General features: G+C 46.9%; 3 protein-coding genes across 6 annotated transcripts in view; 2 read left to right on the forward strand and 1 right to left on the reverse strand.

Moving 5' to 3' along the window:
• The window catches only part of LOC109324940 (acidic leucine-rich nuclear phosphoprotein 32 family member B), an 8,931-nt gene extending 8,810 nt beyond the window's left edge, over positions 1-121 (reverse strand). For 2 of the 3 annotated variants that reach the window (XM_019557077.1, XM_019557078.1), the window contains exon 1: positions 1-120. In XM_019557077.1, coding sequence (XP_019412622.1) covers positions 1-52 — 52 coding nt within the window. In that variant the 5' untranslated portion in view covers positions 53-120. The other variant, XM_019557076.1, reaches the window with a different exon arrangement.
• A 14,248-nt stretch (positions 122-14,369) lies between these two features.
• On the forward strand, positions 14,370-38,006 carry ACER1 (alkaline ceramidase 1). Of its 2 annotated transcripts, XM_019557079.1 has the most exons (7): positions 14,370-14,451; positions 16,682-16,785; positions 28,946-29,060; positions 30,986-31,124; positions 33,293-33,430; positions 35,892-36,029; positions 37,678-38,006. In XM_019557079.1, the coding sequence occupies exons 2-7, from the start codon at positions 16,693-16,695 to the stop codon at positions 37,844-37,846; spliced, it is 792 nt and encodes a 263-aa protein (XP_019412624.1). In that variant the 5' UTR covers positions 14,370-14,451; positions 16,682-16,692; the 3' UTR covers positions 37,847-38,006. The 2 variants fall into 2 exon arrangements, with proteins under 2 accessions (XP_019412624.1, XP_019412625.1); XM_019557080.1 differs by lacking the exon at positions 14,370-14,451 and having other exon boundaries at positions 16,602-16,785.
• Positions 38,007-46,809: 8,803 nt separating this feature from the next.
• MLLT1 (MLLT1, super elongation complex subunit) overlaps positions 46,810-62,456 on the forward strand; it is a 58,562-nt gene continuing 42,915 nt past the window's right edge. Inside the window, exon 1 of the mRNA XM_019556963.1 lies at positions 46,810-46,881. Within this exon, the coding sequence (XP_019412508.1) occupies positions 46,810-46,881 (72 nt within the window). The remainder of the gene's footprint in view (positions 46,882-62,456) is intronic.

The following is a 62,456-nucleotide window of genomic DNA, read 5'->3' on the forward strand; positions in this document are numbered from 1 at the left end:
CGGCCGGCTTCTTGTTGCGCAGCTCCAGCGTGAGCCGCTTCTTCATCTCCATCCTCCGCACACCACGAGCCGCCGCCGAGCCAGGGACGCGCCGCCGCCGCCCGCGCCGCTTATATAGAGGAAGGCGCCAAAGGCAACAAAGGGGCGCGGGCAGCGCCTCTGCCGGAGCTTCCGCGCCCTGCGCCGCCTCCCGCCGCCGCCCGCTGCCTCCCTCACGGCGGCTGCCTCAGCTTGCGGCGCCCGCCCGCGCCCTCCGGAGCGGCCGGGCCTCCTCAGAGGACGCCAGCCGCGAGCCCTGCGAGAAGTGCAGCCGGGAGGCCTTCAGAAAGTCCCGCGAAGTCGCCTCGAAGAAGTCCTTCCACATCCATACGGCTGCTGTTTACCACATAAATGCCTCAGCGCAGCGCTGTGACTCGGCTGTAATTGACCGAGTACAAAATTCTGCCTCAGTTTTGGTGAAAGCAGGGGCTCGGGTCTTGGTTCAGGAACCCCTCCCCCATTTATAACAGTGCAGGAACTAATCGTGCCCTAAATCCGGACTGTCCTATGGCCTGCCAGTTGTGTCCGTGTCCCTAAACGTGACTGCTTGACCCCAGCTCGGACCCATCACTGACCCCTTTGCAGGGAGGTTTGTTGTTTTTGGTCGTTTTCCGTATTTCAAGCCGAATGAGTCCAAATCCAAGAGTCACGTGTGGCCCTACTCCACCCCCACCTGGGGCATCCTACGTGCAGGCCCAAGCCTGGAGGCTGTGGGTTCGGATGCCCCCAGCCAAAGGCCCCCGGGGTGAGCCAGGGAGGAGCCTCCCCTTTCCATAAAGTCGGCTTAAAGCCAAGACCTTCCCACTCCAGCAGCTCAGTGGGAGGTTTCCTACGCATCCCCTTGGCAGGTGCTATCCCCGTGCCAGGCGAGCGGTCTTCCCCAGTGCCACTACAAAGACCGCCCCATGGTCACGGTGTTTCCCTCGCCAGGCAAGCATAAGGCTACGCTTGATCTCAGCCCGCAAGAGGCCGAGAAGCGAGTTTACTCATCTGACCCGGCGTCCGGCTTCCGTTAGCAACTGGCTGCTGGTTTTCCAGACAGAGGAGCCATTTGCTATTAGCCCAGCCGCATACAGAGCGATTCATCCGTTCACATCAAACCACCAAGCGCTGTTGGAGCAGCTACCAAAAGGCTGGACAACTGCAGCGCAGACAGCTCTAAAGGGGTCAGTGATAGCCCCTGTTGCCCGCATCCTGGTCAGACGTTCGGTCTGTACGGCCCCATCCGGGCCTGCGGCTGCACTGAATTAAAGCATTGGTCCCCGGAGATGAATCTAGGACTGGAAAATCTCACATCTCTTGCAGAGACAGAAACCTCCCCGTGCTCAGGCCGACTGAACACAGAGCTGCGCCCTCAAGTACTGGCGGGCAGGGACTAGAGCCCCACAGAACCGGGATCCAGCCCTGGGAAAGAGGGCCCAGAAAATGGGGTGGTGACCAGCAGGAGAAAGGAGAAGGCAGGTCAGCTAAACTAAAGAGAGAGGCTGCCCCTGGCTGCTGAGGACATGCACCAATACTCTACAGAAGATGGTAAATGAATCAACTGATTTTCATATTCTTCGAAATTTCTTGTGGGTTTTTTTATCATATGAACCGAATATTTGAAGAGTTCCCTGGTTTATTTTCCTTCCCCCACCCCCTTTAGTTTCAGTAGAGGAAAAATGAAGATGAAGGGTATTGGGAACAAAACCAGCCGGTTCTTTGGCTTTCTCGCTGCGAAATCAGGAGAAAAAAAATCCCATTACAATGAGCCTTTCTCATTAGACAAATTCCTTTGGGTGGAAAAATCATTTTTCATTTGGGAAAAAAAAATGGCTGCACAAATATGTTAAGCACCTTCTCAGCTGGGCTCCTTAGAGACTTGCTGAGCAATCAGCTCCTAAAGTGTTGACGGGTCGGTGTCGGGCTCCAGTTCGAATTCCAGGGGAAATTTTAACAAACTCCCCATGAGGATCCTTGCACCTGGAGCAGCGTGAATGGCATGTCCAGCCCTTTGTCTGAGCAAAGGAAGGACAATGCAACAGCAGGCCCTGTGGTGGCATCCATCTAAGCCAGGGGTGGGCAAAGTACGGCCCAGGGGCCAGATGTGGCCCGCCAGGCCATTCTATCCGGCCTGTGGGGCCCCCCAAAAAATTAGAAAATTAATATTTTTCTGCCCTGGGCTGCCTCTCATGCGGCCCTTGTTGGCTTACCAAAACTCAGTAAGCGGCCCTCCACCCAAAATAATCGCCCACCCTGATCTAAGCTCTCCGGGTGCTGGGAGCCTTCCAGAAGCGGTTTTAGAAAGCAAGACCCACTTCCAACTGTGGTGGGTCAGGGCAGTGGGCTCTGCTAGGCTCTCCTGATACTTCAGGCATAAAAAAAAAGACCCCGGTTTGAAACGTAGAGATACCTAACGCCACGTGCAGTCCAGGTGCATGTAGGGGATTGTAGTTTTATATGAGTTCACCGGGGGATCCAGGTGAAACAACCATCTGTCCCATCTGCGTCTGGACATTACCCAACACGAATTACAGAAACATTACAGAAACAGCTCTGTCCTCCACATGCACCTGGTCTTTGTGAGGGGGGGAAGGTTCAGGGACTGGATCCTCCCTTGGTCACCTCTTTCCTCCCATGCTCTTGGCCAAGTCTCTTGGCAGCTGTTGAGGTCGTCTCTCTCAAGGGCACTCTGGGGTGAGAGGGATTGGGTTGGGCTTAGGGTGCGATCTTAACATTTGCACGAGATTTTCTTAAAACAGTAGTGCTCAACCTCTGGCACTCGGGACCGTCATCTGCCCCACGGGGCTCTCCGTGGACAGCATTCTCGAGCCCTTCACCACCTTTACTGGGGGAAGCATGCATATCCTTTCTGGAGATATAGGATCAGGTGTAAGTGGGTATGGTGCCAGTTACACCAGCGGAGGGGCTGGTCCCCAGGATGCACCTCTAACTGCTCTGCTGCTACAGTCAGTCATTCACATCCATGCCCCGTGTATGTAAAATCCTGCCAAGTCAGTGTGTTTCTGACACAGTCCCACTGGTGGCTGCACCTTATCAATGATGTGTCAGTGTGGCTCATCAGACCTAGTCTGGGGCTCAGGACAACTGCACTGTATCCCTGGTTCTGGGTGACACCAGCTCAGTCATTTCCCATCGGTACAGTGAGAGCAAGTACACTCTCCTTTGCAAGAGTGTTGAGATCCAGGACAGTATAGAGCAAAGTCCTGGGCTTTTTCAAATGATCCTATTGGTAAGGAAAGTTGGCCTGACCTCCCCCTCCACCATGACCTTCACCAGCAGATGTAGAGGCTTCTGTGACCCTGGTCCTTCCCCAGGAGGCATGCTGGGAGATGTCTCCAATGCTCCCCCCCTCCTACCGATCCCTATTTGTTCTGAGGTCCCATTCATGTATTCTTTTAGGAGTTGTTTCCTGCTCTTTTGTAGAAGACAACTGTTTCTTTCTGCTCCCCCTCCCTCTTTCTCCACCCATCATCTTGGCCTGAAAATGCTCACCCAGAATAGTTAGTCTGACTCAAGTAGGAGGCAGGGTAGTTTTGTACCTTAAGCTAAAAATAAACAACTTGGCTTGATTCAAACCACAGCCTGACAAGACCATTCTCCCACACTAAGTACCTGTGAATTATTCAAATTAACACTTTGCCTTGGGACAATCAATTGCCATTTAAGCCTAGTGTATAAAGAGCTGTGTGTCTGTTTTGAAGCCAGGCCTAATCAGGGCAGCATTAAAGAAGTGGGCTGTTTTTAGCCTTAGAGACTAACCAAAGCAGATAGATATTTATAGCACAAGCTTTCTTGAGCTGAAGATCACTTCATCAGATGCTGTGAAAAAATATAAAGAAAGGAGAGAAAAATCAGAATACAAAAGACAAGAGAAGGGAGGAGAAAGAGAGAGAGTGTTAGGGGAGCCAGAAGGGGATAGGACTGAGAAAGACCAGTGAAAAACCAATAAACCCAGAGCAACAAAGGTGTCTGTCCCCAAAGCAAAAACGGAATTTATTTATTACAGTGCTTACCTCTTTGCAGAAGGGCCAGGCAGGGGAGTGGGAGATCAGTCAGACACGGATGAGTCTGAGCCTCTGCTTAACTGCTTATCTCCTGACACCCCTCTGCACCCTTCAAAGGATCTTAATGCACCCCTGGGGTACCTCTGGCTGAGAACCATGGCTGTATAGGCACTTAACTGCCTAAGCTCTCTTTCTGTAAGCTTATCTTCACTTAGCAACTTCCCCCTACAAATGACATCAGTGGAAGGGCTGGGCTATGTAGGACCTGCAACCAAAGTAATGACCTTGATCATGATACCCATCTGCAGCTATTCCAGTACAAGCAGGCCTGAGGACACATTTGTCATGACATTACCTATCCTCTTTTATTAATGTAGTTATTTCACACCCAGTTTTCATACAGGCGAGTCCTGAGATCCAATTTAACACCTACCAACCCTGAATCCTCACCCATACATCTGTCACTAGCCACTCTCCATCTACCAGGATGGCTTTGGGATCCAGTCCAGGAGCCTGTCTCTGGTACAATGGCTGGTACCAGATGCTTGGGAGGGGAAGGATAGGAAATCGTAAAGCGGGTCGTTGTAGAACAGCAACAGGAAAGTCTCCTCCTGCTGCCCAGAGCTGCCTCGTGCCCTGAACCCACTTCCCTTCCTCTCTATCCTTCCTGAGACATGTGGGCTAGTTTCCACCTGGACAGTGGAGGTCAGATTAAACTAGATTCCACAGAACAACTGTCGCTGAGCTGTTTGCAGCGTGATGCCTTCCTAGGCATTCATGTAACTGCACAGATGTGCTGTGGCCAGCAAGGGGAGCCATTCCCAAAGCAATGTGAGATGGAGAGTGCCCTGCAATGGAGCTGACTAAATCCTTCCCTTGTGCATAGAGAAGTCATGGGAATGGCAGAGCCCCAAAGGGACTAGTATTGGGAATAGATCCCAGTGAAATGATAGGAGGGATAACCAGGTTGCAAGCTCTTCTGTAGGCAAGACCCTGCTCTTAGCGTACACAGTGGGACAGACACAGAAGGTGACCACCTGTGTAGTAGATGTTGCAGCCACTGAGTCATTACCAGGGATCCTGGTTTTCTCTGATTTAAAAAAAATCCCCAATTTTCAGTTAAAAAAAAGTAACCCCAAATCTACATTTTCCCATGATTTAAATGAAACACCAGTTGTGTGTGTGTGTGTGTGTAGTGATGTTTCATTTAAATCACAGGAAAATGTGGATTTGCAGTTACTTTGTTAACTGAAACTTGGGGATTTTTTTAAATCAGAGAAAACCAGGATCCCTGGTCATTACCAAGGTTGGGGTGAGCTATGGGCAGGAAAACCCCCAGCTACGCAGACATGAGAAACATCTTTGCCAGCCAGACCCATGATAAGGTAGTCCTGAGGTTGCCTCCCCCTTCTAGTGAGCCTACATATCCTCTCCCAGAACCTGAGCCCTGGGGGCATTTTGGGCTACAGATTGACTGGACTACACCCAGAATAGGTATAAACCCACTGATTCTGCAAAAGATTAGGTAACACCCTTTGCTCTTTGCTTACCAGCACAAGAATACACAAAAACCTGCCTCATTTCTCCACCTGTTTTTTCCACCCCTCTCTGGAGCATTATTTGGGCTAGGGACAGGTAGTCAGGGCTGATCCAGGATCCTTCTGTGCAGCTCCATGCTTGTGTACTTATGAACAATGAAGTCCTTCCAGCTTCACTCATCTTAGTTGGTCCCAGATCTGTATCAGTCCCTCCCATCCACCCCACTCCCCTGCTACAAAAGCATGGTCATCAATCATTTCTACCCCCGTATGTCCCTGCAAAAGCTCCCTTTTTTAACTATCCCCTTGTCAACTCTGCCCTTCATCAAACCTGGGGAATTGCCACTCCCAGGTCCACTTCCTGAGATGTAAGATCCAGCTGGTTCCCCAGTTACAGTCTGATCTTACCCAACCCATTGCTGGTCCAACCACAGCTGTAGAAGTTGGGTCTTTTGCACTACCCCTAGTTTTATGGGTACACACTAAAGGCCTTGGCAGCACAAGTGGATACACATTGACATAAAGGCATTTCATGATACAGCCACTGCCATGGGAACAGCTTCCTAATGAACCCCTGCTAAACCAAATGAGACAACTAACAACCGACACCCAGGAAAAAGCCAACCTACTTAATGGGTATTTTGCGTCAGTTTTTCACCAACCCAAAGGGACCACCCTGCTTAACACGGTGCGAGACTGCCAGGGTGAGGGTGAATTGATACCCTACATCACTGTAGACCATGTAAAGGAACACCTTGAGAGGCTGAACACCTTCAAGTCAGCTGGTCTGGACAGTTTGCACCCCAGGGTAGTAAGGAGCTGGCAGGCATCATAGCTCAGCCCCTGGCAAGGATCTTCAAAAACTCGTGGCGCTCTGGTAAAGTGCCCAAAGATTGGAAGAAGGCCAATGTTGTGCCTATCTTCAAGAAAGGGAGGAAAGTAGATCCAGGGAACTGCAGGCCTATCAGCCTGACCTCTATCCCTGGGAAGATCTTGGAAAAAAATATCAGAGACCAGGCCTGGAATAGACTGCCTCCAGAGGTGGTGCAGGCACCTACTCTGGACTCTTAAGAAACATTTGGATGCTTATCTTGCTGGGAACCTTTGACCCCAGCTGACTTCCTGCCCTTGGGGCAGGGGGCTGGGCTCAATGATCTGCCGAGGTCCCTTTCAGCCCTAATGTCTATGAAATCTAATGTTAGTGAGCATGTATACGCTATGCCTGTCCAGTCCCCAGGTTGTCACAGCGGTGCACCCTGTTTGCTTTGTTCCACTGCCTAAGCAGCATTCTGCAGAGAAAACCTCAAGAGATAGGAGGAGACTTTCTCTTCTAGTTCTTGGGAAACATTTTGCAGTGGAGCCCTAGGGATGGGCATGGGTAGTTCTATTTACCAATTCTTATCATGGCTTGAAAACCCGTTCTCATAAAATTATGTTCTGGGTCTGTGTAAAGGTTTAGCTCAAAGGCCTAGTTTCCAGAGCCATCCCTTCCCACCATACGCATTTTCCCCAGATCATATCTATTTTGTGACCCCTTAACACTCACTGCGAAGGGCGTGGGAAGAATCAGAGTCAAGCCAGGCATTTTAGTAATTACCACAGAAGGCGGGGGAGATTTGTCTTATAGACCTCGTATATGCAGAATAAGCTTTTAGACCTCATATATACAGAATAAGCCCAGGCTCACTTCAACAGATGCTGTGAAAGGACACACACAGAGCAATTACCACAGATAGCAGATCGGGGTGCAAAGGAGGTTGCCCCAAACTGTCCTGAGTGAGCTTGAAGAAATGAGCTTTTGTTGTCTGAACCAGGGCAAGGAGCCTCGGATTTGCTCACCTCCTTCTTTGGGCCAAGCTCAGGCAAACCCAGCTCTCATAAAGCCAATCAAATTACACAGGCCTGGGCTGATTTTTGGCCTGTGGGCTTTGGCCCATAAAATTCAGCCAGGGAATCACCTGCGAGAGTTAAAAACATTGCTTATTGGTTGCTTTTCTTTAGAGGGCTTTGTAATATTTGAATCCCAGAAAACAGGAGGCAATGAAAGCATCTGAGGATCAGCAAGCTATTGCAGTAAAAATGAGCTTGAATTTATATGACCAGGCGGGTGAGAGAGAGGTGGGTATTCAATTCAGTCATATTTGGGGTCAGATTTTCCAAAGAGCTCAGCACGGTGGTGCACGAGGCTCATATCAGACCATTAGTGGTACAGTGACAACTGTCGGGTGCCGAGCCCTTTGGGAAGCTAGTCCCCACAGCCCCAGAGAGCGTAGTCACCCACTGATCAACACTGAGCTTCCCACAGCAGAGTTTCACAGCTGGTGCACCAGGAAGAGTTTAGTCTTTGCAATTCGTGCATTCATTGACTTTCTCATTAAAACTGCCAACTGTGGGACTGATGACTGAGAACGGTGGCAGCTACAGGGTGGCTGTTTTGCCAGGGGAACCACAGGGATCAGATGATGAATGCCACACAGGCACAAACCACTAACACGACTTCTGGTAGAAACAACCTTTGGTGTCTACCAGTCTGGGCTGAGATCCAGTGGGTGGTCCAGAGGTAAAAGAAGCTTCCAGCTCTTCCAATGGCTAATCTGCTTTTGAACATAATTTGATGGTAATTATCAACCTGCTACAAGTCCACTGGGTAGCACTGTTGCTTCTTCCTGCTCTTGGCTGAGCACTAGGCTGAGAGCTGTGCAGCCTGGGTTCTGTTTTGCCTCTCACAGGTTTATTTAGATGCCAAATCCTTCCAAGCAGGGCTACTCACAGTTGGACTCTCTAGATACTACCGTGCGATAAGTTTAATGTGATGGGTTCGGAGGGTAAAATGCAACCGTGCAGAGACAGGTGACCATTTTGCATGGTATAATGATAAAAGCTTGCTGTCTGATGGGTGCATAAGCTGCTTAGTGAGCCTGCAGCCTGGATTTACCCCACGGAGCTCTTCAGCTAGTCCTTTTAAATGCAAACACAGACCTTACACAAACTAACAAATCAGCAAACAAAATCTGATAGCCCTTCTCCAGCTGGCCCTTTTGCTCCAGCCACTTTGTAGCATTGAGCTTGTCTAGATTTGAGCTTGTCATAGCATTGAGCTTGTCCAGTTAGTCTCCTGCTCCTGGACTTTTCTTTCCCTTAGCTCAGGCTCCCTGCTCTCACCCTTGGGCTTTTAACTGACCACCAGCAGCTGAGTTTCTACCAAAACCTATCTGCTCCCACTTGAAGAACCAAACCACCTTGTTACAGTATGGCTTCCTGCAGGATGGCACCTCAGTTCCAGGCCATGCCCTGGGACAGCTGAAATATGAGGCAAGGCAGAGAGTAGAGGGAAGTGGTTCAGATAAGAATTCCTCCAGGGTATGAATCTCTCTTCATCCTTGAAAGCCTCAGATGGTCAGACAAGTCAAAACAGGGGCAATTTGTCATTGAGGCAATAGTCGGACAATGCCTGGTGGGTATTAGGATTTAGAACTTCTGCTGCCACTCATGCACTCGAGACTCTGGGTTAACCACTTCGTTGCCCTGTGCTACATCTTCCCCAGCTTTATAACAGGAGACTGGCAATCCTTATATAAGTGCTTTTATATACATTTATAAAGTTTTTTTCATGTATAACTTCAAGTTCCAGGCTCAGAGGTCCTTTTATTTCCATCTCTTTTTAGCTCTGGTTAAATGTAACATCTGCTGTTCCAAAGAAAAGAAGGATCATCATCCATTTCACAGCTACATATAAAGGCTATGGGGCTGGATAAGGTATCTTTCCACTCTCTGCAGATCTTGTCTATTTAAAACTGAACTTTCCTGGATGGTAACTCTCCACTATGTCTGTCCAGCACTGAGGACCATAGATGTTTCCAAGTGCAAGTACAATATTAATAGGGCCATTTTAACCCTTTAGTGGGCCCTAGGCAAACAAACATGTGGGCCTCAGGCCAGTTGAGACCCCCTCCTCACCCCGAGGTGAAGGGAAGGGAAGGGATGGGGCCATTCGAGCCACCGCTGTGAAGAGAAGGACCAGGGCCCCACACAGCTCAGGGCCCTAGACACGTGCCTAGTTTGCCTATGTGTTAATTCAGCCCTTAATATTACTAATAACACGATTATTTCTCCATTCTCATTTAGCCATTTTCAGCCATCAAATGAATGTGCCCATTCTTCTAGGGAAAGGGAGACAAGTATTCCTGCATAGAACAATGGCTAATATCTAATCCCTGAGGATACAGAAGCAGAAATATCCATGATGTTTGCTTTCTTGCATTGTGATTGGGCAACCCCATGACAAATGCCCAATATTAGATGCTAGAGCACAGGGAGAATCTCCCTCCCAAGCTGTGTTCTTAGAGTGCAGCAATATAGCATAGCACTAGGTCTTCTTGCTATTTATTTATTTGACTCATTGGAGTATTTGGCCTGAAATCTTCACCAGCATAAAAAAAATGAGGTTTATCTGAGTAAATTAGGCTACAGGTATAACTTATAAAGAATGTAGTCAATTATGTAATACAGCTGATGGTACTTGGCTCAGTGGGAAATTGCCCATAGCAGCAATGAAATACTGGCTTGAGAACATTCTGAGGAGCTGTAGTTTGGTTTGCGTAACTACAGTTACAATTATATTGTAAAAGGCAAGAGGGTCAGTGATTACCGATTAGATACAGAAGCCACACCTTGCCCAGGGTGTGATCTGCCTTGTTTGTCTTTTCTGGAGCTTTCCAACTGTCTTTACCCTGTGCAGAGCAGCAGATTTTACAGGCCTCCTTAAATGAACACTAAGAAATTAAGCTGGTCCTTGGTGATCCCAACAGAACGGAGATGATAAGAGAGCTTTTTCTGGCTCTGTCAAGTCTTTTGTGATTGGTTGTTGCTGCCCATTCATGGATGACTGGTGCCTCCCGAGTCTGGGGGGGCACCCACAGGCACCGCTGGCAGCAGCAGGGGCAGAGCTGGTGAGCTCCCTGTTGGGTGGGGGTATGTGCCCCCCCCCCCCAAGTCCCTGTTATGCATCACCTATGCTGTTATTACTACTTATCACCTATGCTGTTATTACTACTTCCAGGCAGCGCACAGTATGATTTCTATCTTAGAAAGCATGATCTCTTCCTAGGGGAGATAAGGGATAAGAAATGTTTTCTAACTTCTAAATATATGCAAGATGAGATACCAACTCCTGTAGAGCAGGTCATCTGCAGAGACTAAGCCCTGACTATTTGCATCTGAAAGCATGAGCCTGCATGCCTTGAGCTAAGGCAACATGCAAAGGAGGTAGGAGTAAATACAAAAATAGATTAGACTGCTAACAGGGGCTACCATCATGACTATATTCAGATAGCATCTAATGGTTTCAGGCAGGCATTGAGAGATAGGACTCCTGGATTCCAGTCTACAATCTGCCATTGACTTGCTACAACAGTTTGGCCCAAATCCTTCTCTAACTGCAACATTCCCCTAGCTTCCTACAGAGAAATGCAGTTTTCAAATGAAAGGCTACGTATTGCAAAAATCATTGCAATTGTGAGCCATAGCTACTTTGCCTCTTCACAAAAATAATTAAGCTGCCAGACACCTAATAGGGATTATCTGGATAAAGAAGGGGGGCAGCTGAGGGAGGAGATAACAGATGATCCAGAGAGCTTTTGTTGGGTCTGAATGAATTCAAGTCAGCAAGGCAGGATGAGCTTCATCCTGGGTCCTGAAGGAACTAGCAGAGGGGATCTTGGAGCCCTTGGCAATGATCTTGAGGACTGGAAAAGGGCCAAAGTAGTGCCCTTTTTAAAAACAGCAAGAAGGAGGGCCTGGGGAACTACAAACCAGTTAACCTCACCTCAATACCTGAGAAGTTACTGGACCAGATCCTAAAGAAGTCCATTTGCAAGCATCTGGGGAAGAAAGGCTGATCACCAGTGGCTGGTATGCATTTATGAAAAATGTTGTGTCAAGCAAACCTGATCCCAGTTTGCTGGGTTGGACAGGGATGATCTAGGTGCAGCTAGGCTCATTTTCTACCATGGGTATGTCCCATGCTTCTGGGCTTTGCTGGTTGCTCCCACCCCAGCTTTTTTTCTGCTATATGTGTCATAGTGTTTTTAAGCCTCCCCAGAGGCATTGAATGTTGGCTACAGCAAAGGCTGGGGACTTCAACTGAGTGGTGGCTATTCTCCTGCTAGGAGCAAAGCCAGAGGTTCCTGCCTAGAAGGTCTTGCCCCTCTGTTCAGGGTCAGAGCAGTAGCCATATTTGGGGTCAGATTGGCCTGGCCTGGAGGGGTTTTACCTTCCTCTGTAGCGGGCATCGTGGCCCTCTACCCAGGACCTCTTTAGACTATATTGACAACATTTTATAGACACGGGACATTGGCTGCTGTGGTTCCCCTGCTTTATCTGTGGCAGGTTAGGGTGTTAGGTCTGTGCTGTGTCAGGGTTGAGGATAGTCTTATGTAGAGTTTAGATTATGGTTGTTGAATGGGCTGGTTTAGATAGCGATGATCCTGTTTCAGGCAGGGAGTTGGACTCAATGACCTCTGCACGGATTTCTTAGATTTTAGGGTCGGAAGGGATCATCGAATCTGGCCCTGGGCAGGAAAGAGCGCTGGGGTCAGATGACCCCAGCCAGGTGTTTGTCCAATCTCCTCGTAAAGACCTCCAAGGAAGGGACAGCACCACCTCCCTTGGAAGCCTATTCCAGATTTTGGCAACTCTCACTGTAAAGATTTTTTTTCCTGATGTCCAGTCTAAATTTGCTCTCCTTCAGTTTGTGACCATTGTTTCTAGTGATCTCAAGGGGCGCCCCGGTAGACGTTGTATCCCCTGTTTCCTGCTGTGCCCCTTGGATGAGTCTGTAGACAGCCACAGGTCACCTTTCAGCCTTCTCTTGCAGAGGCTGAAGAGATTCAGGTCCCTCAGTCGGTCCTCATAGGGTTTTTTCTGTAGGCCTCCTGTAGGTGGCCCTCCTCTGAACCTTTTCCAGGTTATCTACATCCCTCCTGAAGTGTGGCACCCAAAACTGGACACAGTACTCCAGCTGTGGCCTGACCAGTGCTACATAGAGGGGAAGGATCCCCTCCCTGGACATGTTTGTGATGTACTTACTTATGCAAGAAAGACTGCGGCTCATAAAAGAGCGTATAAAACAGTTTTTTTCTTCCCAGATCATTTCTCGCTCTGATGTTTGGCTGCCATGTATCATGTCTTGGCTTGGTTGGGTAGAAATGATGCCATAACAAAATGGACCAAGTCATATTGGCATGAGTCCATTGGAGCACTTGGCAGAGGGTAGGATTGGGCAGCTTCCAGTGGTTTCTTAAGGTTTCTTCCAGTGGTTTCCTGTGCATGCCCTGCCCATCCACTCCCTCCCCATACCTATCAATGGGGAAATGAGGCTGCCACTCTCGAGATCTCTGTTTCCCACATGCAGGAGTGATGGGAGGGGATGCCTTCAAGGGAGCTCCACTGCGTCATTTCCAGGCCCAGCAGGTGTGAGCGGTGGGGTGTGATCACTCCAGGCTGGGTATTCAGACAGGAGGTAGGTGCCATGCTTCTCATGCACTTTTGTGCATGCTCAAAAGTGCAAGTTCAGGCTTTGAAGGACTTTATAGGCCAAAACGTACGTGTTCTCCTGACCTCTTCTTGCAGCAATAGAGACGAGGTGGCATTTAGGGAAAGCAAAAGGTAGCAAATTTGTGACTGATGAAAAGAAGAACTTCCCTGCACAATACACAGCTGGCCTCTGGGACTAATTGCTACAGGGTCTTGGGGAGGCCGGGTGCGTCCGGGCCATTTCTCTAGAAGTAACGCACACCTCCAGAGCGGGAGCAATAACACAGAACCAACGCGTTTTAGCAGGGATCTAAACTCCCCGGTGGCAGGACATGAGCCAAATTCGAACAGGGATATCCTTTAACTGCTCTCTGCAAGATTTTGAAATCTTATTTTCAAGCAGCTGGTTCTGACCATGGTTTAGAAAGAAAATGCTGGACTAACAGGTGTAATGCAGTCTGCCAATACCTGTGTTACTAAGGCAGGTAGGCATTGTACATACTTCAGTACATGCAGCTGGACACAACTTTCCCAACATCCCTTTTTTTTGTTCAAAACTCATTTTTAATTTTTTAAGATTTTTTTTGCGTGTGAAAAACTGCCGACTTCAGGGAACATTTTTTTTGCTGCAAACAATATTTTAAACATTTGTAAAAGGCAGCATTGATTTTAGCACAGATGGTTTCAAAGCTGTCATCAGAAAGGCCCCGTGTTCCCAAATCCAGGTTTTTTTGGTAAACAGGAAAACAATGCAAATTGCTGAAAAAACCGTGGGGACAAGGCTGGTTCATGAAACTACCCAAGGTAATGAATAAAAAACCCCTCGAAAAATTTGAACTCTGCAGAATGAAGCAACTTGAACATTTTCAATCTTTTTGGTGAAAATTACTATCATTTGTCAACCAGCTGTACCAGGATATGTGCACATTTTGGGGAAATGCATAGTGCTAATGTTTGTGCTCGGACATGCTGAAGTCATTTCTGGTTGTATTTGCAGCTGCTTTTCCAGTTTCCCAGCTCCACGGCTCCTACCTCTGTCTCGGCAAGGCTCAGTAATTCAAAGCCTCTCACTCACCCAGTTCTATAGTACTTGGAAAGTGTCATGGGAGGTGTTGCTTGTGTCTCATCTGGAAAGTGTCTCATCTGGAGACAAAGCAAAAGTGATTTGGTGCTTTCTGCCAACGGCTCCCTGTGACCTCACACTGTAGGCGCTCCTTTAAAACTGGAGTGGCAGAGCAAGTTAGGAGTGACTCTGGCAATCAGAAATACCTTGGAGCTCTTGGCAGCTTGCTGCTCTGTGCGAAAGCAGCCGTGAGTTGAGAGAGGGTGCACAGGTAAGCTAGACCTGTATGAGACACAAACACCAGATTTGCTTAGAGTCTTCCTCTTTTGTTTCTCTGACTTCTGTGATATTTTTACCTGGGCTTCCTCTGCATCTCTTATCCAATTCTTGATGGGGGCTATTTTCTGCAGGAAGCCCTGCTTCTGTCTTGCCTCCCACCTTATGTCATCATTTCCAGCAGTGCAGAAGTGAGTGCAATGTAGATGCAAAATGCTATGGGATCAGGATGATGCTGGTATACATGCACTTTGCTGGGATACAGATGACCACATTGAAGTGCTGGGCCAGAAAGTATCAGGCCCCATTGTTTTAATCTGTTTCTATTTTCTTTATTTTTCTATCGTTATGTCTCCACTCGTGCTGAGGAACTGCACGAGTGTCTTAAATGTAGTCCATTAACCTGGACTATGATGAGGGATGGCTCAGTTTGCTTGTGCTTTGTGTACAATACATTTGCTTTAATGTGGCTTTCCCCATTTCTCTCCCTTTCACATTCCTTTGGAAAATGCAAAGAGAGGAAACTGGTCTCATTGGCACCATTGTATATCTGGAATAAATCCATTATCTCAGATTGACACTGGTATAACTGGGAGTAAAATTTGACTTTCTGCATTCACTTTTATAAAGGAGCACTTATAAAGTGCAAGTTGTAAATGTGTAGCAATAAGCTTTTCTTAGATCAGCATTTTCACCCGTTAGGCTGTTGCCTATCGGTGCTTTAAAAATGTAAGACACAGTGAGGTTAGTATTATCATTCTGTATTTTAGACTTCACAGATATGGAGAAATGTAACTACAACACTTGTTATCTTTGTATTGTGTTGAAAGAATTCAGATTCCCAAATCTTGTTGGTTTTTCTGTAGATATCAGGTATTTAAACCTAAGGTGGCATTTTCAGTAGTGTCTAAGTGACTTAGGAGCAACAGCCAAGATTGTAGAAAGCGATCAATGATCTGGGGTATTGGGATTGAAATGCCTGATATTGGACAACCACCTCTCAGATTGCCCTCCCCTTAGCTATCAATCCCTGTTGAAACTCTAGGTTTCATCAAAAGGCAATGGAAGTTACATTCCTAAGACTTAGCTCTACTAAAAAGCTCACACTTTATCATAAAGGTGTTACAATTGCTAAACTACTGTGATGAAACACTCATTTCACAACTAAGTTTTTTAAGTGCCAGTTCACACAGAGGACAGAAAGTTGAAATGGGGTTGAAAAATCCTTTTGGGGTGCCAGTCCAAAATACAGAATAATGGACCTGATTTTAAAAAAAAAAAAAGAACACTGAAGTTGAGGTCTGTTTTGGGACAGGGACAACCTTTGGCTTTCAAGAGAAAGCAGGAAAGGAGACAAAGCATTCCACTTTCTACTGTCTGCTGTTTCAAAATGCGGCGTCTTCTGCTGTCAGTCATCATCATGATGTTTTGGGATCTCCAAAGGCATGACAGATCAGCACACACTGAAGCTGCATGTCACTACAGCACGTCTATGCAGCCACATGTTCTGTATTTCAACCCAGCTCCATTTCTGTTTCTTTCCCCTTCATTTCACTTCTATATTTACCCAGAGGAGTTTCTTATCTGTTGGCAAGATCATTTCCCTAAGCTATGCACTAAAGGTGGAGTTCACCTGGTGTAGAGGGGCAGCACAATCCCTTTGCTCCACTCAGACCAAGAGGTGAGCACAGCCTAGAAGCTGTGCCAGTTTTCTGCCCAGGGATGAAATTAATCCCTGGAGAAATTGTGGGGGAACAGCTGATTTACAAGAATAAACCCAGGGAGCAGAGCTCAGCCATTCCTGGGAGGGACTTTACTCCCGTTTCCCAAATGAGAAGCTCTTCTGCATAACCATGAAAGTGAACTTAAGGGAGAAGAAACAGAAACAGAGCTGGGTTGAAACACAGGACCACCAGCAGCAGAGGTGGCCACTGGGGATGGACAACAGAGCTGAGAGGGGTCCTGGCGGCAGGTCCAGGGCTCACATATGGGAAGCGTTTCTGGAGCAATGATGAGCATTCCTGGAGTCGTGGAGGGATGTGAATGAACATGCTGCCTTTCCACATGCATCAGGAAGCCCAAGAGGCTGGGGCAGCAGGGAGGACATTGCAATTGTGCTTGAACAGATTGGTGGAACATGTGGAAATGGAGATGCAGGACAGGCAGAGCTGGTTAGTCCCCCTCCTCTGTGGCACAGACTCACCAGCTTCTCTCCCTATGCAAAGACAGCCCAGGAATGCCAAGCATATTTTCCTACCTCAGCGCAGAAGTGGACTGGTGCGAAGGCAACTTTGAGCACTCGCGGTCCATTGCAGAGTACTACAACACGGTGAGTGTGCAGCTGCTTCCTCGCAAATGGGGGGCATGGGGCAAATGATGCTGAATGCATCTGTCGGGGGAACCAGCTCATGGAGCTGGGATAGACCAAGCTCCTCTCAGAAGTGGGCTTGTGTTTTTGCCATCTCCAGGGACTCTTGAATTTTGTTGCCTGGCTGCGGGTCCCTTGCTGGGTGGGAGGTTCATTGCCTATAAAAGTAATTTGGTAATAGCTTTGGCTGCTGTCAGTAGGTGTGGGACAGGTTCCCTGTGAGCTCCCCTGTGAGCTCTGTCGATGCTCCTTTACCCAGAGTGTTAAAAATCCTGATATTCCAGTCCTGCAGCTTTCCTGCCATGCATGGTGTATCCACAGCAAGGCTTATACAGCAGATATATGCACAGGAAAGGCAAAGCTCAGAGCTGAAACTCCTCACTCTGTGCTTGCTCTATGCTAGGATTTGAGCCCAGGACTAAGAAAGAGTGAGAAAGCAGTGATAGAGTAACCTTGCTCTGAAAATGCTTCCTCCTTGTCCCAATGGTTTGCAGCTGGATTAGACACAGTGAGTGCATTTACACACACACCTTACTATGGAGCTAATTAGCTCCGCAGTAAAGCATCACTGTCTACACGTGCGCCCATACTAGGACACAGTAAATTAACTCTGCTGTAAGATAGTAGTGCTGGACAACAAATCCTACAGCAGAGTAGTTACCTACACCAAAATGTATGTGAAGATGGTGACCAGAGCTGGCTGGGGCACAAGGGTGCTATGACTGCTGGCTAGCCCTGCGCTGTATCACCCTCTGCTCCAGCCAGCCCCTCCGCAACATGTTGAACCAGGGCAGAGCAGCCCCAGGCTGGCAGGCTGATGCTGTGGGCCTCCTGCCAGCCGAGGCCTCTCCATCCTGGCTCAATGTTCTGTGAGCATAGGCACACAAGTAAATACTGCACCCAGGAGCAATAAGCTCTTGTGCGAACTGCGCCGAAGTTTATTGCTACATGCTAACTGCACATGTAGAGGCACCTAACTCATGTAGATTTATGTCCCTTCAACAGCTCTCACTCCTGAATTTCTCAACACCCATAAAAGTGCTTCCTTCATTTTTTATACTTCCTGGTTTTAAGAATTGCCTTCTAGTTCCCTCAGCACAGTACAGGAGAACCTGCAGGACCAATGCCTATCAGCGTCTGTTCTGCTGCTAGGCCTATTCAATTAGGGCACTAACTCAAAACATGCCAGCCTCGGTGGGGGGAAGATCCCACACTATAGCAAGCAGGCACAGGTGCTACTGACAGCAAAGGGCATTGTACCAAGGCTGAATTCAGTCCAGGCAGAACTCCAGATTTAGGTACAAATTGCATCCCTTTTATACACCCCCCCCCCCAAATTGTCGTAACTGCTACAAGTAATGCTAAATGATGTAGCTACTTGAGACCCCTTCCGATCACAAAGCTCCTGAGTGTGTAACCTGCCCTGCCATTCTCAATGCATTACTGCTGGAGGATCTCATGAGAACAGACTGGGAGATGTTGGGGCAGATACTAACATCTGCACACACAGACCTGCTTTTTAAAATGTGACTAGTTACTTTGGGGTGTCAATCTTTAGGAGCCCAGCCAGAGCCACTCCACAATGGCTAGAGTTCCTAAAAGCACAGAGGAATCTGTAACTCAGGTGGGCATCTCCAGGTGGGCACAAGTCCTCGTGAAAAGCTTTGGCCCTAAATCCATACTTAAGCACCTAAATAAATGGAAAGGTGACATTTTCAGAAGCCATTTTTCAAAGAACGTGGGTCTTTAAGGGAAGATTTTCAAGGATATTCAGACTCCTAAAATGAAAATAGGAGCCTGAGGACCTCACTCTGCTTAGACCCATTCAGAAATCTTACATATCTTTGAAAGTCTGACTTATAGGAGCTCACATCCCTTTAGCTTTCAATGGGACATGCTCATGAGTGCCCAAATCACTTTTGGAAATGTAACTAAGATTTCTAGATTAGGAGTTTTAGACAATTCTGCTAAATATCAATTTGGCATCAAAGGATTAGCACCTGTACTTCTAGATTAAGCCAGCGTTATGATGCTAACGAGGTTGAGTAAAATTCCTTTTAGCCACGACTCCTGCACCAACTTATCCCTTGCAGGAGAGAACAACTGAAATGAAGAGTGAAAACAGATTACGCCAACGGGTAAACGGCATGGAGTTTCTTTTGGGGATTAAGTGATTGTTTCTCTCTAACTGAACACAACACACTTGCTTCCAGTGAGGGAAAGAGCTTTTTTTTCTGGTTCAGGCACTGATCTCACTCACTACAGTTTTTCTGCAGTTGAGTCACTCAAATCATCCCAGGCCAAGAAAAGTTCCCTAAAGTATGTGTTTAAGGGTGAATTTAATCCCTTCGGATTGAAGTACATCTGCAAGCACTGTCCTGTTTGGGAATGGATTTAGATCATTTCAGACCTGCTTATAGGCATATAGGCTGGCTCCTGGCTGCTGGGCACTTACAGCTTCTCCATGAAAGTCAGTGGGAGTGAGAATATTCAGGCCTGTGGCCAGAGGAGAATCAAGTCCATTCTTTTCATTTCTACATGTCTGTCCCCCACTGGGTAAACTGGCCATATTTTCACTTTTAAAACCATCCTCTATGCCCGTCCCTAAGAGCTCCTTTCTACTGGGCCCTGATATCATGGTATAACACTTCCAGACCTTGTCCCAGCAAACATCCCCACACCCACACACTCCTGCTCTCTCCAAGGAGAATGTGATTACAGCATTCACTCATGCAATGCACCATTCAGCAAACTGCATCATTTATCTCATGCTCTCCAATAGGCAAACCTAGAAGTCACTGCTATGGGTGGCTGCTGCTAGGCCACTAGTGGCAAATACTGCACTGACTGATTTTTGTAGCACCTTCCTGGAATGCAGATCCTTTTGCTTGTGGATCAGACACTGCCATTTCCAGTCCTCTGGAAAGCAAACTGTGGTCTCAGACCGGTTCAGTTGGGCCCTAGTAAGAGGCATTGCTTTCTGTGGAAGCAGGTGTGTTCTGCATTTTCTAGATCATGCTAAAATGCATTCCCCATGCAGAGCTCATTGCACTCCTCTGCTCCTGCGATGACAAATACCTGGATCGCTGGGGTGCGGCCCACATCCAAAAGAAGCAGTGGCATTCAGCTGGCCAGGCAAACTTTCCTAAAAACTGCTACTTCTAACAGAGACTGCACTCGGGTAACCAAGGGTGGGGATCAGTTAAAGGGGCAAACACAGTCCTCAAGATAAACTGCTGTCACCATTCTTCCACCAGTATCCAAGTCTTATGCAGGTGCAGTTTTCACTTCCTGAGCCCTCTTCTGTGTCAAAGCCACATATTTTTCCCAGGTGAGCTTGATGCAGTGGAGGGAGATGCATTGATGGTACTTGCAAGAGTTTGCTCTTGAGGTTCACCGTTGAGGAAGGCAGAAATCTAGGCTACAGAAGCAGTGTCCTGGAGTTGCCTGTGGTAGCATTCATTCACTGCATTTCTTACCCTGGAACAGTAGAATTCATCATGCATGGGCCTAATCCACAGGTTGTGGGTGTCAGTGAGAATCTTCCCATTGTCTTTTACAGGCTTTGGCTCAGGTCTTGCATGATTAATTTAAACTGGAGGATTAGTCTGTTCCAGCTCACGGCTGGCGTGCTCTGCTTGCTTGTCATTCAGTCACTGGTTGGACAAGATGCTAGATGTTTTGCTGAATCCTTTGGGTGTGTGCGCACAATAGAAACAGCGAACAGTAGTCCCTGGTGATGCATTCATAGATTGTAACCATTAATGGTGTCCTAACCAGTGCTGGTAACCTGATGAGGTGCTGAAGTTACAGAAGGTGTTGTGGTGGGGAGGGAAGGGGAGCAAGGAATATCTTTGGGCTCTAACACAAAAGTTGATAGTATCAGGCTCAAAGGGGAACTTCAAGGATTCTCCCCCCACTGCAGAGCCCTTTATAGCCTACTTTTTGCAGCTTATTCTATGACTTGAACTTTTCATAGTGTTCCTAACATCACCCCAACTCCCTTCGCCAAATCATCTGGGATAACCTTAGTTAGATCCTAGTATAACTAGCTTGGGTGTTGACATGACTTTGTGGCTGGACCAGATAACCCTGCAGGTCCCTTTCAACCCAATGATTCTGTGACTCAGTCCCCTATGGAATAGATAACCTCATCCTCCCCAGAGTTAGCTTGCTTTGTCCTTCACAAAGTTCATCAGCCTGGCCCCCTACACGCTGTGCCATCATTTATGTTGGTACAGAGTGAATGTAAACTGCCCTTAAATCAGCAAGGCAGCAGTTTATGCCTGGTTTGCACTTGTGTAAACCACGGCAGCAGCAAATCAGGCCTTTTCTCTTTATTTCTCTGCTTTCTATTGCAATTGGCTCCATGAAGATTCAGGATGTTTTCTATTAAGCTTTCCCCCGCCGCATCTGGTTCCCTGCCATTGTGGTTTGGAGCTGGTCATTCAGGATTTTAGCAGCACTTTTGCTGCTAAAATGTTTTGCTTTGTCTTCTTCTCAACCAGTGCAGTTATGTCTACTTCAGCTACACCAGCTGTGCCTTATTCTTCTGTTTAAGAGACATCATAAACCAGGGGTGGCTAAAATGCAACTTGCAAGCCACATGTAGTTTAAAGGCAGGCCTGAAGAAAGTAGTAGTAAGATCAAAACATTCCTTTTCTCCTCTGCATTTATTACGTTGTATTCCTGATTTTCTTCCTTTCTTGCTTATTATTTTTTCTAAGAAGTTGCTTAACAACAAATTCTTCTCTGGGCTGGGGCACTGTGCACACATCATTGACTCTGGGGCATGCACATCTCAAAAATGCTGTGCCCTATGGCTCTTGGCCATGTTTAGCTGCAAACCAAAATCTTGACTGGTTAAGAAGTTTGGCCACCCCTGCCACAGAGCAAGGCAGTGACAGTTTTTTCTTTTAAAGCAGTGGTTTTCAAGCTTTTTTTGTACCATGACCCATTTGCAAACATCAATGGCCAGTCCCAACCCAGTGCCTCTCCTGACCCACAGCCCCCTGCCCCGAGGCCCCAGCCCCTCCGTGTCAGGGCGGAGCAATCCCTTATAAGCTGGAGCTCTACTTTTGGGTGAGCCACAGGTTGTTTCAAGGCATTTTCCTTCATGCCACCTTTGTTCTCTATTATGCAAGTACCCATAGAAATAATCTCTCTAAGCAGTCTTAATCTCATCCATAATTAAACTCAAAGCAAGAACATTTGTGATTACGAGTAACCCAACAAGTACACTTTTCTCAAGACCGAAATTTGTTGCCTGATCTTGTCTTGTGTTATGTCACATAGGAGTCTCTGTTCTCACAGGTCTGAGCAACACAAATCATCTCACTATGCATCTCGTCTGTACAGATCTAGTTGTAGTTAGGGTTCGTAGGTGCTGTTTTGACGATAATGAGACTACAGACCCAACCATCACATTGTGGAGTAGGAACTTATAGGGAATTGCAAGAGGGCTTTATCAAGTCCAAGGGCACTGAGGGAGGAGAGGGCCTACCTCCCTGAGAATCACCCCCTTTCCATCACGCTTTCTCACAATGTAGGCCAGGTGCATGGCCTCTCAGCTGAGACACAACATGAACAAAGTCATCAGATGACATCTGAACTAGTTCGGCCATCTGTTCAGTCCCAGTATCTCTACTCGGCTTGGAAATCTCTGTCTATGGCTTATTGTTGTTATCACCCAGAATACCATGCATCTAGATGAGTGCTATGACAGACCTAATCAGGACTCGTTGTAGAGTTGATATCTTTTATTAGACCAACTAGATTTTTGCATACAAAAACAAGTTTTTTAATTGCAAGCTTTCAGGCACAAACGCCCTTCATCAGCATAGGAGAAAAGATTGTAACCTGGATGCATGACAAGTGGAAAGCTCATACACCAGGTCTAGTCTCTTGTTATACCAAACTGTCTTCCAGGAACTTGATATTCTGATCTGGACAGCCTCTCTGGTGTCTGCTCCTGTGGTTAGTTGCTGAGGCCCTGTAGGCTCCAACGTCAGGCAAGTCTGATTCCCAGCCCAATAGGACCTAGCGAGTGAACATCTTGCCTCCATAAACCCCCACATTAAGCTAACTATGCCTAAGCTGCTATTGTGACAGAATTGTTCTTAGACTTTGGAGCACACAGTAGCCAAAAAGAAAAAAAAAATGCTCCAGCTGCCTTCTGTACTTATCATCAATTTAGTAACCTGTTCAGTTTGCCACCAAGTCAGGTCCTGCTCTGAGTTCCAGCCTGAAAAAATTAGCAATGAACTGAAATGCATATGGTAGCAAGATTTCAAAAGGACCGAGGAAGTTAAATACTCTGTTTCCACTAATTTTCAATGGGCGCTTTTCCAAACTCCACCCAAAGCGATTAAACTTCATGCTATTAGATAGCCATAAAAGTAAACCCTCTGTGGACCATTGCTGTTGTAGCAACAGGAATATCAAATGATTGTGAATGGAAAGAGAGATGCTCAGGAGAGAGCCTCACGAGGGAAATGTGGTGCCTACTGTGAAGTCAGAGGCATCCTGTGAGAAAAGAAAAATGTGTCAAGGCAACCAGTAATGCCCATGAAACCCAATAGGGATTTGCCAGAGAAACAGAGCTTCCTTTTGCAATGCATGTTGGGTTTAGAGGATGCCAGCTGAAATAGCCACCGGACATAAAACAAGCCATGGGTATGCCTAACAGTGGGACGCAGGCATCATTTGGATGCATCTTCTGGTTCCTCTGAAAGCAACTATAGCAAAAGATGGATTCAAAGGATGGGCTCAACAACTGTAGTCTCAGTCCAGCATTGCAGAGCCTGCCTGGGACCTAATGCTAAGCATTGCCTGGTAGTTCTTTCTGCCGCTTCTAATATTTTCACCAGAAGACATTCTTTCTCATGCAAAATGAATTCAGGGTCAGTAAACAGCAATGGCCAAAGCCACATAGGTTGCCAGGTCTTTGCAGGACTCCCCATACCCACATCTATATTTCAACCTTCAGTGTGCCCTTATACTTCAGTCCTAGGCCCTCCTCAGATAGATAGCTTTCCTAATGCATAAAGCTCTGCAAACGCAGCATACTTTACTACTCCAGTCCAAGTTCTCTCCTAAATAGAAACAGAGAAGCCTGTCAAATATTATGACATGGACAAGACCTAAAACTCACTCATTGTCCCCTGGGAGCTAGGCCTTTGTGTGAACTGCAGAGCTAGAAAGCCAGTGAGATGGCTCACACTTACACATGAATTCCTGTTGCCATCTGTGCACAGACTATGTGGCTGATTTCTACTTTCCTAAGAGTTCAGTGGAGACGGTTGCAAGTTGGTATCTCAACCTGCTTAAACTGGCCATGATGAAGTTGAGGCTGGAAATTAGAAGGAGGTTCCCAGCTATTTGAGCAAAGAGGTTCTGAAACAGCCTTCCAACTGGAGCAACAGGGGGGAAAATTAGCTGCTTTTGATGGCACTCAACAAATTTATGGAAGGAATGGTATGACGTGGTACCTGCAATTAGAGGGGACTGGGCTAGGAGACTGGAGAGATTTTTCCAGTTCTGTCTCTTTATGTTCCTACTAGATGCAATGTTATGGAGTTCCAGTATTTAACCATCAAGCTCCAGTGCCCTGGATTCACTTACAGTTTTAAAAAATTTCTTGAATTTAATCATCGCATTTTCCAGTCTGGCATACTGCACCTCCTTATACCTCTTCTTTAATATCTGATCTTGTTGTTTTCTGTCTACTGTACTAATTAAATGCTAATGTTGAAATCAGGTCAGTAAAAGATGGTGATGCAATGCACATAGCAGCAAGGGTTACACCCCTGTGTGAAATCTCTAGCATCTGCTTTTCCTAACTCTGGTCTGCTGAGTTGGTAATTGAGCAACCAGCAATGCCATAAGATCATTCTTGCAATTTGCATTTTGCTGCACTCTATGTGCATTTTTGCTCTGTTGCTCCTTTGTGTTCTCCAAGAACCTCTTTACTCAATTTTGAGGCATTTTTGTTCACAGCCTATTTGTAATTTTATAGCTCTGGTTTGTTTTCTCCCTCTCTTTTGTTCTGTCTATCACTGATCACAGCAGCAGGACCAGAACTTCCCTTTGGTGGATGTGTCTGAACCTAAAAACTGAGTGATGGATAAGATTGCTCTGATTCTAGCCTTGGCTAAATTCCCAGGCAAGAGTGGAAATACAGCTGGATTGGGTAATAAATATACCAAGAACAGGCAGCTCTCCTTGGCCTGAAAGATGCTATGAAGAAAAGCATTAGCTTGTCTCCCCACAGGCTTGATGAGGTTCAAGACTAACATGCTGCAATGAAAAGAGAGCAGCCTCGGTTGTGTATCACATGGCTGATGTGTAATCTGAACATATTAGGTTGTGTATCATACATATAACTACTAAAGTGTACACTCGAGCCCTCTTATTATCCACTTAGGGCCTTTTGGACCTCACAAGTCAAACAAAGCTTGCACACGAGGGCCCAGAGGGATGCAAGGAGTTGCTTAATACAGACCTGATCATAGGAACTGGGCCCAAGTCAACACCTGCATGGGAACAAAAGGAAGGACCATGGTGGTGAGGTTACAAGTAATCTCAGAGCACAAGGGATGCTAAGTGCAAAACTAAGCTGTGCTCCCCACTTCCCCTCCCCTGCAAAATAAGTGCTACTTTTCAGATGAGATTATACCAAGGGCTCAACCACTTGTACTCAGAATATTTGTTCTTGCCTCCTTGCTCATCCTAACATCCTCCCTTCCCCTAGCAGCTTCAGGTGGACCCAGATTCCTTTTGCTCTAAAACAGTGGTTCTCAACTGTTTTAGACTCAAGGCACCCTTCAAAAAATGCCTGTTTTTAGTTTTCACATCTTTTTCTTTTTTTTTAACAATGGCAAAATAATTGAGAAATTCCTCTCTTGTGAAGTATCCTGAAAGACCACAATAGGCCAGAATGTTTTAGACCCTATGGATTCCTATTTGAAATCTCTAGGTTTAGCTAAACAAGGTTCTTTGGGTAAATCCAATAATATCTTTTTGATACTATTTGAGCTGGTGTAATAATAGTGGCAAAATCCACGTCAGGGCTGAGAAAATGGTGGCGGCATGCTTTTGAACTATAGGTTTAGCTAATGATTCTTATGTAAGTGTTTGCATACCGAACACTGCTAATAGCTGCACCCCACATCAGTGCTGTCGTGATTGATCCTGGATCTTGCACTTGCATCTTCGGAGGTGTGGTACATCTTGTGCAATGCGCTGGATGCCTTTGTGGAGGGTGTGTGGGGGAGGTTAGGTGGCAGCTGCATGCTGGGATGGGTGCACGCCAAGGATCTGTCACGGGCGGGAGTGCCTGGTTGCTCGTGGGTTCACACTTCTCACAGGGTGGCTATTCATTCGCCAGTCTCTCGGTTCTGATCCCTGGGGGGAGTTTGCAGGGCACCTTTCCTGCACAGGCCTGTGGGCTTCACTTTGTGGATCTGCTGGATGCAAGAAATCGTGGACTAAATATAGATATTGGATTTATGGCCTACCTGCCATCAGATACCCTGTCTGCATTTTACCAGCTACATTTTATCACCTTCTCCCCCTTCCCTACCCGCCATGCCTTTTCACACCTATTGTCTCCCATTCCTTTTGAACCTTACTGACATGCATTTGCATGTTCACAGACCTGTATTTTGCATTTTGGCTTCTATTCTACCTAGGAAAGCACGTAAACACCAACTGACTTTCCCTACACCTGAAAAAGGGTGTTTGTGCCCAAAAGCTGGCAAAGAACAATTTTTCCATGGGTTTAGTTGGTCTAATAAAAGACAGCATGTCTACCCAAAGAACCTTTTTTCCAATATAGTGCAAATCCTTTTAAAAGGATCTCATGGCACCCCAAGGCGCCATGGGTGGTTAGGAATCAGTTCGCTAAATCATTGTGGGACACTCCTGTATGTTTTTAAAGAGCTAAAATGTTTCACCCTAAAGGAGACAGCATTTCATTGGTAAGCTTCTGCAGTGTGTTTAGGCTTGGGATGAAAAAGGCCAAGCCAGAGAACATACCATCCAGGTCAAGTTGAAATTCAGACAGACATTGCACATATGAGCATTTCCAGTTGGCAGTTAGCACTCTTTGTCTTAGCTCAACATCAGTCCTGACTGGCTCTGGGGCCACATGAGGCAGTGTAAGCCAGAGGGCCATGATGTTAAACCAAGTCTTGTTTGAACCACTCCTGGCATAGACTGGGTTTCACTTTTGCAGGGGTTAAATAGATACTGTTAAGAGCACTGGGCTATAATTTCCAAATCTGACTAAGGGCCACTCTACAGGTAACATTTAGGCTGCAATTAATGCGTTAATCACAGCATAGATGGCAAGGGTGCTACTCATGCTCCCAATTTAAAGGTGCCATAAAATGAAAAACCAGCCATAAAAGTGTTCCACTTATGATGTAGAAAATTTTTATGGCTGGTTTGCATAGTGCCTTAAATCAGATGTGAAGCACATCCAGGGCTGGTGCTGACAATCAGCTCATTGCTGGCCCTGGCCCCAGGACAATACCAGCTTACATCAGGCTGCAATGCATTTGTACACACACTTGCGCCACAGCACGGGGCACTTTTAAAAGATGTGCATCAGTGTGGCAAAAATGGCTGCGGCACACTGTCGAACTAAAACACCTCAAAGTGTTTTAGTTCAAAAGCATGCCACTGCCATTTTCTGCATGCTGGTGCGCTTTTTGCCACTTATACAACACACACGATGCAGCGCAGTGCGCATCAGTTCACATGTGGACCTGCCAGATCTCCAGCGTGTCATGGGATGAAAAGGTATGTGTATAAATGCCCTGGCTCTTGACTTGGTGGTGCAGAGAGACCCTGGGATCATGATCCTGGGCTTTCCCTTTACTAACAAATAGAAAGGGCATGACTGGGATCTGATCCCTTATCCCAAAATTGCAAATATAGCATGGAAAGGGTTGCACTTGTTGGGAACAGGGCTCAGATCCTCTGACACCTTTAAAGAAACGTGTGCCAGGGATCTAAGGAATCCAGGCATTATTGCTGGGAAGAGATGTGAATCAATATTCCTTGGCTGGCTTTCACACTGGTCCAGCTCCTTTGCTGATAAAAGCTGTTTCCAAATCTAATCTACCTTTTACCATTTGGGAATTTTTTGGACCTTCTCTAGAAGCAGCTGACCTCTTAGATGCATCCTGATCCTTTCTTGCTCTTTGTATGGTCACCCTTACTGCCATGTCAAAGATAGGGAATTGAGATCACAAGAGGGAAGGCAAGTTACCCAAAACTATTGCCTTGGGAATAGGACCCAGTATTTCTTCACTACTTCCCCGGGGTAGGCACAGCCTTGTTTGACATGAATCACATCAAGAGATCTTGATTAGATGCTGTTAGCAGAGTGCCTTGAAGGTACAGAATAATCCTGTTACATGCATTTTAAGAGCATTAACAAAAAGTGCATCTTTCATCATGCAGTTGCAACTGTATTGACTCCCTGACTCTTGTGATACATTGGTGCACTGGCTTATCCTACCTGTCTCCCTTCTTGTCTGGCTCCACAGCACTGCACCCTCAGCAAATGCCCCCTCCCCAACAGGTTTACCAGCTGATTCACCTATTCAAGTAAAACTCCTTAGTCCTTACCTCCCTGCCAATATGAACTGAATGCTACAGATGATAACAGGGGCATTGAAGGAAGTCCAGGGATGAGGAGGAAGACAGAGGTGGTCAGGGGCTGAAGAGCTCTGGCCTTTCTGTTCATTTGCCCAGGTACAGGATCGATCCAGTTTAAGTAAACTGGGACAGACTGTCCTGCCACAGCTCTGCTGACTCCCTTCCTCTGCCCCAAAGACTGCTTTAGGCAGAGAGAAGGCAGCAGTCCTTACCTGCCACTACCTTACAAGGGTAATTCTCCTGCCAGCTTCAGTCCTATTTGCTGCATGACACCTTTGCCTCCTGAATTTCAGTCAATAGTAATATCGATTGGGTGACACCTATGGTTCAACAAAGGTAGGTATCCATTTTTCAGATGGGGAAGCTGAGGCACAGCAGTGATCTGGCTTGTCCATTGACACCCAGGGTTCTTTTCCCTGTAAATTGAATATGTTTGCTGTTTGTTTTTCAGATCAGCAATGTGAGTTTCTTCATCATTTCTCCTGTCCTGCTGCACCTGAATAAACAATATGTCCAGGAGCACAGAAAGCCTGTGTACTATCTCTCCGCCATGCTCTTATCAATAGGTACGTGGCAGGGTTATGGAAAGGCTCAACATAACCCAATTGCCTGCAGGTTTCAGTGGAACGAGAGTGGACCTGCCAAGGAGGCAGACTCAACGCTGGGCTAAGTGCAGCACTGAAGGCACAGCTTAGGGCAGGCAAAAGACAGTATTTGTGGCATCTCCTCTGCGGTCAGTGGCACCAAGCAAAAGCTAAACAGACCTTTACTGCTGCCTTCACTGAGCTGCTGCTTTGCACTGGGAATCCTTGTAATGAGCGTGCCACAAACACTACCTATGCCTAAGCGAGTGGTTTTCAAGCTTTTTTGGACTTGAGGCACCTTCCATAACTTTTGTGAATTGAGTGGGATCCAATTTCAGAAATCAATTTATGTATTACAATGCTTACCTCCTACCTGGGCCATGGAGGTGTGAGATCATCCAGGCAGAGACAGGCCTGAGCCTGGCTTATCCGCTTAGTTTATTTGCTTATCTCCTCTCATCTCATGGCAACCTTCAAAGGATTTGGCTGTACCCCAGTGTGCCCTGACACTATGGTTGAGAATCACTGGCTTAAGCCAAGCCTACCTTGATCCTAGGGTAAAGTTTCCTCCAGCCTCTTTCCGCGATCAAAAGGGCAGCCAGAACCCAGCCCAGGACATTATTCACAAGCACTAAATCTTCTCAGTAAAACTCTGGGAACCTGTCTGAATTGAGCCACTTTATTATTGACAACCACCTTCCACCCCCAAGGGAGGCTTGAGGGGGAGTCTCAGGTTGTTGAACTGGCTCAGGGACACAACCTACAGTTTCTGGATCTACCCCTGGCTCTCATTATGGAGCAGAGATGCCTCTCCACTGGTCCCCACTGATTCTTGGATTCAAGAAGGTTCATAAGCAGGTGGGCAACTTGAAAGATCATTTCAATGGGATGGAGCCAGACTAACCCCATACTCCAAGACCTACTTGAACCAGAATCTAAATATATGAGTGAGCCCCTGCCAGTAAATTGAACTTAGCTGCACATCAGGCTTGTCTGGCTTGCAGGCATTCATGCTGACATTCATGTAGGAGTTGCTGTGGACAGAGCCAAACCTCTTGGCTGCTCCTCACTGAGGACTAGGGTGGGAGGGAAAGTCGGGGAGAGGTGGGTGGAAGTTACTATAGGAAGAAAGAAAAACACGCCTACACAGCAAGCTTATCATGCTAGGCAGTGGCATCCTCAAAACAGGCTTGTGGCTCCACCCAAGCTGCCTTTCAAACTAGAAGCAGTATAGTTACACCCAGGCCTCATTGCTGGCCAGCTAATTAGCACTGGTTGGGCTATTTGGTCCAGTCACTCATCAGTGGCAAATGCACACCCAGAGCATGGTGTAGATGTACCTGCACCATTCTGGTTTAGGAGGCAGAGTGCATGAAGTAGTGCAGTGTGCTTGAGGCCACCACGGCTGTCTGACATAGCAAGTTTGCTGGGTTTATCTGGAAATGGAAGTGACCCCCTCTATCCCAGGCTGAGGCCAATTTACAAGCCTGTCTGGGTGGTGTGAACGGGGTTTAGTGCAAATAAGAACCAGGCTCAAAGGTACCATTTGCTGACTCCTGACCAGGGTCTCTTACTGCCCACCTACAGCAGAGTGCCCTATGGAAAGGATACATCCCACTGTCTGGTAGATGGGTGGTGCTGAATCCTGCCCTCCCCTACATGTCTGACTGCTGCATCCACTGGAGTTCAGCAGAAGTTGGGCAGGATTTGACCTTGTGCAAGGGTTGAAAGGCAGAGAAGGGGCTTGTAGCATGTGTGCTATGGCTCTCTTCTGTCCCAGCCCCCATTAGAAACTTCAAAATCAGTCTCTTCACAAGGTCTGTCCCAGCCCCCATTAGAAAATTAGAAAGGTGGAGGGGGATTGGGAGGAGCAGGATTATTAATCCAACCAGCTTCACTCACTGCAGGTATCTTCTCTGTATACTTTCACACGACCTTAAGCTATGTGGGGCAGCTGCTGGATGAACTCTCCATCCTTTGGACGCTGGCTGTAACCTATACCTTTTGGTTACCAACGAGTCGCTTCCCAAAATTTATCAAGAACAGGTGAGAAAGGTGCGGCTACTATGTACCCTGCAGGCTACAGCAGCTGCCTTGTCAACCATAACATCTCAGCCTTCCCTTGTGTGGATCCATCAAGTCCCACATTCAGTAGCTGACCTTGCTGAGAGGGGACACACTACAGAAGTGGCTCTCAACCTTAGACTCAAGGCACCTCTCCATAACTGTTGTGGATTTAGGGGCAACCTCTGCTGATACAGACAGGAGGAGCCGCTCCTTTTCCCTGCGCAAAGGAGACATATTCTCTGCCTTTGCCGCAATGCATCAAGCCCAGGGGACACCCCTTGCCTGCCAGGTAGGGACAACACTTACTATATCCTGTCCACAGTGGTGTTGCTGGTCTGCCTGAGAGCCCAACAGGCTCCTGGCAGCCACTTCTGTCAGGCCAGGCTGCAGCAGGGTACCCCCTCCTTTATCAGCCACTTGTTGGTCTGGTCCCACGTGGCATTTTCCAGAAACAGAAGTGCAGCAGGGCAGCTCTACTTGGCAACAGCCGCATAACATCCTTAAAAGGATCTTACAGCATCCCCGGTTGAGAATTGTTGTCTTCCAAGTTACTGCACCACATGCTGGAACCACTGTTCACTGGCAGCAGCTTGGTCAGTGCAACTGTGAAGGATACTCCTAGCAAAGCTTGCAGGAGTTGTGCGAAAGTCAAATCAGCTGGAGCAGGTACAACCAGCACATGGGCAATCAGGGCTTAACCCCGGAAGGTCACAACTCAGGGGATCAGGAACAGGCAAGGTCAGAAAGCAGGGGTCCCAGCTAGAGTCTGGAAGCCAAGGTCTGCAAGAGGCCAAAATATAGGCAGCCCTCCTGGGTACAGCCACAGAAGAAAACAGGGGGATCCAGGCTGCAATTGCTAGCCAGGAACTGTAAGGGACTGGGGCACAGGTGATAGAAACAGGGAGCTAGTACCACACCCATGCAGGCAATGGGTCAGCTGGAAGTAGTTTGGCCACTGGCAGCCAGGCTCATTCGGGTAACCAGGGCAGTTTAACCTGCTTGCAGCTCTGCCTCCTCTAACAGCTGCCTTTGCAAAGCTAAGCAGGAAGCCAAACATGACTTCTCTCAAATGCATCCATTTGGCCCTTGCAAGCAGCATGGCCAAGTAGATGAGACTCGGGTTTGCCAAGTTAGAAGCCCACATCCTTTTACCACCTCTCCTCACTTCTCAATGAGGCCAGAGGTCTTGCTTGTTTATGAGGCTTAGGAAAGGCAAAAAAGTTATCAGCACTAGGTAGTAGCACAAAAGAGTCTGGCAAGTGTGATCTGATTCCTAGCCCGGGCATATTCCAGGATATTTTGAGGGAGAAAAGCATGGGGATGACAGTGAGGTGTCTTTGTTCTGTCACAAGCGGCGTGGGTGCAGTAACACAGGTAGGGGAAGCTCTCACCTAGACCTGCTAGCCTAGGCTAACAGTTGCAGTGAAAACCTCCCCTTGGAGTCAGCCATTCCCGTGCAAAAAAAAGGAGGTCACTGGGAGTTCACTGCAGGAACAGGGCTGGAGGAGGAAGGAGAAGAAGGGAACTTGGAAGGGATTTGCATGTGAATACCCCATGTGGGAGCCCTATTGTTCAGCAACTCAAAGTCTAAAGGGGTTTGCAGGAAAAACCCTGACTGGTGCTAGTGAGAGGAATTCCAGCCCCTGGCCTCAGTCCTGCAGTCCTTACTTGTGCAACATTTACCTCCGTCCTGTCTGCCTAGCTTTCTGCCCACCAATGTGACAAAGGAGATGGGTCATGCTGACCGCATCTTGCCCTTGTTCCAGCTTGCTTTTCCTTTGGGAATCCTGCGGGCATCAGATAACATTGCCTTCAAATGAGGCTTTTGGCAAATGAGCTGGGCTTTGGGAGAGACTTCCTGCAGAGAACAGGTATCCCGGGAAGACTCCTGTCCCTGTTTTCCTGCCTTTCACAGTCTAGCTGCTGCTCGGTCACTCGTGCTGTCAGCCAGGTGCAACTCTGAGGCTTCTCCTGCTGGACTTTGGGCTCCATGCTGCGACACCACAAGGCCCTGAAGGGCAGGAGTTGGGTACCAAGTTAGTGCGGTGACCCTCTTGCTCACATCTCAGCTAGGGCTGCGACCTGCCATGAAACATACCCACCTCCTGTGTGATGCTCATCCATCTCTGTTTGTCCTTTCCTGCTAGGACTCAGTTTAGATGGCTGATTGCCATCACGACCGCCATCATCACCCTGCTCTCCTTCATCAAGCCGTCCGTCAATGCTTATCTGCTGAACAGCTTTGCCTTTTACCTGCTGTACATGATATGGAGTCTTCTGAGGAAGTAAGGAGTGGTTTCCTCTGCTGGGAAGTCTGTTTGCACTTCATCCCATGCTCATGGCTGCAGGGAAGAGTGTAGGGGCAGGGGGGCACTCCCATGAACACACACACATGCCCACTGGGACTTGGGAGACTTGGGTTCAGTTTTCTAATCCACCACATACTTCTTATGTGACTTTGAGAGACCTGTTGGTCTCTCTGGCCCAAATCCTCAAAGACAATTTGGTGAGCTCCCATTAAAGTCAGGGTGAGTTGTGACAGGTTAATCTAAGTGGCTTTACACCTTGAAGCAGCTTTGGTTACACCCTTCAACTGAGCTGGTCACTCAGGGGATTTGTACACATGCATGTGTATGTGCCTCAGCGCCGGGCATTTTTAAAAGCACCCGGTACTGTGGCACACATTTGTATAAATGGTGAAGTGTGCAACAGCGCTGAAAAAATGGCAGTCAGAGGTGTTTTAGTTCAAACATCAAAGGTGCTTTAGTTCAAAAGCCATATTCTGTATGCTGCTGCACATTTAACCAGTTATACAAATGCATGCGATGCAGCACCGGGCACATCAGTTTGCATGCTCTGCTGACTCAGTTAATTGAGTCTGCTCCGATGCACTGGATTTTTGGTGCATCAGAGCAGATATAGCTACGTGTTTAAATGCCTTTAGGCATTTATACAATTCAGATGCTATGTTAGGACTCCAGCCCCACCAAGCATTTAAGTATGTGTTTCAGCACCTCACTGGCCAGGAAAGTAGTTGAGCATATACATAAGATCAGCAATAAGGTTGCGTTGCTGGGCTGAATGGAGGCCCAAACGATATGTTAAGGTTGGGTCCACTTTAGACGAGAACTGTTTCATAGTTGGTCGGGTCGGAAGGGACCTGAGCAGATCATCAAGTCCAACCCCCTGCCATGGCAGGAAAGAGTACTGGGGTCAAATGACCCCGGCAAGGTTTTCATGCAGCCTCCTTTTGAAGACCCCCAGGATAGGAGCCAGCATCATTTCTCTTGCAAGTTGGTTCCAGGTCCTAGCCGCCCTGACCATGAAGTAGCACATCCTGATGTCTAGTCTGAATCTACCCTCTGCCAGCTTGTGACTGTTATCTCCTGGTAGTGCTTGGGGGAATAGGGACTCCCCCAATGCCTGCTGGTCCCCCTGACTAGTTTGTAACAGGTCACTAGATCGCCCCTCAGCCTTCTCTTGTGGAGGCTGAACAGGTTTGGGTCCTGTAGCCTCTCCTCGTAGGGCCTGCCCTGCTGCCCCCTGACCATGCGAGTGGCCCTCCTCTGGACCCTCTCCATGCTGTCCACATCCCTCCTGAAGTGCAGCGCCCAGAACTGGACACAGTACTCCAGCTGCGGCCTGATCAGTGCCGCATAGAGGCGGAGGATCACCTCCTTGGACCTGCTCGAGATGCATCTGTGGATGCACGACAAGGTGTGGTCGGCCTTCCTGACCCCCCTGCTGTCGGCCCATGTTCATTTTGTCATCAATAATGACTCCAAGATCCTTTTCTGCCTCTGCACTGATGAGAAGGGAGTTCCCCAGCCTGTAGGTATGGTGCTGGTTCTTCCTCCCCAGGTGCAGCACCTTGCACTTGTAGTGCTGTGACTAAATAAGCTTCCTGGAGTGGTGTGCAGGTGACAAGGAGCTTTCAAAGGGTCGACACTTAGCTGCATGGCCAGCTGAGGAGAGAGCTCGAACACAGAGACTCACATTTTGGGTTGACGGCCTTTCTCAGAGTGGCATGGTAAAGGCCTTTCCCCAAAACCCAGTGGGTTCAGGCTCATCAGCCTGAGCAATGATGGGCAAAGAAGAGCTGCCCTTGAACATGCTGTAATGCTAGTGAGTGAGCGTGGGGGTGGGGATGGGGGCGTGTATGTGCGTGGGTTGCACTGTTCACCTCTTGGTCAGGGGTTCAAACCAGCTTCGGTCAGTGAATAGTGACTGATGTTCCTAACATACAGCTCTGTGCTGGCTCCTGTGCAAGGGATGAGGGGGCTCACAACAGGTCAAACATCTGCTACACGTGAACTGATCCTGCAGTCAAAAAGACTTTGTGGCAGGGCAGAAACTGGTTGTGGCCACAGAGACTACATTGGCCCAGGATGATTCCTGCAGCACCAGGGAAGCAGCTCTAGGCATCTTCAAAGACCTGTAGAGAGTTAGGAGCCAAAATCAGCTCAAGGTGATTTGGTGCCCAACTCCCTTTAGCTCTTCTGAAAATCCCACCTAAATGTCTTTCTTTTCCAGGGTAACTCCACAGGTGTCCACAGCACTGAACGTACTCCCACTTGCAGGAGTAGTTCTAGTGCACAGAACCGCAGGGAAAGGGGGGCTGGCCCCCTCCATGGGCAAGGGCACAGATCTTGCTCTGACATGGCGAGCTAGAATCGATGACCAAAAGACAAACTCTTCTAACTCCACGATCCAACCTCTACCCCCTCCTCCCAAACTGCCTTCCAGGTGCAAGGACGGCCGTGTCCACCGGCTAGCTGCTGCCATGGTTGTGTGGTGGGCATTAGCCATTGGCTGCTGGATAACCGACAAGTGGTTCTGCGGATTTTGTCAGAGGATCAATTTTTGTTATTTTCACAGCTTCTGGTAAGAACAGTCATTTCTTCTCACTTTGACAGAGGAGCCAAGTCACTGTGGGGTGTCGCTTCCTAACCAGGACATCCATCCGCCTGGTTTCAGGCCATAGCCTGAGAGCTCAGGAATCATTTGGGGGCTGGGGTTCAACAACAAGGCAATGTTAGGGTTCATAACTGGTAACGACAGTTGAATTTTTTCAGAAGGGAACGTTGTCCACTGCAAAAATGCCGACGTGATAAAACGGGCACGTTCCAAGAATCATGTGCTGATTCCACTGAGACTTGATGGAAACCAGACATCCTGGCTAGTGCCCTGCCATCTTGACCATTGGCTTCCCAGCCTGGGCATCCTACTATAAAGCTGGACAGCTGGGACCTGATTTGCTAGCCTAGATTTTTTTTTAATCCATTATAGATGTTTAGGGTCAGAAGGGACCTTAGTAGATGGAGTCTGACCCCCTGCCCTGGGCATTATGTTTCTTTCAGACTGGAGGGGCTTTGTTTAGTTTTTGTTTTTGAATTTCCATTCGACAGAAAATTTTGCATGTTTGATTTTTCGTTCCTATTCACAATTCTTTTGAAATGATTTTTTATTTTTATTTTTTTACACAAAGCAAATTCTGGTTTCCACCCATCTCTGTTTGTTTGTTTGACAATTTCTGCATTGAGTCTAAAGCCTGAAGTCCTTACTCAGCTCTTGCTGGGCACGTCTACATGAGACGCTAAATGCACAGTAGACTAATTCTGCTGCACATTAACACAGCAGGCATAAACCATGCTAATGTGCAGCAGAATTAGTCTACTGCACATTAGCATCACAAAGCGTGCGCTGGTGCTACTGTGCAGTAACACCAATTACGAGGCAGTAAATTAGTCCTTTTATTACAGGTACTAAACGCACCGTAACTACGGCACATTAATGAACATGTAGACACAGCCACTCAGTCCTTAAATATGAAAAATGAAGTGTACACTCTGCACTTCTCAAGATCTGGCCTTTATAACTGACTGAACACTACTTAGCTCCTTGGTACCAGCCAAGGACTTTCTCCTTATTTCTTCACCGTCAAAAAATACAGCAATTCTTCTGTTGCAAAGAACTCAGACCCCAACTGGTCACAATGTTTCTGACACTATGAATTCCTATTTGAAATCTCTTCATTTGTCTTGTGAATCATGTATGGGTGTTTGTTTGCACACCTAACAGTGCTAATATATGTGCAGTATCCTGTGGCACCCTAAAAAGGATCTTATAGCTCGATCCCTGGTTAAGGATCACGGCTATAGCCTGATTTCCCAGTGGAATATATCTTCTCCTGGTTATATATATAACCCATAACCAGGAAAAGATATATATCTACAGTTGTCTTCTCCTGGTTATAAATATATAACCAGGAGAAAGTACTGGGCCAGATCCTCAGGTGTTATGCATTGGGCAAAGTCTTTTTTGGAGCTATCCAGATTTATATGAGCTGGGAATCTGGCCTGCTATATCTGGACCTCATAAAAATCCCACACCGTGCTATGCTGGCAGTGAACTTGCAGCTAGAATATTTTTCACCTTCATGAGGATAGGGCCTGTGTCGTTGCAGAGAACAGTGTGCACCGGCTGTGATGTCCCATGCTTCTTACACATGCATTCTTTGTTTCTTTGCTAGGCATATACTGATCGCCATCAGCCTTCTGTACTGCTGCCCCTTGGTTATCTACTTTTATGTCTTACATGATATGCCTTCCTTTCAACCCCAGATACAGTACTGGCCTTGTGACTCCTGGGAAGTTGCCTTGCCCTATCTTGCCCTAAGGAAGACTCACAAACAGTGTTAGAGACCAGTTCTAAGATTCAGCTGCTCAGGGGCCATGCGTCTGAGCACAGATATTGTCTGCAAATACTTAAGTGGTGGTTTTGGTTCTCTGAATGGCTGTTTGGATACCACCACCAGCATAACTAGGGCAGGGCACCCAGGGCAGCCACCCTGGTTTCTAACTTGGGTGGTGGGAGAGTGGGGGGAAACTCTGCCACTGAAATGGTAGTGGACAGCAACTGGAAGTCACTGCTGCCCCAGATGCTCAGCTACATTGTTATCCAGGTTGTAGCTGTATTGGTCTAGAAGAAAAGGCAATCAAGACTCACAGTAGAGACGATATCTTTTATTAGACCAGCATTATAGGTCTAATTATTATTATTATTATTATTATTAATTATTAATTATTATTGGTTTAATAAAAGGTATCCTCTCTACTATGAGTCCTGATTGTTATGCCTCTGGTTGCCACCCTGGTGATTGGGATAGAAGTGTTGATAGCTTGCTCTTGCATGGCGTGAGAGCTGTGTGAGAGCTCACGAACAGCCAGAAGTACCACGACCCAGTGTCTTCCATTACACAGATCCCCAGGGAGCAGGGAGAGGCTGCCTCTTTTGCACCTGGGTGTATTTCCTGATCCTTGCTGAAAGGATCATAGCTGATAACAAACCAGAGAGATGGCATCCGGCTTTAGGACCACTGTTGTTATTGTCATTGTTATTTACTGATGCCTACAGTACATCTCACAAGGGGTGTGTATTAAAGCTATGGACACTGACTTTGGCTGGAACACATCTCTCTAGCCTCACTTCATACCATTTGTCTGCCACGCACTCAAAGATGGCCATCAAAGCTCCCATCTGTCCTTGGATCCTATGAGGGCTATTTTTAAAGGCATGGGTTATGGCTGGTCACTTGTTTGGATGCATGAAATGGGAGAAGAGCTAAGAAGCAATCTCTCCCTTACAGCCCCCATGCAAGCACTAGATGCAACTGCCACACCAGCAGCTCTCCTGAGCAGCAGGACTCACTGCTCACTTCCAGTGGTACCTGCAGCTCTGGGGAAAAGGCGATTCTTCTAGAGAGAGCTGGCCAAGAGCACAGACCTGACTGCACATGCAAGGGAATACTTGCAGTACTCCTCAAACATGTTCTCTTGGCATGCCAAGTTTCTGCAGGAAGCATGCAGATGCCATCTCTTGCATTCCCCTTGGGGTGATGTGGGGGGGATATGGCACACCAACAACACAGCCAGCCATAAAGTGCTCTGCAGAATGGCAAGATATGCACAAGGAGACAAAGTGCTCTTCCCTGGCTGCAGAAATGCGGCCATCTCTAAGGGTAGGGTGCTATGGTAGTGCTGCCCAGTAGTTAGGACCAGAAGGAAAGACACTGCATCCAGTCAAAGCAGCAAGAGGAATTCTAAAAGTAGGTGCTCGGTAACCAAACCAACATGCTGCCTGAACATTGAGCAATGGAGATGGATTTGAATGCTCTCAAATGTGTGGCTGAACTGCAGTTTCATCTTACAGTGTGAACACAACCACCAATTCCAGCTTTGAATGAATCCCTGCACCTCTCTGTGTCCCAGTTTCTGGCTCTCTAATGGTGATATTGTAAAATTACCAGCCTGCACCCCCAGCTCCAGGTTAATCAATGTGCATAAAGTGCTGCTGCATAAGCAGTTAGGATGTTAATCATACTCCAGGTTCTTGGAAAGTCAGATTCACAAACCAACCTGTGTTTGATGTAATGAAGAAAAGCATTATAGAAGAGAGAAATGGTATAATCATTGTCCCATGTCTGGGAAGCCTGAGTGATGATCATTGTCCTCTTCTCTATTGCCTGGTCTGCCATGTGGAAACGTTTAGCAGTTGCCAAACTCATTTGCACCCCTTGGACCAAGGGCGGATCAAACACAACCAGCTAATGCTGTTTGGAACATGAGCTATTTCCTAGTGCAGACAGCAACCTTATTAGATTTTAGGCATCAGCATTTTGAGCTGCACAATCCATCTCCTTTTGCTCCCTACCCTTTACCATGCACAAAGCAATTGTGCTCTCTGACACAAGGTCTCTATCCCCATCCCCACACTCCTCTCTGACACAAGGTTATCCCTCTCCAGCCCTTTTCTGACACAAGGTCTTCCCACTCTCCAACCTACCATAGCCCACATCCAAGTGAAAGCCAAGACACTGGCAGCCCCAGTGGCATCATAAGCAAGCCTTGCCACAGTGGCCAGATCCCCAGGTCTAGCCAGGGTGGTGGGACTTGCTGTGGCAGTAGCCATCACACTGATTTTCACCAGGAGACAGGCAGCTCCAGCAGCACTGCAGGCAGAAGCCCTGCCACTGTGCCCAGAGCCAGGGCTTTGACCATGGTGGTGAGGCTTCCCGTGGCAGCAGTCAGAGCTCACCCTTGCTTGCACACCCTTGCACAGCTTGAGCGGAGATGCAAGCAGTTCCAGCAGCACCATGGTCAGAAGCTCCATCACCAAGTCCAGAGCTTGCTGAGCCAGGTCTTTTGTCCTGGCTGCAGTGGCAGGGTTTGTGCCCACACTGCTGCTCAATGCTGCGTTCCCAGGGATGCTGGCTGCTGCTGCAGGAAGCCCCCTCACCGCAGCCAGAGCTGAGGAAAAGTTCATGTCATCAAGCTGGATCCAGCCCGTAAGCCATAGGTCTGACACCCTGATCTAGGGCAAGGACTCCACCCCATCTCTGAAAGGAGCCTCATGCATATCCACTGAGCCTCAAGCCCATCTCTATGAGAGTCCATGTCATTATCTCCAGTTTGCAAGTGAGGAAGCCAAGGTGCTGAGTGAGAACAGGATGTGACAGCTGGCTCGCCTGGCACCTGGGCCATTGCTGCAACCCCCAAACCACCCACTCCGACCACCTGAACAAGTACAAACACTCGCACCCATGTCTCTGTGGCTCTGCCCACCAGCTCCTAACTGGAAGGGAAAGGCCAGTCCTCCATGAGTACGAGGCGAGGAGCAGCCTGGCTTTGCTGGGGCACTCGAGGCTGTGTGTATTATGGCAGGATTCTCCCTCCAGTATGATAACGTGCCAGTGTGGCAGAGAGGCGGTGCAGAAACAGCAGGGCCCTCCACAGCTCTCTTGTCCGCCCGTACGCAGCACCACTGGCGGGGTTACAGAGCAGCATGAGGAAGGGAAGGACAGCCAGAGTTGCTGACCAGTGCTGATAAGAATTGCAAGCAAAGTGAATACAAGAACCATGGAGGCAGGAGTATGAGAGAGAGCCGCCTCTCCGTGCTCAGAGAGCACTAGCAGCAGAAGCAGGGGCTACGCTCAACCTAGGGATGCTCTGAACTCAGCCTTGTGAGCTGTCCAGGATCTGATTTTACACTTCTCTTGCCTCCCCCTGCACACTTCGCTTTCCCCTCTCCTTCAGTTTGTTCACTGCCTATCCCTCTTTCTCACCATCCCCAACTGACTCAGCTGGAAACTCTCCCTTACGGTCTCACGCTGAGAGCCAGGACAGACTGGGGGGAACAATTCTCTGCTCAGGGAAAGTGACTGCTGGGAGAGATGAAGGGGTGTAGGTTGTAGCCATGTTGGTCTAAGGACATAGGCAGACAAGGTTCTTTGGGTAAATCTGATATTTTTTATTAGACCAACTCAAATAGATGGAAAAATGCTTCTTTGCAAGCTTTCAGGTATAAATACCCTTTGTCAGGCTGAGGAAGCATCTGCAGTTGGTGTGTGCTCTTCCTGGGTGGAAGGAATAGTAAAGAGGCCAGAGGCTGGTAGGCATGCAAGAAAGGCAGTCAGTGAAGATGTAAATTGAGGAGTCAGTGGGTGAGAGACAGGCCGGGGGGGAAGGGGAATTAATGTAGCTGGTAAATAGCGGAGAGGTACCTGGGGAGTTAGATGTTGGGCAGGTTATAATGTGTCATATATCCAGTGTCTATATTTAGTCCATGATTTTTTTGTATCATGGAGGTTGATGAAATGAAATTCATTGGCTTGTCTGTAAAAGGTATTTTGTAAAAGGGGAGGGAAGTAAGACGCTGAGCTGATATGCACTTGTAAAGCACTTTGGGATCCAGATAGAGAAGAGGCTGTCACCTGCATGAAGCATGTCCTGCTAGGCCACCACCACGGAGTAGCCCCTTCTGGGTTCCCAGCCAGCTAGGATGACATATCATATGATCTTTCTTAGTTCATTGCCTTTCTAGGCTACAGTGATACTGGTGACAAGGCTGCAGAAAGACATACCAGCTGCCAGGGTAGTTAGCCTCATGATGTCCTGCCTCGGTCCAGAGGTATTACCCAAGTACAGAAACACAAATACCGTGGGGCAGCTCATCCAGTCTAGGAGGACATGGTTTTTGACTATGCCTCTCCATGGGCTGAGAACTGCTTGGGGAATTCATGCCCCTGCACAAGCAGTTCAAGAGGCTGCTTAGGAGTGGGAAGTGCTGCTGCAGCTGCCTACTCCCTGCAGCATTATGTGCACTCAGGGCACATTTACACATGCATATTTACTGCACAGTAACTGAAATTACTGGGCAGTATGGGTGTGGGTCTCCACGTGCATGCCCATACTGCACAGCAAATATGGTGACTTATGCCAGCTTGTGCATAAATTTGATACCTGTATCATGCAGGTTTCAAATTTACACCCAATTAGTTACTGCACAGTAACACATGTGTAGACATCTTACTGTGCAGTAGCACTATGTGTGTGGACTGACTTGGGACTTTAGCATTAATGTGCTTTAATACCTGCACTTGTAGACACAGGCCTATTCCTGCTTACTGCGCAGGAAAATACTGCGCAGTAAATTTAAGCCAAAGTAAATGCATGTGTAGACATGACCCCAGAAAGGTAACTCTGACCTGGAAAATGTTTGCACTTTCTTCATCTTTAGGCTCACACAACTGAAGCAACAGCACAAACACTGTTGCTGCCAGGGTGAGATGGGGCATCTCTGTGTACCCTACCAAGTCACTGAAGTATTAGGTAACAGGGCTGGAAAAAACCTAGTGCCCTGGCAGTGCTCATGCCCCTGCATCAATGATGGTATCGGTGCTAGAGTCAGCAGCTGGATGTGCAAGGAGATCACCGATGAATGCTAGGTTGGGCCCTGCTGTTTGCCTCCACAACACAACTCTCCACTGTCACTAGATGGCAGCACTGCCTATAAAATCAGGAACAGATTTGTTCTTCCAAGGAAAACAAATGCACAAGAAATGAACCGCAGGGGGGCTGGATCCTCTGCTGCCCCGTGCTTTGCGCACCCAGGGGGAATGCCACCACGCCACTGGTTTTGCCCTGTCAAATGATGGCATAAGGTGCAAGACAAGGGAGCATCAGATCCCTTGGCTTTGTCGGCTGTCTTCTCTTCCCCTTCCCCTTCCCCATCCTCGGAGCCTGCCATGCTGTCTTTGTCTCTCCCGCATGCCATCACTCTACCTCTCCCTCTGTCACACTCCCCCTTTCACTTTCCCTCTCCGTTTGATTCTCTCCCTGTGTCACTCTCCCCCCTCCCCTGCATTCTTCTGCAGCCTATTAATAACTTCTGGGCCATTTCACAGGTTCCCCGCTGGGCGCCTTCCCTGCGACTGGAGCCGCCTTGCCCCAGCCACTGAGCGGGCTGGCAGCAAGTTCAAAAGTGCAGCGCTGCTTTCATTCCCTTTCTCCTCTTCAGGGGGTGGGGGAAGCAAGGGCTCAGAGAAATGACTTTGTTGCCAGGTAACCTTGCACTGAAAGTGCTGGTCACCTACGTTCCCCCAACCTCCTCCTGGGGCTGCCTAGAAACTACAGAGATGGGCATGGTCCAAGGGCCTACAAAATCAGGTGGATGGGCAGATGCAGCTCCAGGGGCGGCTGCTGAGAGGAGGGCAAGCACCGGTTTTCAGAACAGCGTCACCGCTATGCAGCTTTCACTGCAGAGAGACCCCCCCACTTCCCTGCCCTGTTGTAAAAGAGATGTGTTCAAAACACATCTCCATTAAATACAATGTGACTGCACTTGAGTGACTGCAACAGGCCTCAGTGACAGCAAAGGGCATGTTAGAAATGCCCAGTCAAGCAGATCAATGCATTCAGAAGCTGCGCAGGATCTCAAACCTTCATGGGTTTTTGAAGGAAAGCAGAAGCTGTTGCAAAGGCTGCGCACCGACTCCCCAGTCCTAGCTTGGAAACGTTTGCAGGATGTGCCCCCATCAGCATCCTCCTGCAGGCTAACGGGCTACGCTGGGAAATGGGTGTGTCGGACAAGCACAAGGTGCGGAGACAGTGGGGTGCAGATCAAGCCGCAGCGCTCGCAAACACATTATTAGAAAATCGATGGGGCTGTCACAGGCACCGTTCAGGACACTTTTCTCTAAACCTGAATGGAGTCCTGTTTTGGACCGTGCCTGGGGAGCAGTGTGCATGGGCGGGACAGCAGGGTGCCGCATACTGCACGCTGACCACAAACAATGGGCCAATGTCAAAGGCATGCAAGGCAAACAATGCCACGAGACGCTGCAGAGAGGCTTCTGTGGCCATACAGTCCCCCCACTCCCTCAAAACTTGGAGCTTTCGAGATATTTATGTCTCTGCTTAGCATGGACCAGCAAGCTTATTTCACAGGGGAACATTCAGGGACAAGCAGGGTGGGTGGGGACTGCAGGCTCCAACAAGGAAATACGTAACAAGATACACAGAAGCTCCCTAAGTCTGTATGCTACAGTGGGGGCTCTGATTTTAGACAGAGCTGCAGGATTCAATGTCATACAAATAAAAATCTTACCAAATATAACATAAACTCTCCCCAAAGATCCCAAGGACTTGACAGGTATCTATCCTAGCACATTGGACCACATTCTGCTCTTACCATCCTCCAGATGTCCAGGGATCTGATAAATGACAAAAATAATATGTCCGTAACCAAAAGAAGCCATGAGACAGCTGCTACGCTGACTCAGATCATTGCTCCTGCTGCACTTGATGCTGGATACTTCAAAAGACATTGAACCTTCTTCTAGCTGGAGATTTAAGGGTGGTTTGTAATGGTTAGGCTTCAGTGTTACCATCTAGTTGGGCGTAGCAGGGCTGTATCACTTTCCTCTGGGCCTTGATTTAGCTATCCATCCCTGTTTGGCAAAATACTTGAGTGTCTACTCAATACTGAGGTCAAGTGCTTTATTTAGCATTTTGCTTAAGAATGACAGTGTGACAGGCCACTTAGTACCAGTTCAAATTTGTAATTCCTCCACAATGCTTGCATGACACACCAGAGTAACCACATAGGGCAGGCACGTCCGGTTGCGCATGCACGTGTGATTTCCCGGAGACAAACAGCAACCACGTATAGTTGTGCCGCTGCTACTTGTCTCCAGGGAATACCCTGCATGTGTGCTCTGGCATGCAGCAGGTTGCCCCAGGTTGGGGAGGGGAGCCTGGGGCCAGCGCAGGTGCTGGCCCCAGCAGCCTTGCTTGGGGTCCTCCTGGGGCTTCAGCAGCGATCCAGGTGGGCAGATCCTGGACCACAGCCAGTGTGACTTTGACCAGCCAGGCTCCAATTTTGGGCAGCACGTACTGCCCACCATGTGCACCACCCTGTTTTTATATGCTGCATCTCGGTGTCAAAAAAACCTGCCACGCTGCAAATTAGCAGCACAGCAAATGCATGCATGTGCAGCGCCTGCAGTTTGCTGTACTGTAAGATGCACATGTGCGCTCTTCTGGACACACCCATGATGTTTATCCTGTATGCCTTTCCCTGTATCTCCTAGCATGGTTACAATTTCTCATCAGATTATATCTTAATTTAAACCAAAGGCAGAGTAGAGATGCACCTTACAGACTGAACTACATAGCTTAAGTGAGCAAGGGCTTACTTCATGAAAGGACATGCACAGAGCAGGCATCAGACAGAGACATTTGAATACAAAAGACAGGGAAGGCGGGGAGGCAGTGTTAAGAGAGGCAAACAAGTAATTTGTCTGGACAAATAATAGACAAGTAATACCCACAGGGACACAGGGGTCAAAAAGGCTAATCCAGGGAATGGCATAAGAATCTGTAGTCCCTGTTTAAATCATACTTAACACAATCCAGTCTGTGGATGATTTCTTGTTCTGCAGTTTCACATTCAATTTGGCCTTTACAGTTTCACTGTTTAAGAACAGCTACTTTGAGGTCATCAATGAAATATCCGGGAAGATTAAAGTGTACGCCCACAGGCTGTGTGTGTATTTTAGACTTGATGCCATATCAATGTCCCCTCATTCTTTCCCAGAAGGACTGCCCCGTCTGTCCAACGTAGACAGCGAAGTGGCACTGGCAGCAGGGGATGACACTGGTAAAGCTGCAGGTGAATTAAAGTCAGGTGCTATAATCTGTATTATTTGGTCCAGCAATTGTGCAGTCTCTATTGATGATAGGGCACAGCTTGCATCTGGGTCCATTGGGAGGTCTGGTGTCTTGATAAGAATAGGAGTTAGCCCAAGGGTGGGCAGTTGTTTGGGCAGAAGGGCCACTTGTGCAGTTTTGGTGAGCTGTCACAGGCTGGATCAGCCCCATCCCAGCTGAGCACACCCTCCTGTGTCGTTCCCGGGCCAGCCTCCATGGAGATTCTGCCTGCCTGCTCCATCCAGTGCCCCTGGCAGTGGGTACAAGGCAAACAGGTTGGGGTGCCCGGCAAGTGGGGACAGATCTGGCAGCGGCAGGTGGAAGAAGCCTCCACTGCGGGGGCTGCTAGGAAGCAGGTCTGCACCTCAGCCCCACTGCATGCTGTGGGGGTGGAACCAGCCACACGCGCCATGGCCTCGGCTGACCCCTGTTCCTGGGCTGGGTAGAGCTAAGGGACCTGCTGCTGGCCGATTAAAATCCCTTGGTGGGCCAGATCTGGCCCATGGGCCATATTTGCCCATCCCTGAGTAAGCCTGCTGCTTGAGAGATGCTGTTTAGAGGTTGAGAGGCTGTGTATAAGCCACAACAGGTTGGTCCCCCATGCCTACTTTGCCATGGGTGTCATTTTCCAGAAGGGGCTGGCGGTCATCAGTGATGTGCTCAAGGTGTTCACGCGAGGGCTGTCGGTGACAAACAGAGGGCAAACCTTTAATCGTGCAAATAAGTCCTTCACGGGGGCAACTTCTACCAGGGAACTGTAGGAATACAACCCGAGGCGCTGATCTTGCCATGTTCAGCAAGCAGGCAAATTTACACCCTGCAACACCTGGGTGAAATCTGAAGGGCGGGCACAGTAGCCCACCCACCTGGGATACACTGTAGGATTCACATCTCAGTCTGGATGCTTTTCAGGGCAGGCATTGTGGTTTATTTGTCCGTAAACCCCCATGCACATTGCTTGTACTGCATAAATAATTCAGATTTAATTAATAACAACCAACCTCTGCCCTAAATGATGCCAAGAAGAGACAGTGCTTCACTAGAGACAGGGACTCTTTTGTCTCTTGAAAAATTAGTTTAATTGTTAGCGTCTCAAACCAAAAGACACGCATTAAAGAACATGGGATCTCTGTTGCCGAGCTGCTGAGATTTTGTGTGTCTTGTTATTTTGATATTTTCCTGAAAGCCGCAATCCCCAGTGTCATGTTATTACAAGTGAACTTTATTTCTTTTTTTAAGTTTCTATCCCTCACGTTTGTGGAGAAAAGTATGAAATGTGAAATGAAAAGTGGCAACCTTCCCCCCACCAAAGAGTAATACTTGATATATGTTTGTTGGGTTTTTTTAATCTTTATTTGAGGCATCACTTTTTGAGGACTGACTTGTGGTTTTTGAAAACTTGGCAGCTGGTGATACAGTTAAATGCACCTTGCAACTATGAGGAAAGGCGACCTTCAATTTTCCCATTGTTTCTCTTATGACTTTCTGTGTTCGTCTTTCACACAAGGCAAACTTGGCTCTTATGTTCCAAACATCTGCAACAACTCCCAGATGTTAATGATTGTCTTTGTTGTTGCTGTTTTTCAGACTACAGTATTTCAATAAACAATTTTTGATGATTTTTTTTTAAAGACCAAATTATTTAGCAAGGAAAAAACCCACTAGGGCTCCTTGCCTACGCATACTAGAATCCCTGATGAAATACTAATTAATTAAAACACTCTTTTTTTAGCATTTTTACATAAACGATTTAATTATTTTGTTCCCACTGGTAACAATTTTTACTACTTACTAGGAAAAAACAAGCAGTCAACATATGTTTACCAGAGTGGGTCAAATAACTCTCAGATACTCGCACATGTAGTAATAGCTCTTAAAAATCTTAAACACAGACTTAATAATAGCTGCTATAGAACTACATGCAAAAGATAGATTACTTTTTTTCCAATAATAGCCTTTCCAATTCAAACACAATTTCAAGTTGACTGTTCATTACCTGGTTCTGCTGATTTTCCTGTGAACATGCAAGCACTTAAGCCCCAAATCCTGAGAGCACTTAAACACATGCTGTACAACAAGTTTATGTAAGTACTGAACTGAATAGGGTTATTTTGCTGAGCTGGTGTGTTTAAGCTTTACTAGCACAAATACTTTATCAAACACAAATATTTAGCTCAAATGCTGAAGTGGTCAGCTAATACAAAATCCACATTGCACGTTCCATTGCAAAATTAACGAGCTGTAGTAGATTAGCTGTATAAATCGTCCCATAAAAGAACTGGTGGCCAAATTCAATAAAATACTTATGTACATGCTTAATTTTAAGTATAAAATTAGCTCCACTGAAATCAAAAGCAAGACCTGAAATTTAAACTTTGCTGCTTGATCCAAAAATGCTGTCATGTAGCATCTCTACCTGGCAAATAGAAGCAGAATTGCAACCTTTCTCCGCATACTTTCTATGAAAAATCTGCAGCATTAATCAGTGGAGAAATGCACAAATAATATAGAATATTAGAATCATGGAAAAGTGGGGCCTGAAGGGAACTGTGGAGGTCATCTAGTCCAATTTAGCCCAGGGAATACCTCTGAGAATCTGTTTTTGCACAATTATCCTATCATAGAGTTTTAAATGACTGCAATCACCATGGCATCTGATCACCTTCCGAGTGACATCAACAGAAAATTTGTAAACAGAAATAAAAATGGTGAGATGAATGAACAAATTATTCATCCTGAAGTACTCCATCAGAACCAACATTTACTAATATGAACTGTAATGACCATTTTGCCACAAAGCTAGACTGAGAAATTAAGAATGGGTGCAGATCGTATTTACATCAGCACATACCTGCCTAGCATATGCTCGTTCAGACCACAAGTGCAGTGTAATTCCACACTGTTATAAATGCCCCTTAACATTTAGTTTCAGAGCCTTCAGACTAGGAATTGCCTATTTTTAGAGGAAGTTAACTTCTTACAGTTAATATTTTATAGAGACACAAAAGCAGTATATCATAAAAGGGATCTTTACTCTTGGCTTTTCTGCTGCTCACCCACAGACCACATCTGGACACCTAGAACTACAGTTCAGTGAGGAACCAACAGTAAAAAAAGGGATAGAGCATAATGTGCAGACACTAAATAATTAGCTGCTAAAATTGCTTTAAAAATCATTGCCTAATTGATGCTTTTGCTTGCAACCATCATAGGACATGGTGACATATACCTTTATTCTCCTACTATGGAATCATTATGTTGCAGTACACACATATCCAAATGCAAATACTTGTCATCACTCTCAAGCTGTTCTCAAGTGATTCAATGTACTGCCCATACGGTACAGGAACATGTTTTCCACATTATGTCAGATGTTTTGTGGCACATTTCATGCATCTATTTAAGTTACATTTTACAGGATCTATACACGAACAACACAATGAAACTGGTCACCATTCATGATATTTACACAGTGCATTTTGAAACGGCTTGAAACTTGGCCAAATTAATCATATTTTTCATAGATAAAATGTAGATGGTTCATAAAATATATGCATAATGCAAAGATGAAAGTGAGTTACAAGTCTCTGCCTGTGCTTGATCCCCAGAGAAAGAAAGACTCCTACAGTCCTGAGTAAGAAGTGTGATTCTGTAGCTCAAACTGCAGCCATTCACCTGCTTAGCTTCAGAGTTCAGTGGTTTAATCTGAAGCATTTTAGGCAAGCTGCTGCCTGCTGGCAATCACACATGTACTGTACTGTGGGTGCATCCCACATATACCATACTGTATATTAGCTGTGCAGTAAAACGTCACCATCTACATGTGCACTGGTATTAGGGTACACTAAACTAATTAATTCTGCCGTAAGATAGTACTGTTGGGGACAGTACTATCTTATGGTGGGGTAAGTTACTGCACTGAAATGCACATGTGGATGCTGACCATGTGTGTAAACTGCACCCTGTCGGTCCAGCCAGCCAGGGGCCTGCTCCGCCCTGGCTCAAATTGCTGTTGTCCTGGGTGCACGTGTAAACGTTGCACTCAGGACCAGTTTACTCTAGCTCAAACTGCTCCAGAATGTATCACTTCACATTAATTGCACGTGTAGATGCATTCTGTATGTCCTAAACTGAGCAACCAGAAACTGTGATGGCTGAGGCATTAGGCAGTTGCAGTGGGCTCCCAAACATCTGAGATGCCAGTCACTCTTGAAGTATGTCTAATAGGCTGCTGTATGATTGCAGTATATATGTGTATAGTTTTAATCCTTAGCTTGGGTTGCAAGAATAATGAAGTAACAATGGCATGGACTAGCTACTTATAGACCTACATCCCAGGCAGGTTTGTACAGCCCTCACTGCTGTGCCAATATATCTACCCATGTGAGATCAGTTCAAGCTAACTTGCATATATGTTTATGCCCACTGCAATCACATAATATCAGACAGTGCAAACATAAGGTTAGAACCGTCAGCATTAAGCTGCTGTATTTGGGTCCACCATGAGAGCTGCCCTAGGGTCAGGCACATCAGAAATTCTGATCATCTGAGTGCTGTGGGACTGAACTGTTGCACTGAGCCTTGGGAACCTGATCAACGCAGACTGCCAGAAGAGAATCAAAGTCACATTGCCCCCAAGCAAGCCAGAAATAACAGTCATCATGAGGACCCCAAAAAATGATACACCAGGGCTGAGGGCATCAGAGGCACCAGCCGCAGAAAGGACCACCTGCAGCAAACTGTCTGAGCCAGGGATCAGGTCATTCAGAGACACAGAAAGAATGTGTATCACTGCAAGATTGCTATATGCCAGGCAGGGCATTGGGAATCCACAGCCACCAGGAGTGCAATGGCCACAGGGATGCTAACACCCTCTAGCAAGGTATTTTTGCATTTGCTTTTTTTCAGCAGATGATTCAAAAGTGGTGGAACAACCTCCCTTTTTCACCCAGGTGACAATTCAAAATGGGCAGAATTTTTGGAGCGGGTCTGACTTTCTTGTCTACCTGCTGATCCCTTCTCCCCAGAACTAGAATAATATGCTCAAAAAAGAAAATAATATCCAATTTCTTTTCACTGAGTTTTAGTGTTAGGATTTCTGCTTTTGGCTTAGAAGTTACCAGGATAATGTATTCTTGGGTGAGCTGTCAGTAGTGAAAATAGAGCTTAAATATTGCATCCATCTGATAGTGCAGTTGGGCAGCTTGGCTTGCCCATTAATCAGCCAGAAGGAAACACATGTAGAGCAGATGGCTGTTTTTCCAATGAACTTATCACATTCCCAGTGCACTAGAATAGCATTGGTTGCAAAAGGGCAAATTGTATAATGAACCTGCCTCCTCGCAGAACCTGCTGGACATCTTGCAATACTGCCAACAGCTCACATTCAGTATTGGACGTGGACCACACCAAGAATGTTTGCTATGAAGACTCTGGCTGGTTCAAAAGCTTGACAGTAGCTTAACCCTTCCTACCACTTTCAAATCCAGCTTAAAAACCAAAGCATGAGAAAAAGTTAGGACCATCTCATGGGCCTTTACTATTCTGTACAAAATGGGGCAGTAGGTCTTAATTTAAATGGACAATTGGACACATTGAAAATGCAACCTCACCATTTATATTAATAATCCCCCTTATAGATGTCAAGAGCAAGCACTAGATGGAGATGCAAACTGAGAGACTTCCTTTCTTACCCAAAACGTTGGTCCCTCTAATTCAGAAATGAAGCACGTCAGCAGGACTGTCAGGGAAGCTAACGTTGCCCATCCTGTATCTGCTAGGGACATGATGCATCTGATTCTTTTCACTGGGACTACATTCACTGAAAACAAAATAAAACTCTCGTGTTCCTGCTTTCTAAGAAAAAATTCTCTTTTCCTTCCAACTAGGAGGGGCACTGTGTTTTAAAAGTATTTTGCATTTTTTGAGGAAATAAACTACACTATAATTTAGGATATTCTCTGTCACAAAATAACTTAGTTAAGCTAAACTATATAAAAATGTCTTTTTTTCTGTTGAGTCCTTCATTAATACAGGGACTAGAAAAAATGTCAAGCTGTCAGTAACTTTTCAAAGATGAAGCTAGTAGTTTGCTAGTCATCCAAGTCCTTGGCTAATAACAATCTGGACCTTCACTATAGTATGTGCCAGATTTAAATATGTGCTGGGAATCCTGGGAGGTGACCGATAGACATGGCACTTGATTTGAAACAATGATTTGAGAGAACTAAGACAATATTGCTGGGCATAAACAGCTGATTTGGACTAACACACATTGTCAGGTTTGCAACATTCAACCCAAAAGCCCCGGAGTACCCATACTAGAACACCAGAAGGATCTATGGTTGCAAACACATTTCTCATTCCTATCAGCTGCTTTTTTTATTACCCATTCTTCTACTTTCTCTCCGGCAACCAACCTGGAACTGTCCCTTGAGAACAGAGTCTTCTGCTGAGACTGTGGCATGAAGTAAGGATGAAGAGGGGTGTCAAGGATGATGAATGAACAAAAGCGGTTCACAGGCTCTCTTCAGTAACCAAATCAGTCCATAAGATGAGGTTGAAAGCATCTGCAAAGTGTGCACATGGGGGCTGTGACACTACTACTGGTAAAACCACCCAACCATGGTATCTGCAAGGAGAAGAATGTCGAGTCTTTGGTCATTAGTATGTTAGGGAAAGCCAATATAAAAAACCTGGGGTCCCCCTTTCAATTGCAATTCTGTTAATTTGTAAACACTTTTATAACACTGCCTACCATTTATAGAGGACTTTTAATTAACAAACTTTACAAGGGAAATCAGTATCATTAGTCTTGTTTTATAGATGGGGAAACTGAGGCACAGAGCGAGGAAATGAACTATCCAGAGGCAAAGGCAGGAACAGAAACTATGACTTCTGTGTCTCAGATCAGTGCTCTGTCCAGTAGACTTGCGCGGCGTACATTGGAACAAAGGAACACAATAACTTCCAAGTGAGTTTTAAGTCATGAGGGAAGTGATCATCATTGTGTATTTGGAGAAGGCTCCTTGTTTTAGCGTCTTTGCCTAAACAGTCCTCGTTCTCCCTCTACATCCCAGCTCTTCTTTAGCTATATTTTTCCTTCTTCCACCTCTTTTTTTCCGTATTCCTTTAGTTCCATGTTCCAGTCTCCTCAGCCAACAAGTCTCAGTCCCCTCTCTTCTTCCCATCTCTGTACAGTCCCAGTATTTCCACCTCCTATCAAATGGGTTCAGACCTCTCTCGTAACTCCTGTCCAGTCTATCTCTTCTCCCTCTGGTCCTGGACTCACCAAGCTGCCGTCACTACTGCTTTTCTTCTCCCCTGTTCTGGGTATTTCTGCGTCTTTTTGGAATCAGGTCCCTTGTTCCTCCAGGCTGCCAGGGACTATCTGACTGAGCAGAGCTAGGCTCCGTGATCTCAGTTCTGGTGCTCGGCCACACCTCAGCCCATGCAGGTGAGAGCGCATTCGGTTACTCTGTGAAGATGGTCCCTGTGCTATCTGCTCAGAGCTAGGTGTCTTGAAGGGCTGCAGCATGCCCAGTGAGGATGGCGTGTTTGGAGGTTTTAGCTGCTAAGCTCTAAATCTCTCTGGCACAACAGAGAGTTTTCAAAGAGGTCTTTGGACAGGTTTTTTCGTGAAAGGCACATCCCTGACCTAAAAGCCCTGCTGCCACCACATGTCAAATTCCTGCTCCGAGGAAGAGCTTTAGGGAAGATCACCAGAATTTTATGAACATCGCAAAACACTACATTTTTCCTGCAGCATCATTCTTGGAAATGGCAAAAGCATTTCCAACCACTGTCTTTTGGCTGAAGTGTGCCCAAAATATTCAGGCCAACTGGCTAGCTCGGCAAAGAAGTCGTTTAAAAAGGGGCTTTATGGAAGAAGTGTTGGGTCGGTATAACAACAGGCAATGCTACCAGCCGCACCTACAAGAAGGAGTTTGGGGTTATAAAAATAGACTGTTGGGATAGCTTTGGAGTGGTGTATAGGCCCAGAAAGTCCCATGGCAGTTCAGGGGAGTGTTTGGAGGGAGCTTTCAGGTATAATATTGGGCGTGAGGGTTTCATGGGGATGACAGTTGGGGGCTAGCACTAAACATTTCCAGTGAGAGAGAAGAAATAGCTGAGAAGGAATAGGGTGGTCTAGGGTTGGGAGGGCCAGGGAGATGATACTCGGTTCAGCTGTAGCTTCTCCTACCTGTTTGCTCTTTCGGGTAGATTCAGGTGCACGTAGCTGAAGTAGGTGCGGGAAGGTCCGTTCCTGCTGGCTGCTCAGCTCCCTAGAAGGGGGATTTTGTGGGGTGGCGGAGCCTGGCTTGCACTCTGTCCACTTGCGTGTTGCTAAACTCCCTGGCAAAGCAGCTAGACTTATCTTGACAGTAGAGTTTTTTCCCCTCGTGGATACCTGCTGTCCCTTGTAAGCTACCTGGGACAGCATTACTCAGTTCAGGATATTTTTGGGTTAGGCATGTACATCTGCAGGGTAAGATAGGGGTTTTTTGCTGTCTTTTTTTTTGGTGGTCCTGTTATACCCTCCCCTGGAGGAGCTAGAGACTAGCTTGATATTGGTACAGTGTCTTTCCTCCAAAAAGATCTGACAGGTCTTAGCCCTCCCATTTCCCAGGACTCTTTCTCACTCTTACTTGTGGACATTGAAGCAGTACATGAGAATATTTTCCAGAAAATATTTCTATCAGTTGTAACATCAGTTTATCTGAGTGAAGCCAGTGCGAGCCGTAGCATGGGCAGATTGTTTGGCTCCACTCCATTTCCCACCAGTTCTAATAAGCAGGTGGAACTAGTGGGAATTCTTTTGTGAAGTACTTTCCTATGGGCAAGGCCTTGGGAAGATGCACACATTTCAGACTCAAGACAAGGATTTCAGAAAGAAAGCGCCTGAAAAGAAAATCCAAACAAAAATTAAAGAGATCTACCACACTGAATCTGCATAATTAAATATGCAAATCACCCAATGTTTCTTATCCATTGGCAGTGGACCTACTGTACATGGCAGTAAAACAGCAGATCTCTGCCAGAACACAGCATCATAAAGAAAGAAGCTAATTGGATTTGCAGGCACCCATTGCTAAACCTTGAAGTTGCTGGAATGAATATAAAGGAACAGGAGCTCAGCTCACAGCTGTCTTGGGCTCTGAGATACTCAACTGACAGCTCGTTAGTTTGTGACGTCCCCATAAAATTAGAGCTTTGGAGATACCTGATTTATCTGCTGGCTATGCCCTCCCCAAAGCTAAGCACACATGACATCCCTTGTATATTCCCATACACGCACATGAAACCATTACACTTGTGGTTGTACACTTTTCAAGTCTCATAAAGCAAACAGGGAAAGATGGGTTGGTATTTGGGTAAGAGACTCCCCCAGAACAGGTGGGTATTGGATAAAGTGATTTTGGTATGATTTTTTTTTTTGAAGGGTGCCATCTATGCTGAAAACCGTGGTGTAGTGAAGACATTCCTAGGCTAGCTTCAAATGGTATAACCTGGGTACTAGATGCAGTTGTAATAAGGTACAGGGAGCTCTACCTGCATTAAATTACCCTTAGGAAAAACGGAGTAATTAGCCTTCACAAGGCTCTGTGCTGTTGTGGCTAGATTGTTTCTAGTTCCTGAGCTAGCATGTTTAAAGGTTCACTAGATGGAAGTCTGCAATGTAGAACAGTATAGCGTGAAGCTGGTTCTGACTTTCAGGGCAACTAGTCTGTTTTTAATAGCATCAGCCTTATCTTTATTAGAAAAATAAATGAGCTTAATTTCAATCACGTGAGAACAAACAGCATGTGCCAGATGTTAGTCCCGGTGTGTAACGTACTCCTGAAAGGCGTTCAGATACTACGGTGATGAGCGGAGTAAAATAGTTAACCTGACAGCTTAGGCTCAAATGAATGTTTCCTTTGTCAATGGTTTCACTGATTGAAGTTAACATGCAGCTTTACTCTCTTTGTTCACACTAAGACTGTACTGTCTTGTTTATGATATGTTGCCCTTTGGGCATGTTCACCAGATTCCTGGCACTGCACGGTGAATTCTGGAAAATTTTGTTCAGCATTGCACGACATACCCAAGCTGCCCAAAAACTAACTGGAGAGGAATTGTGATATTTCAGTAAATTCTTGCTGCAGACCGCTGTTCTGAATTTAGAAATCATTCAGAGGGACTGTGGCTCAAATGGACAGCAGCATGCTGTGCTATGTGTATGAGTAGGTGACTTCCAGACAAACTGACCTCTGGAGAGTGGAATGCAGAAAGGTATCCAGAAAAGACATTTCTGCAGTAACTGGTGCATCATGGGACACCAGTGGGAAGACAATTTGCATTTACTGTGCCAGAACAGGACTGAGAGAGACCCACAGAGGCAGCTGATTGATTGAGCTAATTCCAATTGAGGTTAATCTTGCAAGAAATCAGGGTAGTTTATACAGATTGGTAAATAGTGAAAAATTGATTGCAGCAAATTTGTACCAGTGTAGCAAGGGCACTTCTCAGTGAGTTAAGGACAATCCAATCAATTAAATCTCTAGGCTAGACAATGCCTAGGGAGGGGACAGATTCACTTGAGGCAATCCAGCTACGGGATGAAATTTTTTTCAAATTACAGAGGAGCACAGAATGAAACCAGTGTCCGACTACCTTTAGAATTTGCTGGAAAACCTTCCTGTTTGACCAAGTTTTTCTGTCATAATCCAAATGACATTCATAACATCAAATCACACCCCCGGCTCCCCAAATTTCCGTATTCTCTTTCCCCAGACAGAAAGCTGCCTATAATCCAGAGTACATCCAAAAAAAGTACACTCTGGAATTTGCTCTTCCCCATCTACCTTACAGGACTGGTACTTGTATACTGCAGTGGTGATGAGTGTTTCAAACCCTTAAATTATATTGCTGGATTTTCAATTCATCCTAGCTATATATTTTTCTAATCTATAGTACTGAGAATGAATGCACCTCAAAAGCATAGTAGACACCATTTCCATTAGTCAGAAGAAATGTCCACAAAATCTGTGGAAAATATCTGCAAAATCCCCACCATTTTCTCTATATTTTGCATTCCCCCCTTGTCCCTGGTCATAAATCATTTTGTTCCTGCAATCGTGTGGTGCAGCAGAAGCACAGCTAAGATACTGCTTTGAGACTGAACCTCAGGCTCTGCAGCTTCTGTTGTGGGAAAGGGGAGACTCTACCCGGTAATTACACTGGAATAAAAAGCAAATTGTGGACCTGTAGACAATGCCCTTTTAGATAAAACTGCAGGGAAAACACTGTGTTCCCACTGTAAAGCTGGTATTATGTTAGACATTTTACACAAATAATTTGGGTTGCTTGTCACTTATCTTTCATATAACAAACTGGCTTTTATTTATCTTTTTCTTCCTCAGCCCATTTTGCCATTCCCATAATGTGAACATTATATCACTTGTCACCTGGTGTCAGATCACTCTACCTCTTCTTAAGAGACATTTACTTTTTTGGGGTTGAGTCCATTTAAGGATTGCTTGGTATGTCATTGCCTTTCCTTTTACCCACTCCTTACGTGAGGCCCGATCAAAATCTCCGAGAAGTAAAAGGAAAGATGATTAAGTTTATTTCAATGAAGTTTCGATCCACGCCTTGGAGAGAAGGGCTTCTCATACCTCGCTCAGAGCTACACTTATCAAAATATTCCTGTATTTTCCTGATTTAATGTTTTTAGTAACAGGCAAGATTTTTAGCTAGTATTATATTAATACAGTTGCACAGAATTCATAACTGCACCGTGAATATTCCCCCCAAAAGACTCACCTTTTATTAAGGCTTTCTCTAACATGTCATTCTAGTCTGAGAAATGACTGTAAAAGTGGCATCATAGGATTCCTTAACTCAGTTCAAATGTGCTCAGTTCACAAGAAAATATCCACGTCTAAACTAGGGAAAAAGGTGTATTTCGGACACGTTTTGGCTAACATGAATTAATGTCTCTTGAAACCTAGTGTAGATAAAACAGGTATACTTTTAAGGTGTTAGCTAATCAAGGTAAATTTAGGAGGCATCTAGGTTTCATATCCACCAGTTTAGGCATGTTAAAAGTACAACTTGCTTTGTATGCATTGGTACTGTAACCTGCTAATTAACATGTGTTATGTAATATGTTTTAAAATAAACCAAGTCATGTCTATATTAATTCTGTAGGGCTAACAGCAATAACAATTTAACTATTACAAGCAAAAAATATGCATCTGAGATGTACATAATCTGGGCCAGGGGAATAAAGAGGTGGCATTTTTGCATAATTAATTGTTGGAATACTTTAAGAGGGAAGTATCTTTTGCAAAAGCTGACCCTGCTGTGCATGTTCCTGACGTTAGCCTGCACATTCTGGTATGAATCTGTTTTCAAACACCATCATAATGCATTACTACACTGATGCAATTTGCCACTCCAGACCTGACTCTGAAGCAGATACACCTGAGATGTACAGGAGCAGAGTCTCTGAATGTTTCCAAAATCCCACTGCCATTTAATCTAACATTTTCTTAGGACTCACTTCAGATAAAGCGATGTTGTGCAGACTACATCCCTACTCAGACTACTAGGAAAAGGCAGGGTGGCGCTTTACTAACTGGTTCAGGGAAGCATGAGCATTCATAAGTAAGAGCCCACTGTCCGAATCTATGAATGAACTGCAGAAAAGTGTTGTTGTTTTTTTTAAACAGAAGAGAGACAGAGGGAGGGGGCATTGCTGAGAAAGTCAAAAAGTGGGTAGATTTGAGCAAGAGGAATAAGCAAGGTATTTAACACTTTGAGGGATATAAGAGTTAACAATTGGAATTAATAGCTAGTTCGGTATTGTCAGAACCCACAAGTTGAGCCGGCCTGGTTCTGTGTTGACCCCTGGATAGATGAACCTGGGGTATAGCATAGAAACAACGTCAAAAACTTGGTGCCAGAGACCATACATAGAAAGCGACAGTTGACATCTGATGTCAGGGTAGATTTGGCTAGAGAAGAAAGGTTCTCATTTGCAGTGAGTGTTGGACCCATCAAACAACAGCCAGAAGAGCAACTCTGATTCAAACCAATGCAGGCAATGAAGGCTGAGATGAATATAAACCTACACCGTAAAGGAGAAAAGTAGCTTGGCTGCTGGGCATAGGACTCTCTGAAGTTTGAGTAGTAATTTGAAGTGTAAAAACAAAAAAAAAAAGAGCTGTAACAAGAAGAAAGGAAAAAGCAAAGGTGGGTAAAAGCTTTAGGCCAGCAATGTCAAACTCGTATTGGATGGAGGACCACATTCCCTCCTTCTCAGGTGCCTGCGGGCCACATCCTGATACTCGAGCCGGCAGCCCCAGCGGTTCAACGGGCAGAAGCTCTGACACTGGTGCTGTGGCTTCCTGTGATCGCAGCCATGGTTGCTGGGTTTCCTGTGGTGACAGACAGAGCCCTGGTGACAGCTGGAGTGCTGGCAACCTGAGCAGCACCGCGGGTAGAAGCCCCTTCACCGCAGCCCCAGTGGCCAGAGCTCTAGCTGCAGTGGTGGGGCTTCCCATGGCAGCAGTCAGTGCCCCAGCGAGAGCTGGGTGCTGGCAACCCCAGCGGCACCGTAGGTTCCCACGGGAACAGCCCACATCCCAGCGAGAGCCAGAGTGCTGGCAGCTCCAGCACCACCACAGGGAAAAGCCCTGCTACCATGGCCAGAGCCAGGCCTCTGGTCAAGGAAGTGGGGCAACCGGGCTCTGGTGAGAGCCCAAGCACAAGCAGCTCCAGCAGCAGCATGGTCAGAAGCTCTGCCATCATGGCCAGAGTCCACTGAGCCAGGCCATTTGTCCCGGCTCTGGCTGCGGTGGCACGGTTCCTGCCTGGCAGGCTTCTTGGTGCTGTACTTCCAAGGGTAATGGCTGCTGCCATGGGGAGCCCCACCACCACAGCCAAGCTGGGGCAAAAGTCCGTGGGCTAAATGACCCGGGTCAGTGGGTCGCATCTGACCCACAGGTAGTATGTGCGACACCCCTGGTTTAGGCTGAGGTAGATTCAAAGAAAGGAAAAGTCCTAATAATATTCCAGAGAAGCTGACAAATAAGCTACAGAGAATGGAGCTATGGAAAAGAGAAGCGTGGGGTCCTGGGCAGCTCTCAAATTTCTTGTCTTGGGAGCAATATTTAATAAAATAACAACAAAGTCTGAGACAAAGGAAAGAGAACACGTTTTTTTTTCCCCAAGGAGGATTTCACTTCTTGCAGAATAGAAACGCTTGGGTGAGGTCAAGGACTAGCCATCAGGATAGGGAGTTAAAGGAATATGAGAGGCCATTTGTAGGGAAGTAATGTCCACAATCACAGTGATCAGTCACAACTCGAAGGGAGAGGTTCATAGATTCATAAATTGTAAGGCTGGAAGGGACCTCGGAAGATCATCAGGTCCAGCTCCCTGCACCAAGCAGAAAAGACAACTGGGCGTCAGGTGACCCTGGCGAGCTGCCCGTCCAGTCTCCTCTTGAAGATTTCCAGCTTGCACCACTTCTGGAGGGGGCTTATTCCACAGTCTGGACACCCTAAGATGTTTTTCCTAATGTTGAGCCTGAATCTCTGGAGAAGAAGAAACAGAGCCTTAAGGCCCCTCTGTACCAGCAGGAAACCTAGGAAAGGAAGAAGCTTTCCCACAAAGAGAGAAGTTGAGAACGCTTCCCCATGTCCACTGGAGATAAGACAAGAAGCAATGCAATTAAACTGTGGCAAGGGAGACTTAGTTGTTTCCCCCCCGCCCAATGTCTAATCTAAGAATAAAGATAGTTAAGCACAGAAAGAGATTACCTAGGGAGGTTTTGGAATCTTCATTATTGGAAGTTTTTAAGAGCAGGTTCGACAAATATGTCAGAAAATGGTTCACATGGATGCTTAAAGGGTGTTCCACCTGTTTTCAATGATTCACACAACAGCAAGTAGAAGGAGAATTCAAACTGGAGGGGCACAGCAGGACACGGGATGCACTTTTTCACTTGAGACTGAACATGTTGTGTCTTTCTTGCTTCGCTAACATCTGCCACAAGGCTAATGAAATAAAGTTTCTGCCTCCAGCATAATTTGGGCTCTTGGTTAATTGTCTGTAGACATCACAAATCTCCCCCTCATTCCCAGCTCTGCCTCTTGCTTGTGGGTTAGCATCACACCATCACACAGGCTGTTAGGCGTTTTTCGGAGTTCCCTCACACCATTCAACCAGCTGGTCAGAAGGACAAACGCCTGCCGCCTAAGGAATCTTATGTGCTTGGCCTAACTTCTCCTGAAGCTGGTTTGCATGGGAAGAGCCACAAACAGCATTGCTGAGGCAAAGATCAAGGGAGAAAAGGGGCTCCCAAACCTTGCACGTAAGCCTATTTGTTGCCCATCAGGACTGTGGGCATAGCCCACCACTCAACATACTAGCCCCTGCTAATTGGGGGAGCTAGGGAAGCACAGGAACAACCAAATTCAGGGGACAAAAAGTACAAAGACAGGACAGGAGAGCAGGTCACTGGTTCAAAAAGAGCGCACCAGGGCCAGGGCTTGCACATAGGATACCCGCTTGCATGTGGGGAGTATCCAAAGCCCCAGACGGATGGTCTGGGAGGGAGGACAGAGAGAGCAGCACAGGCTTGACCATAGGGTGGCCATCGAGGGACATCAAGAATAGAGGCGAGTTGCATTGAGTGCACAGCGATCGTGTTCTTTTGACCACTCTGAGCTGAAGGACATCTTTCGCTTGGGCGTTTTGAATGAAGGGCGATGTCGAACTGATTTTGAAGACCAACGTTTAACGGCGGAAAGTCGTAACATTAAGGACGTCATTAGGACACACGACAGATAGGATCTTTGTTGGCATTGCGATGTGTAGGGCACGTGCACCCTCTGCGGGAGCTCCCCTTTCGCCGGCGCCCGTGGGCAGTTGCCGTGGCCTCCCCCAGCCTCCGGGGGCCTGCAGCATTCACGTTGGTTGGCATTCGCAGCACCAAAACCAACACCGGATGAATTAATCTATCTAGTAAAGTCTGACAGCGGGCGCCTGAAGCGAAAAGCAGAGGACCTCAGGGTGTCGACGGAGGACGGAGCGGCCGCCGACAACCCCGCCAGCTCCGCGCAGGCACGTTTTAGGCCTCGGCTGTTGGGGTTTCACCCAAATGACTGCGGAACAGGTTTGGCCTTGACAAAGGTGTTAAAATAAAAAGCAGCCGCAGCTCAGGGACCCTTGCACTGGGGACTTCGTGGGGCTCCCTACGGGGAGC

The sequence above is a fragment of the Crocodylus porosus genome, unplaced genomic scaffold, assembly GCF_001723895.1.
Source record: "Crocodylus porosus isolate Cpor-Errol unplaced genomic scaffold, CroPor_comp1, whole genome shotgun sequence".
Taxonomy (NCBI): Eukaryota; Metazoa; Chordata; order Crocodylia; family Crocodylidae; genus Crocodylus; species Crocodylus porosus.

Coding starts and splice junctions, on each gene's coding strand:
- ACER1 (XM_019557079.1), top strand. CDS start 16,693: ATGCCAAGCATATTTTCCTACCTCAGCGCAGAAGTGGACTGGTGCGAA. Junction 29,061..30,985: donor CGCCATGCTCTTATCAATAG/GTACGTGGCAGG, acceptor CACTCACTGCAG/GTATCTTCTCTGTATACTTT. Junction 31,125..33,292: donor CCAAAATTTATCAAGAACAG/GTGAGAAAGGTG, acceptor CTTTCCTGCTAG/GACTCAGTTTAGATGGCTGA.